Source organism: Heterodontus francisci, unplaced genomic scaffold, assembly GCF_036365525.1.
Source record: "Heterodontus francisci isolate sHetFra1 unplaced genomic scaffold, sHetFra1.hap1 HAP1_SCAFFOLD_1200, whole genome shotgun sequence".
Lineage (NCBI taxonomy): Eukaryota > Metazoa > Chordata > Chondrichthyes > Heterodontiformes > Heterodontidae > Heterodontus > Heterodontus francisci.
The window spans coordinates 1-72,089 of NW_027141487.1; the positions used below are offsets into that span (position 1 = coordinate 1).

Sequence of the window (72,089 nt, forward strand, 5' to 3'; positions counted from 1 at the left end):
TAGCAGTTAATGCGAGATCAATGTTCATGTTAAATCTGACATTGATAGATCTTTGTTAACCAAAGGTATTAATGGAAATGGGACAAAGTCGGGTATATAGAGTTCGATCACAGATCAACCATGATCTCATTTCCTGGTGGAACAGGCTCGAGGGGCTAAATGGCCAACTCCTAGAATCATAGAAATTTACAGCACAGAAGGAGGCCATTCAACCCTTTGTGCATGTGCTGGCCCTTTGAAAGAGCAGTTGTGCTTAGTCCCACACACCCACTTGGTGTTTGTAAGCCTGTCAGTTCCTCATTCTCAAATACCTGTCAACTCCCTTTTAAAATGACTGATAGAATCAGGTTCAACCACCTTTTTCAGGTGGAGTGTTCCAGATCCTGACAAGTCTCTGTTGGTGCAGAAACTGCTGAACTCAATGTTGAGTCCAGAAGGTTGTTAAGTCCTCCAGCTCCCATTGAGCTTCATTGGAACAGGGCAGGAGGCCGAGGACAGAGAGGTCAGAGTGGGAGTGGGACGGAGAATTAAAATGGGAAGTGACTGGAAACTCAGGAACACGCTTGCAGACTGAATGGAGATGTTTCTCAAAGTGATCACCCGATCTGTGTTTGGTCTTCCCAATGTAGAACAGATCTCATTGTGAGCAGTGAATATAATATACAAAATTGCCAAAAGTACAAGTAAATCACTGTTTGGTTTCATCCCACAAAACCCTGGGAATAGCCCAAAGGGAGCTACTTTATTTGAAGAGTAAAAGTTACAAAGTAAAGCAAATCAGTTGCTGGAATATTAAACTCCACCCCAGCTATAAAGAATATTAACACAGCAGATATAAACCCCACTGTCAGAATGAATATGGTTCAGTCCTGGATGTGATTAACAGCAGCAATAATTACAGAATGCAACAGCTACAGTCACTTGTGAACTCACTGGTGTCTCAGCATTTTGGATATCGATTAAATTCCTTCCCACAGATGGAGCAGGTGAACGGTCTCTCGTTATATTATTATAATATAATACTATCTTTAATATCATCTAATAAGATATTCTTTCTTACAGTTCAGTGGGATGTAAACAGTAACCCCAGCACCTTCAGGAGAGATGGTGCGAAAGCCCCTGTGTGCAGAGTGAGCATCAAATCAATGTGTGTAAATCCTCTCCTAATACCCTGTAAAAGGAGGTAATAAAAGTCATCACTGTCAGTACAGGATAGAAATTCAGAACAGACAATTCGAGATCCTATGGAACATTTTATTCCTCTCTTGTTTCCCCAAAGCTGTAAATCGCAGTCCCACACACTCTCCCTCCTCCCTGTGCTGAAATCCAAACCCATGACACCATCTGCACCATTTCTTTCCTCCTCTGCCAGTTTTCTCCCTCCCTCTACTGTGGCTGGGTTCAGTTCTCCAGCCCCTGTGTGCAGAGTGAGAATAAAATTAATGAGTCAATGATTTTCTGTCCTGGTCACTGGGTCTCTGTTGTGGTCCCACAAATTACCAGATTCATTCAGCTCAATTTCACAACTTGTCTTTGTGTTTTTGTAGGTTCTCTCTCACTCCCTTTTTCCTGTTGTAACTTCATGTTACAGGGTATTAGAAAGGGAGGATTTACGGACAGGAAAATCAAACATCACCTCAAGATGTGACAGTCACTCGATTCATCAGGATCTGAATATCATCGGCCTTTGATCATGGAAGCAAAAAGTGTGGAGAAACCGTACACGTGTTCTGTGTGTGGACGGGGCTTCAGCCGATCAGCTGGCCTGTCGGTACACAAGTGTAGTAACACTGGGGAGAAGCTGTGGAAATGTGGGGACCGTGAGAAAGAATTAAATTACACGTCTGAGCTGGAAACTCATCAACACAGTCAAACTGAGGAGAGGCCGTTCATCTGCACTGAGTGTGGGAAGGGATTCACTCAGTCATCCTCCCTACTCGCACACCAACGAGTTCACACTGGGGAGAGGCCATTCACCTGCACTGAGTGTGGGAAGGGATTCACTCAGTTATCAAACCTGCAGACACACCAGCGAATTCACACTGGGGAGAAGCCGTTTACCTGCACTGAGTGTGGGAAGGGATACATTCATTTATGCGCCCTACTGACACACCAACGAGTTCACACTGGGGAGAGGCCATTCACCTGCAATGATTGTGGGAAAGGATTCATTCGTTCATCCGCCCTGCTGAGACACCAGCGAGTTCACACTGGGGAGAGGCCATTCACCTGCTCCGAGTGTGGGAAGAGATTCTCTCTGTCAGGGAACCTGTTGACACACCAACGAATTCACACTGGGGAGAGGCCATTCACCTGCTCTGATTGTGGGAAGGGTTTCACTCATTCATCCACCCTGCTGATACACCAGCGAATTCACACTGGGGAGAGGCCATTCACCTGCTCCGAGTGTGGGAAGGGATTCACTACTTCATCCCAGCTGGTGAAACACACACGAGTTCACACTGGTGAGAGGCCATTCACCTGCTCTGAGTGTGGGAAGGGATTTGCTGATTCAACTGCTCGGCTGACGCACCAGCGAGTTCACACTGGAGAGCGGCCATTCACCTGCTCCGTATGTGGGAAGAGATTTACTCAGTCATCCCACCTGGTGACACACCAGTTCATTCACATTGGGGAGAGGTCATTCATCTGCTCCGTGTGCAGGAAGGGATTCACTCAGCCATCCTATCTACTGAGACACCAGCGAGTTCACAGATAATTACAGGGGTTGGATTCTGCTGTTGCTGCTGTTAATCATATCCAGACTGAACCATGTTTATTCTGACAGTTGGGGTTTATTTCTGATGTCAATTGCTCCTCTTGGACTGAGCGTCTGCCCCACAGCATCTCTCATTCATGTGTGAATAGACCATCGTGTCTTCAAACCTCATTTTCAATTTAAATCCACTCAGTAAATGTACTGAACAAAAGATGAACAATAAACAGATCACAGGCCAATCCTGTAGCTCTATATTGACAGGAGAAAGTCTGTTCTTTAGCTCAAGAATGAGGCTGTTTAAGCTCTGTGTGTTTCTAAGCACTCGTAGACTGGAGCTGTTGGACAGACAGGCTGTTCACAACTGTTAACGTGTCAGATAGTGAAGGAATTGCTCTTCAAGTAAACTCACCAATTTATAAGCTCAGACTCCGGTCCCTGCTGTAATTAATACTCAGCATCCATTAGTGTTGATTTACAGTCAATCACTGAATTGTCTGGTTAATCTTTGTTACTTGTTTTGTGAAATACTCTCCCTATTAGTGCTGAACTGCTGGATAACTCTGATTACATTAAAATGTGTTTATACATGTTTATAAAGTGTCTGTGTGTCCAGATTTAACTAAGTTGTGATTTGTAACCAATAAATGATGTTTCGGTCATGACTTGTCATCTGGTATCTTGGTGATTTGTCAAGAAAGATTTAATTCACTCACTCAGCAGCTCGAGAGGAACCAGACTGAGGTTTAATGAACATAAGAAATAGGAGCTGGAGGAGGCCATTTGGCCCTTTGAACCTGCTCTGCCATTCACCCAGATCATGGCTGATCATCTCAACTCCACCTTCCCGCACTATCCCCATATCCCTTAATTCCGTTAGTACCCAAAAATCTATCGATCTCTGTCTTAAATATACTCAATGACTGAGCATCCACTGCTCCCTGGGGAAGAGAATTCCAAAGATTCACAACCCTTTCAGTGAAGAAATTTCTCCTCATTTCAGTCCTAAATGTCTTATCCCTGATCCTGAGACTGTGACCCGGTGTTCTAGATTGCCCAGACAGGGGAAACATTTTCTCAGCATCGACCCTGCCAAGTCCCTTAAGGATTGATGTTTCAGTCAGATCACATCTTATTCTTCTCAACCCCAGGGAATATAGGTCTAATCTACTCAATCTCTCCTCATAGGAGGAGATGGAGCAGAGTGGGGGTGCTGTACAATAGTGGTTCTGTTACTGAACTAGTAATCCAGAGGCCTGGACTAATGATGCTGAGACAAGAATTCAAATCCCACCACTGCAATTAAAAAGCGAGGATCAATATTGGTGACCATGAAACTACGGATTGTCCTAAAAATCCACCTGGTTCACTAATTTCCTTCAGGGAAGGAAATCTACTGTCCTTTACCCGATCTGGTCTGACTCCAGACCCACAGAAATGTGGTTGACTCTGAACTACACGATGAAATGGCTGAGCTAGTCACTCAGTTATATTCAAGGAAGTAGCTCACCACCACCTTCTCAGGGGCAATTAGGGATAGGCAATAAATGCTGGCCATTTCAGTAACACCCACAGACCATGAATAAATAAAACAATCCAGGAACCAGACTAGTGAACCTTCATTGCATTCCCTCAATGGTGGTATGTCATTCCTTAGCAAGGAGACCAAAATTGCACACACTGCTCCAGGTGGGGCCTCACCAATGTCCTGTATAATTGTCGTAAGACTTCTTTACTCTTCTACCCTAATCCCTTTGTAACAAAAGCTAACATACTATTTGCTATCCTAATTGCTCGCTGTACTTCTATGTTAGCTTCCTGTGATTCATGTACAAGGACACTGTTACATGTGCTTTGCTTTTAACAAAGGAAAAAACTTGGAGTTCTGTGTTTTGCAAGACTGAGAAAATTGAATGCTGAACTGGGTGGGGCACAGTCTCCAAGGCAACCTGTTTCCAAGCAACAACAGCAAGGAAAATGATAGGTCACATTACATTGTTAAGAGTTCAATTTCACTTTGCTTTGTGAAAGATCAGTGCTGGGCAGGCAGGAGGCAGAACAAACTGGCTGGGACTTGTGTTTTTTGGCAGACTCGAAAAAGACCTCTCCCTGAAAAGAAGGCATCTCTTGTGGAACAAAATTCCACATTTGAGTTATGTCTGTGTTCTGCCTGGAGAGGAAAAGACCCAGAGAAAGAGGAGTTGCTACTGTCTGTGGAGAAAGGCTCCTTTGCTGAGAGGAAGCCCTGCATTGTTAAAGGTAGCAAATTCCTATTGCCTCCAGTCTCTGAAAAATCTCTGTCTCAAGAGTGATTCCTGTTACTCATGTGCATTTTGGGAGATCCTGAAATCTCAAGAAAGCTACTATTGCTGGACTGCTACTTTAAAATTTAAGTAGACCTGTTGCTATACCTTTTGCTGAAAGATCTGTGTGATGCCTGCTGTAGACGAATTGCCTTGACCGTCAACTCATCACAGACTGCTCAACAAACTTGCCTGGAGAGACTTTGAGTGGCTTCTGACATTTCAACTCTGGGCCACCTCACCGATTTCAAAATATCCTACCAGACCACCACCGATTTTATTATTCCGAAGAAACAGTTGAACACCAAAAACTCTTTCTCCCCAGTTAACTGGTTTTTGAATATGTATGTGTGCATGAGGCTTGGGAAGAATAAGAAGTTTTTTTTAAGATATATGCATTGATTCATCCCATTATTGTTTAAGATTTAGTTTATTAATAAATAGTTAATTTTGTTGTTGTTTGAAGAAATCTGGTTTTGTGTGCTTTATTCTAGGGGATAAATAAAGTGTTTAATTTGGCTAATTTCTAGTAGGTGGGAAACTTTACTAATACGCTGTGACCTGTGAAGCAGTGGGACTGAATTAACAGTGCATTACTCCCACCTTGGTCTGAATGCAAACATTTCTCAGTTTCTCAACATACATTTTAAAAATTGTTTTTTTTAAATTTTTCTTATCAAAGTGGATAACTTCACCGTATTGTAATCCATCTGCCATGTTCTTACCCACTCACCCACCCAACCTGTCTGTATCCCTCTGAAGCCTCTTTCTGTCTTCCTCATTTCTTGCTTTCCCACCGAACTTTGTATCATCAGCAAACCTGCATACATTGCACTCAATCCCTTCATCTGAGCCATTTCTATCGAGTGTAAATAGCTGAGGCCCAAGCACAGATCCTTACTATACCCTACTAGTTACAGCTTGCCAACTTGAAAATGACCAATTTATTCTTACTGCCTGCTTTCTGTCCATTAACCAATCTCAATCCATGCTAATATATTAACTCAATCCCATGAGTCCCAACTATGCAATAACCTCTGGTGTGGCACCTTATCAAAAGCTTCTTGCTTCTTCAAAATCCAAATAAACTACTGCTTCCACCTTATTCACCTTACTAGTTACATCCTCAAGAAACTACAAGATTTGTTAAACGTGATTTCTCTTTCACAAGTCCATGTTGTCTCTGCTTAATCATATTATGATTTTCTAAGTGTCCTGTTACCATTTCCCCGAATAATACATTCTAACATTTTGCCTACAACTGATGTGAGGCTAATTGGCTGATAGTTCCCCATTTTCTCTCTTTTTGCTTTCTTGAATAGCAAGTTTATGTTTGCTCCCTTTCAATCCTTGGGAACTGCTCTAGAATCTATGGAATTCTGGAAGATCAAAACCAATGCATCCACTATTTCTGCAGCTACCTCTTTTAAAACCTGAGGATGAAGGTTGTCAGGTCCGGGGGATTTGTTGCCACTTAGTCCCTTTAATTTTTCCATTCCTATTTCTTTACTTATACTGATTTCTTTCAGTTCCTCATTCTCGAGACACTTGGTTTCCTATTTCTGGAATGTTTTTGTGTTTTCCACCATGAAGACAGATACAAATCATTTGTTTAATGTCTCTGCCGTTTCCCTATTCCCCATTTTAATTTCAACTGTCTCTCTCTAATGGGCCCTCATTTCCTTTCTCGAATCTCTTCCTATTTCTATAGGTATAGAAACATTTACAATCTGTTTTTATGTCTCTTGTTAATCTGCACTCAGATTTTTTTTCCTTATTAAATTCTTGATCCTCCTTTGCAGAATTCTAAAATCCATCCAATCCTCAGGCATACCACTTTTTGGGGGATCATTATAAGTCTCTTCCTTCAATCTAATACTACCTCCAACTCCTCTTGTTAGCCATGGTTGGACCACTTTTTCTATGGGATTTTTGTGACTTAAAGGAATGTACATTTGTTACAAATTATGGATTAATTCTTAAAATGCAAGCCATTGCTTATCTACCATCATATCTTTTGATGTAGTGTCCCAATCTACTTTAGCCAACTCGCCCCTCATCCTGCGAAGTTTGCTTTGTTTAGACGCAAGACCCCAGTATTGTCCCAAACTAAATTACTTTAAAACTCAATATAAAATTCGACCATATAATGGTTGCACTCCCCTCGAGGCCTCTTTACTACAAGGTTATTAATGAACCCTTTCTCAACTAATTATTTCATGAAAGTGATGTATTTGAGTCTGAATTCAGCCTTATGTCATCTCCCAGTGGACTTATACTGTCCTGTTAGTGCTGGGTCAGGCCTTGTCCAGCTCAAACAGCCCAGATAACAGGAGCCAACGAGCCTTATTTCACTCTTTAGGGTGGTTTGTTTCTTGAGGTTCAGATTATCATTAAAATAACAACACACACTGTGTCTCTCCGCCGCCATCACTCACTCGCTCCAAACACTAGTCCGCAATACGCCTGCGCACCCGGCGCTGAACCTCTGACCTGTGCGCTCACAATGTCCTGTTGATTGACTGCAGCTGCGGGCCAATAGGAAGAGGGGGCGGAACAGGAGGACAGATTCTGCGCAGTTCCTCCCTCATTTGCTTCTCTTTGAAAGCCCGAGGATGAATCCATCAGCATCCGGGACCTGTCAGCCCGCAGCTCCATTAGTTCCTTTTCATAAAACTGTCTCATTCCCTTTGAAATGTTTCAATTAAACCTGCCTCCACCACACTCTCAGACAGTGCATTCCACACATTAACCACTCGCTGGGTGGAAAAGTTTTTCCTCATGTTATTTTTGTTTCTTTTCCCAATTACTTTAAATCTGTTCCCTCTCGTCCTCCATCCTTTCACCAGTGCGAACAATTTCTCTCCATCTACTCTGTTTGACCTGATGCCATGAGACATCATGGGGTCCGGAGCCCATGTTGAGGACGTCTCGGGCAACTCCCTCCTGACTGTGTAACACTGTGCCGTCACCTCTGCTGGGTCTGTCCTGCTGGTGGGACACCTAGGGATGGTGATGGCAGTATCTGGGACATTGTCTCTAAGGTATGATTCTCTGTCCAGACCTCTCGTGATTTTGAATACCTCGATCAAATCACCTCTCAGCCTTCTCTTCAAGGAAAACAGCACACTTTTTCTTTATCATAATCTCTACCTCTTTTATAATCCAGGGAGCTCTGGATTTATTTGCCCTACCTTTCCACTTCGAGGGAACATATGTTGACTGTGCCCGAACTCTCTCTTTTTTGAAGGTTACCCATTGTTCAGCTGTCAGATTTCCTGGCAACTTTTGAATCTCATTTACTCAGCCAGCTCCATTCTTACCCCATTGAAGTTGTCTTTCCCCCAGTTAATTACTCTTACTCTGGATTGTTCTTTATCCTTTTCGATGGTCAGCCTAAATCTTATGATACAATGATCAATCTCCCCTACATGCTCCCCTACTGATAATTGATCGACTTGGCCCACCTCATTCTCAAGAACCAGGTCCAGGAATGCCTCCTTTCTCATTGGACTAGCAACATACTGTTGTAGAAAATTTTCCTGAACAACTCTCAGAACACTTGTCCCTCACTGCCCTTTACACTACTACTATCCCACTATATGTTTGAATAATTAAAGTCCCCCATTATGACGACCCGATAATTTTTGCACCTCTCTGTAATTCCATTGCATTTTTTCTCCTCCACGTTCTTCCCACGAGCTGGTGGCCTGTAGACAACACTGAGCAATGTAAATGCACCTTTTTTGTTCCTTCGTTCCAGCCAAATTGATTCTTTTATTGACACCAATGGGACATCCTTTTTCTCCAACACTGCAATGTTCTCATTTATCAATACTCCACCGCCCCTTTCCCTTTCCTTTCTTTCCTGAACACCTTGTATCCAGGAATATTTAACACCCAGTCCTGCCCTTCTTTGAGCCAGGTCTCTGTTCTAGCCACATCATATTTGCACATGGCAATCTGCACGTGTACCTCACCAATCTTATTAACCACACTCTGTGCATTCACATACATGCACATTAACCCTGATTTAGACTTTATTACTTTATCCCTGACTCTGACCCCACCTTATAACTTGCTATTCCCTACTCCAGTGCTAACTATCTCACCCAGTATTCTGTGCACCTTGGTGTTCCGGTCTGATATTTTTCCCTGGTTCCCATACCCCTGACAAGTTACCAGTTTTGCTTCCCTCCAATCGGAACTCCCTCTCAGGTTTCCATCCCCTTACCAATCTAGTTTAAACCCTCCCCAACAGCACCAGTAATCTCCCTGTGAGGATATTAGTCCCAATGCTGCTTCGATGCAACCCGTCCATCTTGTATGGGTCCCACCTGTCCCAGTGCCTCAGAAATCTGATGCCCTCCCTCCCACACCAGTTCTCCAATCACCTGTTTAATCAGTCAATTCTCCTATTCCGATGCTCACTTGCACATGGGAGTGGGAGTAATCCTGAGATAACTGCTTTTGAGGCCCTGCTTTTTTAATCTCCTTCCTCGTTCCATAAAATTTGTTGTCAGGACCTCATTTACCCTTTCCATCGACGTTAATGGTGCCAACGTGGACCACGACCTCTGGCTGTTCACCTTCCCCCAGATAAATGTCCTGTAGCCGTTCAGTGACATCCTTGATCCTGGCACCAGGGAGGCAACACACCATCCTGGAGTTCGATCTACAGCTGCAGAAAGACTTCTGTGTTCCCCTGACTAATGAATGCCCCATCACGACTGCTCTTCCACTCTTCCTCCACCCCTCCTGTGCAGCTGAGCCACCTGACAAACGTGGCTCTGTCTGCACTCCTCTGAGGAACCATCACCCTCACCAGTATCGAAAATGGAAAGCCGATTAGCAAGTGAGATCATATCAGAGGACTCCTGCACTACCTGCCTGGTTCTCTTAGACTGTCTGTGGGTTACCCATTCCTTATCCTCCTGCATGCTCCTAACCTGTGGTGTGATCACCTCCCTAAACCTGCTATCCATGTAGTTCTCTGCATTGTGGATGCACCACAGTGACTCCAGCCACTGCTCGAGATCCAAACCCTAGAGCTCAAGCTTGTGCAGCCGGTGACACTTCCTGCAGATGTGTTTGTCTAGGACACATGGTGCATCCACGACATCCCACATGTCACAAGCTGTGCTTTGTACTCAGCCAAGCTGCTGTGCCAGACCTTAACTTAACCGACTATTTAGAAGGAGAATATCTGACCAGTTACTCAACCAACCAGCTCCTTCCACTGCACAGAAACAAGAACCAAATACTGGAGGACAGAAAAAGTAGAAAAAAGGAGCACCTCCTCTCCCCTTCACTGAACTCACCACTCAGCAAACACATACCTCCAGACTCTGTTTACAATCTGCACTCCTTATCAATCTTTTAGTCATTCTTTGCTGTTTTTCTACATTCTGTCCAACATTCTGATCTGCCACCCATCTTTGTGCAATTATATGCTTTTCCTTTAATTTTGATATGACCTTTAACATTTCTAGTAAACCATCGATAGTGGGTCCTCCCCACTCCGAATCCTGTTCATACTGAGAATCCCACGGTGGAGAGCTGGAATATCCTGTCTCAAAACACAGTCACATAGACACAGCATCATTTACTGCACAGAACAAGGCCATTTGGCCCATCAATTCCATGTCAGCTCTCCAGGGAGCAATCCACTCAGTCCCACTGCCCCACATCAGCCCATAGCCCTGCAAGTTTATTTCCTTAAAGTGACCATCCAGTTTCCTTTGAAAATCATTGATTATTTCCATTTCCACCACACACATTGGCAGCGAGTTCCAGGTCAGTACCACTTGCTGCAGAAGAGGTTCTTCCTCACATTCCTGCTTCAACTCTTCCTCAAAACCTTCAATCTGTGTTCCCTAGTTCTTGTACCATTAGTTCATGGGAGCAGTTTTTCTTTGTCTAATTTATCAAAGTCTGTCAGAATTTGGTACATTTCGATGAAATTTTCCCTCAATCTCCTTTGCTCCAAGGAGAACAACCCCAACTTCTCCAACCTACCCTTGTGAACTCTCTGCTGTGTCAGCAGGTGGGATAACTGAGTGAATCCCTTCCCACACACACAGCAGGTGAACGGCCTCTCCCCAGTGTGAACTTGCTGGTGTGTCAGCAGGTGGGATAACTGAGTGAATCCCTTCCCACACACTGAGCAGGTGAACGGCCTCTCCCCAGTGTGACTGCGTTAATGAATATCCAGCTTTGATGGAGAACTGAATCCCTTCCCACAGTCCCCACATTTCCATGGTTTCTCCGTGGTGAGGGTGTCCTTGTGTCTCTCCAGGTTGGATGATCAGTTGAAGCCTCGTCCACACACAGAACACGTGATCAGTTTCTCCCCGCTGTGAATGGTGTGATGTTTTCTCAGGCTGTGTAACTGGTTAAAACTCTTTCCACAGTCAGTCACTGGAACACTCTCACTCGGGTGTGTGTGTGTGTCTCGGTGCTTTTCCAGTCACACTGATGTTTGAAATCTTTTCCCACAGGCAGAACAGACAAACATTTCTCCTTCCACATTCTCAGTCCGATGATATTCAGGTCCTGATGAATCGAATGTTTCTATCAGATCTTGATGTGATGTTTGGTTTCAATTTCCCGTCAGTAAATCCTCCCCTTCTAATAACCTGTAAAAAGAGTTTACAAAAGTCAGCACTGTCAGTCCAGGATAGAAATTCAGAACAGACAGTTCTAGTTTCTATGGAACATTCTTTCCTCTCTTGTTTCCCCCAAAAATGTGATCCCTTCAAACTAAAAGAAGCCAAAATAATCAACAAATTGTAACAGAAGCAAAGGGAACCTTCCCAACTAAACCAGAACATTGCTCCCAGTGTCCACGAGACACTCTGTATCCTGAGGTGTCCACCTGTTGCAGAAGGCCACCCCGGCACGGACAGGACCACGGAAGACAGGGCAGCAGCTAAAGTGACACCCCCACTCCGAGCATGGTCCCTGTACATCCTGGACCTGCACATTGTTTCTCAGCCTGAGCGAGAGGGAGAGAGAGATGGATAAGGTGAGAACTGAGTGTTTAAATATACAAGATAGATACAAACCTGGGTGGGTTTGGGGTGGATGAGGTGAGGGAGAGGAGGGCATTGGGGGGACTGGGGGGTTTTGGAAGGGCAGGTCATCGAAAGGGCTGTGGGTGTGGGTGGTGTTTTAACCAGGCCCAAGAGCAGGTCCAGGAAAAGATCCACCAACCTTCCCACCCCACCTCCACACCGAGTGGCCAGAGATTAGGAGAATGGGGTTAAACTGTAACCAAGGCCATTGATAAGGTCCCACAAGGCAGACTGGTCATGAAAATAAAAGCAAAACAGCAAATTAGAGTCAAAATTGACTCAGAGGCAGGAAGCAAAGAGTAATGGTTGATGAGTGTTTGTGTGACTGGAAGGCTGTTTTCAGTGAGGTTCTGCAGGGATCAGTACTGGGTCCTTTGCTTTTTGTTCTATATATCCATGGTTTGTACTTGAATGTAGGGGTTTGATTAAACAGTTTGCAGATGATACAAAAATTGACCATGTGGTTGATAATGAAGAAGAAAGCTGTAAACTGCAGGAAGATATCAATGGACTGGTCAGGTGGGCAGAATAGTGACAAATGGAATTCAATCCGGAGAAGTGTGAGGTAATGCATTTGGAGACAGCTAACAAGGCAAGGGAATACACAATAAATGGTAGGATATTGAGAAGTATAAAGGAACAGAGGGACCTTGGAGTGCACGTTCACAGAACCCTGAATATGGCTGGGCAGGTAGATAAGGCGTAAGGGATACTTGACTTTATTAGCCAAGGCAGAGAATATAAGAGCATGGAGGTTCTGCTGAAAATGTATAAAACACTGGTTAGGACACAGCTGGAGGACTGTGTACAGTTCTGGTCACCGCACTGTAGGAAAGATGTGGTTGTATTAGAGACGGTACAGAGGAGATTTACAAGGATGTTGTCTGGATTGGAGAATTTTAGTTCTGAGGAAATATTGGATAGGTGAGGGTTTTTTTCTTTGGAATAGAGGAGGCTGAAAGGAAACTGAATTGAAGTGCAGAAAATGATGAGGGGTCTAGATAGAGTGGATAGGAAGGACCTATTCCCCTTGGCTGAGGGGTCCATAACCAGGGGCATAGATTTTGGGGAAGAGGTAGGAAATTTAAAAGGGATTTGAGGTTAAATGTTTTCAGCCAGAGGGCGGTGGGGATCTGCAACTCACTGCCTGGGAGGGTGGTAGAGGCAGAAACCTTCAAAACAATTAAAAAGTACTTGGATATTCACGTGAAGTGCCCTAACCTACAAGGGTATTGTTACGACCGACTGCTCAAGTCAAAGCCCCACAATCAAAATATACAGTTTTGATAGTGGTGGGAGAAACACACTGTTGATTCAGTCCCGTCCCTCACAGATCGCCTGACATTTTAAACATTCCAAATTAAAGAAAGATCCAGCCAAATTGTACCATCTATTAACCCCCGAATAAGGCTCACCAAACCAGGTGTCTTTACATCAACAAATTAACTGTTTAATTAGAAAAACTAAATTCTTAAATAATAACATATAAACAGTTAAAACAGAAAAAATAGTGTCTTTGCATATTTATGCTCCTGCTGAAGTGAAACCTTCCTATGTGGAATGTCCAAGGTTGCTTGGAAGTCTTCACAGCCATCTGAACTGGGTGGGGGGGGGGGGGGGGGGGGGGTGAGAAAATAAAAGGTTCTTCAACAGTAGAACAGTCCAGTCTAGTTCAGCAGTTGAATTGATGCTGCTCTTTTCCAGTGATAAATTTCAACAATTTCAGTTGAGTCGTGAAAGGAATTGGTTATTTTCTTTTAAGAAAGTAATCTGGCTTGATATCAGAATTCGGGTTTAAATAAACCAAGAGAGAGCTCTTTTTTCCTTCAGTATATGCTGGATGATCATCTGTGTCGGTCTCTGTTAACGGTGTCTCAAAAGCCAGTTTTTCAACTAGTTTCAAATGTCAATTGGAAACAATGTATCTCTCGATCTTCAGTCTGAGTGGCTGTATCCCGGGGCAACGAGAATACATTCTTCGACTCAGTCTCTGGAGCTTGTTGCCTTAAAGCAGCACTGCTCCTTTTCCAGCCTTAAAGGCACACTGCATTCTTCTTGGAAAAAAAATAGAGGATCATAACACTATGGACCAAGAGCTGGAAAGCGGGATTAGGCTGGATGGCTCCTTGTCAGCCAACGAAGACATGCTGGGCCGAATGGCCTCCTTCCGTACTGTAAATTTTCAGGATTCCAATTTGAGGAGCAGCCCCTTCAGGTAACGATACAGGGGCTGTAACCTCTTACACTGAATATATACATGGCCCATGGACTCTTAAAGGCTGCAAACATCACATGCAGCCTGAGAGTGGGTGAAGCTGCTTAAAACCCTATTGTCCAGGATGCCCCATCTCCTGGGCACTCGGACCCAGTTGGGAAAAGAGTTTGTGAGGTCCTGTTCGCTCACTGTGCCCTCACCAAGATGGCTGTGCTTGCACCCTGACCCCGCCCTGTCCAAGATGGCAGCCAGTGACCCCTCTCCCCCGCACCTGTCACCAGGAGGTAAACACGGGGCCTCTTGGCCTACCCCAGGTGTATATGAAGCCTCCCAGCCCACCCATGGCTCCAATTCCTCCCCTGTACCCACAATCTCCTCTCACCTCCCGATCCACCTGGTCCATCTCAGTCCATCTCCATTACCTATGCTGGACATGCTCAGTGCACAGTTCGATCCCACGCCAATGCACTCAGCCCCTGTGGTCATTGAAAAGGGACTGACCCTTATCACGGGAGTCCTGGGTAATGAATCCTCTACTGAAAGCTCCAAATATTGAATGGATGATTTTGTGTCATCCTATTGAGATCAGGGCCAGAGAGACAATGGAGAAAATTATTAAATAAATTATACAGAAACCCGAGTGCCCGGGACATCAACTATAGTGTGAAGTGCACTGGGAATTCTGTTCTTCACCCACATTTGGACTCAGGAATTAGAGGGATGTTTTCATAACTTGTAGTTGACACCAAACTGGATGATAGAACTAATAATGAGGAGGAGTGCATTGAAATCCAGGAAGACATAAACAGGCTGGCAGAATAGACAGATAAATGGGAAATGAAATTCAACATAGTGAAATGTGAACTGGTTCATTTTGGGAGGAGGTATAAGGAGGCCAGTTATTGGTTCGAATGTAAGAACTTAAATGGAGCAGAGAGATCTGGGAACAGAGTCACATAAATCACTAAAAGGAGCAACACAAGTCGATAAGAGAGCAAAGAAAGAGCTGATGTTCTTTTCTCGAGGAATACAATGTAACAGCAGGGAGGGAATGTTAAATTTATAGAGAACCTCACTTAGAAGGACTGTGAGCAGTTCTGGTCTCCAGATTAAAAAAGGATATTGAAGACTGAAGAAAGTGCAGAATAGATTTACAAAGATGTCACCAGAGAGGATGTTACTATCCAGCAAGATTGAGCAGGCTGGGGATCCTTTCTCTGGAAAAGAGAAGACGAGGAGGAGATCTGATAGAGGTCTTTAAAATTATCAGTCAGTCAGAACAAGGGGGCAGCAATATAATACAGACATTAACAGGTCAAATAGAGAACTTTGGAGGAATTTCTCTACTCAGACAGTGGTGAGAATGTGGAACTCACTGCCACGTGGAGTGGTTGAAGGTGATAACAATGATGTGTTTAAGGGGAGGCTCAATACATTTATGAGGGAGAAGGGAATAGAGGGATATGAGGGCAGGGTGGGACGAAGTAATCAGATTGGGACGAGGCTCATGTGGATTATAAACAGCTGCACAGACTAGAGGGGCTGAACGGCCTGTTTCTGGGCTGTAATTCTGTGTACATTCAGCCTGGGTGGATTAATGCTCAGGTTCACTGGGCCCAGGGGTGGATTAATGAAAGTTATGGCTCTAAGTTTTAGACGATGCTGCCGAGTACTGCAGGTGATGGAGAAGAGTTTCTCTCTATCTACCCTATCAGTTTCAATTAATATCTTGAAAACTTTGATTAAATCACCCCTTAATCTTCTGAATTCCAGGGACTACAACCCTCACAGTGAGGTGATTCATTCTGGCAGAAGGAATAGGGAGAGGCAACATACACTTAATGGTACAGTTCTAAAGAGTTTGCAGGGATAGAGGGACCTGAGGGTTCATGTGCAGAGATCACTGAAAGTGGAAGGATGTATTGAGGGAACAGTTGGCAAAGCAAATGGGATCTTGGGCCTCATAAATAGAGGTATTGAACACAAAAGGAAGGAAGTTATGCTGAACATTTATAAAGCTCTGGTTAGGCAACAACTAGAGTATTGCATCCAGTTCTGGTCACCACACTTTTGGAAGGATGTGAAGGTCCTTCAGAGGGTGCAGAGATTTATCAGAATGGTTCCTGAGATGAGAGAATTTAACTACAAGGTTAGGTTGGAGGAGCTGGTGTTGTTCTCCTTGGAGCAAAGGAGATTGAGGGGAGATCTGATAGAGGTGTTGAAAATGATGACAGGTTTAGATAAGACAGACCAAGAAAAGCTGTTCCCATTAGCTGATGATACAAGGATTAGTGGACACAGATTCAGGTTTTGAGATACAGGAGGGATGTGAGGAAGCAGTTTTTTTACACAGTGAGTGGTAATGACCTGGAACTCACTGCCTACGAGGGTGGTGGAAGTGGAGATGATCAATGATTACAAATGGAAATTGGATGGACACTTGAGGGAAATAAACCTGCAGGACTACGGGGATAGAGTGGGTGAATGGGACTGACTGGATTGTTCGACAGAGAGCTGGGATGGAATCAAAAAGCTCATTGTCCTCCTTCTGTGCTGTAATGACTCTGATTCATTTGTGTAATCTCTCCTTGTAATTTAACCCTTGGAGTCCAGGTATCATTCAGGTAAATCTACCCTGCACTCCCTCCAAGGCCATTATATCCTTCCAAAGGTGTGGGGCCCAGAACTGAACACAATACTCCAGGTGTGGTCTAACCAGGGCTTTGTGTATCTCAGTGCTTTTCCAGTCTCACTGATACCTGAAATCTTTTCCCACAGACAGAACAGACAAACCTTTCTCCTTCCACATTCAAAGGCCGATGATATTCAGGTCCTGATGTATCGAGTGACTCTTTGTCAGATCTTGATGTGATGTTTGGCTCGTGACTCCCCATCTGTATATCCCCTGCTTCTAAGCCCCTGTAAAAGGAGTTTACAAAAACCATCACTGTCAGTCCAGGATAGAAATTCACAACATTCTCTCCTCCTGCTTTCTGGCCCAGGATGACTGTACATGCACCCTGCTGTACATTGTCCTGAGGGAGGCCACACACCAGCCTGGATTCACGTCTGCGACTGCAGAAACGCCTGTGTATTACCCGATCAAATCTCCGATCACTATTGCTCAGTCAGCTTTGTGACCCTCTGTGAAGCTGATCCAACTGTGCTGCCATGGCCTTGACTCTGGCTGCACTCCTTAGATGAACCATCACTTTCATCAGTATTCAGAACTGAATACTGGTTGGAGAGTGAGATGCACTCAGGGTTCTCCTGCATTCCCTGCCTATTTCTTCTTGACTGTCAGTTGGCCACCCATTGCCTCTCTCCCTACATACTCTGAAGCTGCAGGGTGACCATATCTATAAACGTGCTGTCCACAAAGCTCTCACCTCATGGATGCACCGCAGTGACACCAGCTCCAGTTCATGCTCTGAAAACCGGAGCTCGAGCTGCTGCAACTTGTTTTATCTTCATCCATGTGATGTGGGTGTTGCTGGCTCGGCCAGTATTTATTGCCCATCCCAAACTGCCCTTGACAACGGAGAGGCTCGCTCGGGCATTTCAGAGGGCATTTCAGAGTCAGCCACATTGCTGTGGATCTGGAGTCACATGTAGGCCAGACCAGGTAAGGACAGCAGATTTCCCATCTCATGAACCAGATGGCTTTTTAATTGCAGATTTATTAATTGAATTTAAAGTTCACCATCTGCCGTGGTGGGATTCGAACCCATGTTCCAGTGACATTACCCTGATGTCACCACCTCCCCCAATGATACTTCCTGCACAAATCGTTATCTAGAGTTGGCACATTACACAGGATGTGCACTCCAGAGGTCGGAGCAGCCCCATCATTGGCAGGAATTTGGGACTTGTAACTGCAAAGGATTTTGTCATCAAAAAGGACTGTGTAATGTATCAGTGTGGTGTGAGATATTCAAGTGTTGAATAAGTAAAGAAAATATCTTTGTAAATAGCTGACACCACAATTTACAATCAAAGTGCTATTTAGGTAATTGTGGATTTCTTTTAGTTTAGTTATTAGAGCAAAAGACTGAAAATGTGAAATCTAGTGTAATTTATTAGTGTGGTCTGGGGATTCATATCTCATATTTTTCATATTGACAATCTGTGAGGTCGGAACAACTGGAAAGTGGGATGAACAGATACAATGGGCAGAATGGCCTCCTCCTGTGCTGGAAATAGAGTCAGAGAGTTATCCAGCACAGAAACAGGCCCTTCGGCCCATCGTGTCCGTGCCGGTCATCAAGCACCTAACTATTCTAATCCCATTTTCCAGCACTTGGCCCATAGTCTTGTCTGCTATGGTGTTTCAAGTGCTCATCTAAATACTTGTTAAATGTTGTGAGGGTTCCTGCCTCTACCACCTCTTCAGGCAGTGCTTTTCAGATTCCAACCACCCTCTGGGTGAAACTTTTTTTCCACAAATCCCCTCTAAACCTGCTGCCCCTCACCTTAAAATCAATGTCTCCTGGTTATTGACACCTGCAAGAAGGGAAAAAGTTTCTTCCTATCTAACCTATCAATGCCCCTCATAAATTTGAATACCTCAATCATATCCCCCTTCAGCCTTCTCTGCTCTCATGAAAACAACCCCAGCCTTTTCAGTCTCTCTTCACACCTGAAATGCTCCAGCCCAGGCAACATCCTGGTGATACTTCTCTGCACCCTCTCCAGTGCAATCACATCCTTCCTATAGTGTGGTGCCTAGAACTGTACACAGTATCCAGCTGTGGCCTAACTAGCGTTTTATACAGTTCCACCATAACCTCCCTGCTCTTATATTCTATGCCTCAGCTGATAAAGGCAAGTATCCCATATGCCTTCCTAACCACCTGATCTACCTGTGCTGCTGCCTTCAGTGATCTATGGACAAGTACACCAAGGACCCTCTGACCTTCAGTACTTCCTGGGGTCCTACCATCCATTGTATATTCCCTTGCCTTGTTAGTCCTCCCAAAATGCATCACCTCACACTTCTCAGGATTAAATTCCATTTGCCACTGCTCTGCCCATCTATATCGTCCCGTAATCTAAGGCTTTCCTCCTCACTATTTACGACACCACCAATTTTCGTGTCAACTGCGAATTTACTTATCATACCTCCAATATTCACGTCTAAATCATTAATGTACACTACAAACAGCAAGGGTCCGTGTATCGATCCCTGCGGTACACCACTGGTCTCAGGTTTTCACTCGCAAAAACAACCCTCGACCGTCACCCTCTGCCTCCTGCCACTGAGCCAATTTTGGATCCAATTTGCCAAATTGCCCTGGATCCCATGGGCTCTGACCTTCTTAACCACTCTCCCATGTGGGACCTTATCAAAAGCTTACTGAAGTCTATGTAGACTACATCAACTGCTTTCCCCTCATCTACACACCTCGTCACTGCATTGAAAAATTCAATCAAGTTCGTTAGACACGATGTCCCCCTGACAAAGCCATGTTGACTATCCCTGATTAATCCCTGCCTCTCCAAGTGGAGATTAATCCTGTCCCTCAGAATTTTTTCCAATATTTTCCCAACCACTGATGTTAGACTCACTGGCCTGTTAGTACCTGGTTTATCCCTGCTACCCTTCTTGATAATGGCACCACATTCGTAGTCCTCCAGTCCTCTGGTACCTCTCCTGTGACCAGAGAGGATCTGAAAATTTATGTCAGAGCCCTTGCTATCTCCTCCCTTGCCTCACATCACAGCCTGGGATACATTTCATCTGGGACTGGGGATTTATCCACTTTTAAGCCGGCTAAAACAGCTAATACTTCCTCACTTTCAATGCTAATATGTTCAAGTGTATCACAATCCCCCTCCCTGATCTCTACACCTACATCATCCTTCTCCATAGTGAACAGATGCAAAGTAATCATTTAAAACCTCACCTCTGTCCTCCGGCTCCACACACAGATTTGCACTTTGGTCCCTAATGGGCCCCACTCTTTCACTGGTTATCCTCTTGCCCTTAATATACTTAGAAAATGCCTTAGCAGTTTCCTTGATCGTGCCTGCCAGTGTTTTTTCATGCCTCCTCTTTGCTCTCCTTATTCCTTTTTTTTGTACCCCCGCTACACTTTTTATACTCCTCTAGTACCTCTGCTGTTTTCAGCACTTTGAATCTGCCATAAGCCTCCTTTTATTTTCCTGATCCAATCCTCTATATCCCTTGACATCCAGAGTTCCCTGGACTTGTTGGTCCTCCCCTTCACCTTTACGGGTGCATGTTGCCTCTGAACCTTCACTATTTCCTCTCTGAAAGACTCCCACTGGTCTGATGTCGACTTTCCTACAAGTAGCTGCTCCCAGTCCACTTTGGCCAGATCCTGTTTTATCATGTTGAAATCGGCCTTCCCCCAATTCAGTACTTTTATTTCCAGCCCGCCTTTGTCTTTTTCTTACAGAGTTATGATCACTATCCCCGAAATGCACCCCCACTGACACTTCTACCACTTGTCCAGCATCATTCCCCAGGATTAGGTCCAGTACTGCGCCTTTTCCTGTTGGACTTTCAAGGTACTGGCTCAAAAAAGTCTCCTGTATATATTTTAAGAATTCCGCCCCCTTTAAGTCTTTTACACTAAGACCATCCCAGTTGATATCAGGTAAGTTGAAATCCTCTACTATTATTACTCCATTATTTTTACACCTCTCAGAGATTTGCCTACATATCTGCTCCTCTATCTCTCCCTGACTGTTTGGAGGCCTGCAGTACACACCCAGCCAAGTGATTGCCCCCTTTTTGTTTTTAAGTTTGACTCATCTGGCCTCATTTGAAGAACCTTGTCAGACATCTTCCCTCCTTACTGCAGTAATTGACTCCTTGATCAACAGTGCAATGCGACCTCCTCTTTTATCCTTTCTCCTGTCATACCTGAAGATTCCATAGCCTGGAATATTGAGTTGCCAGTCCTGCCCTTCCCTCAACCATGTCTCTGTGATAGCAACAATATCATAATCCCATGTGCTAATCAACGCCCTCAATTCATCTGTCTTGCATTAAAATAAATGCAATCCAGCCTTGCATTTGTCACTTGTGCCTGAACAGGTCTATATTTGCTCTGCCTAACAGACTGACTCAGTTTCTCTTCTATATTTGACTGAGCATCACCCACTCCTATACCTCCACTCTGTATCCCATTCCTCTGCCAAATGTGTTTAAACTGCCCCCAACAGCACTCGTAAACCTCCCAACAAGGATGTTCGTCCAACTTGTACAGGTCCCACCTTTGCCAGAAACAGACCCAATGATCCAGGAAGCTAAAGCCCTCCCTCCTGCACCATCTCTTCAGCCACGCATTCATCTGCTCTATCCTCCTATTCCTATACTCACTAGCATGTGGCACTGGAGTAATCCAGAGATTACAACCTTTGAGGTCCTGCTTTTTAATCTGCTACCGAGCTCCCTAAATTCTTGTTTCAGGTCCTCATCTTCTTTTTACCTCCGTCGTTGGTACCAATGTGTTCCACGACCTCTGACTGTTCACCCCCCCTTCAGAATGTCCTGCAGCCACTCCGTGACTAACTTGACCCTGGCACCGGGGAGGCAACATACCATCCTGAAGTCACGTTTGTCACCACAGAAATGCCTATCTGTATCCCTTACGATAGAATCCATTATCAGTATAGTTCTTCCAGTCCTTTTCCTCCCCTGCTGTGCAGCAGAGCCATGCGTGGTAACACAAACTTGGCTGTTGCTGCTTTCCCCTGGGAGGTCATTCCCCCCAACAGTATCCAAAGTGGTATATCTGTTTGAGAGGGGGATGGCCACAGGGGACTCCTGCACTACCTGTCTGCGCCTAATACTCCATCTGGTGGTCACCCATCTCATTTCTGCCTGTGCAGCCATTACCTGCAGTGTGACCACCTCTCTAAACGTGCTATCCACAACGTCCTCAGCATCGCGGATGCTCCACAGTGAATCCACCCGCAGCTCCAGCTCCGTAATGCGGGTAGTCAGTAGCTGCAGCTGGATCCACTTCCTGCACACATGGTCATCAGGGACACTGGAAGCATCCCTGATTTCCCACATCGCGCAGGAGGAGCATATCACGGGGCTGAGCTCTCCTGCCATGACTTACCTTTAGATTAATTAGTTACTCCCTTTAAAAGATATTAATTACACGAGAGGCTTGTTCTACTCCAAACACTACCCACAACAATCTAAATTACTCGAATTGAAAAAAAACACACTCTTAGTACTCACTTTATCACTCGAGGTCTTTTTTCAAACAAAAAACAACTTTCCCCTTATTTTTTAAAGCTAATTAAATGACCAACAGTTGTTACTTACCCAACCAATCACAAACAAAGAATTGTGATATAGTTCCAAGTCAGGATAGTGAGTGACTTGGAGGGGAACTTGCAGGTGGTGATGTCCCAATGAGTCTGTTGTCTTTGTCCTTCGAAGAGGAACAGGTCACGTGTTTGGAACAAAGCACAAAGAGAACAAAGAACAGTTCAGCACAGGAACAGGCCATTCAGCCCTCCAAGCCTGCGCCGATCTTGATGCCTGCCGAAACTAACATCTTCTGCACTTCCGGGGCCCATATCGCTCTATTCCCTTCCTATTCATATATTTGTCAAGATGTCTTTTAGACATCGCTATCGTATCTGCTTCCACCACCTCCCCTGGCAGCAAGTTCCAGGCACTCACCACCCTCTGTGTAAAAAACTTGCCTCGCACATCCCCCCTAAACTTTGCCCCTTGCACCTTAAACCTATGTCCCCTCGTAACTGACTCTTCCACCCTGAGAAAAAGCTTCTGACTATCCACTCTGTCCATGCCACTCATAACTTTGTAAACCTCGATCATGTCCTCCCTCCACCTCCGTCGTTCCAGTGAAAACAATCCGAGTTTTTCCAACCTCTCCTCATAGCTAATACCCTCCAGACCAGGCAACATCCTGGTGAACCTCCTCTGTACCCTCTCCAAAGCTTCCACGTCCTTCTGGTAGTGTGGTGACCAGAATTGCACGCAATATTCTAAGTGTGGCCTAACTAAGGTTCTGTACAGCTGCAGCATGACTTGCCAATTTTTACACTCTATGCCCCGACCGATGAAGGCAAGCATGCCGAATGCCTTCTTGACTGCCTTATCCACCTGCGTTGCCACTTTCAGTGACCTGTGGACCTGTACGCCCAGATCTCTCTGCCTGTCAATACTCCCAAGGGTTCTGCCATTTATTGTATACTTCCCACCTGTATTAGATCTTCCAAAATGCATTACCTCACATTTGTCCGGATTAAGCACCATCTGCCATTTCTCCGCCCAAGTCTCCAACCGATCTATATCCTGCTGTATCCTCTGACAATCCTCATCATTATCCGCAACTCCACCAACCTTTGTGTCGTCCGCAAACTTACTGATCAGACCAGCTACATTTTCCTCAAAATCATTTATATATACTACAAACAGCAAAGGTCCCAACACTGATCCCTGCGGAACACCACTGGTCACATCCCTCCATTCAGAAAAAGACCCATCCACTGTTACCCTCTGTCTTCGATGACCGAGCCAGTTCTGTATCCATCTTGCCAGCTCACCTCTGATACCGTGTGACTTCATCTTTTGCACCAGTCTTCCATGCGGGACCTTGTCAAAGGCTTTACTAAAGTCCATATAGACAACATCCACCGCCCTTCCTTCATCAATCATCTTCGTCACTTCCTCAAAAAACTCAATCAAATTAGTAAGACACAACCACCCCTTCACAAAACCATGCTGACTCTCGCTAATAAGTGCATTTGTTTCCAAATGGGAGTAAATCCTGTCCCGAAGAATCCTCTCCAATAGCTTCCCTACCACTGACGTAAGGCTCACCGGCCTAAAATTTCCTGGATTATCCTTGCCACCCTTCTTAAACAAAGGAACAACATTGGCTATTCTCCAGTCCTCTGGGACCTCACCTGTAGCCAATGAGGATGCAAAGATTTCTGTCAAGGCCCCAGCAATTTCTTCCCTTGCCTCCCTCAGTATTCGAGGGTAGATCCCATCAGGCCATGGGGACTTATCTACCTTAATGCTTTGCAAGACACCCAACACCTCCTCCTTTTTGATAATGAGATGACTGAGACTATCTGCACTCCCTTCCCGAGGCTCATCATCCACCAAGTCCTTCTCTTTGGTGAATACTGATGCAAAGTACTCATTTAGCACCTCGCCCATTTCCTCTGGCTCCACGCATCGATTCCCATCTCTGTCCTTGAGTGGGCCAACCCTTTCCCTGGTTACCCTCTTGCTCTTTATATATGTATAAAAAGCCTTGGGATTTTCCTTAATCCTGTTTGCCAATGACTTTTCATGTCCCCTTTTAGCCCTCCTAACTCCTTGCTTAAGTTCCTTCCAACTGTCTTTATATTCCTCAAGTGCTTCATCTGTTTCGCGCCTTCCAGCCCTTACAAATGCTTCCTTTTTTTTTTGATTTGGCTCACAATATCCCGTGTTATCCAACCTTCCCGAAACTTGCCAAACTTGTCTTTCTTCCTCACAGGAACATGCTGGTCCTGGATTCTAATCATCTGACGTTTGAAAGACTCCCACATGTCAGATGTTGATTTACCCTCAAACAGCCGTCCCCAATCTCAATTTGTCAGTTCCTGCCTAATATTGTTATAATTAGCCTTCCCCCAATTTAGCACCTTCACCCGAGAACTACTCTTATCCTTATCCACAAGTACCTTAAAACTTATGGAATTATGGTCACTGCTCCCGAAATGCTCCCCCACTGAAACTTCGACCACCTGGCCGGGCTCATTCCCCAATGGCAGGTCCAGAATGGCCCCATCCCTAGTTGGACCATCTACATACTGTTTCAAGAAGTCCTCCTGGATGCTCCTCACAAATTCTGCCCCATCCAAGCCCCTAGCATTAAGTGAGTCCCAGTCAATATTGGGGAAGTTAAAATCACCCACCACTACAACCCTGTTACCTTTACATCTTTCCAAAATCTGTCTACATATCTGCTCCTCTACCTCCCGCTGGCTGTTGGGAGGCCTGTAGTAAACCCCCAACATCATGACTGCTCCCTTCCTATTCCTGAGCTCCACCCATATTGCCTTGCTGCATGACCCCTCTGAGGTGTCCTCCCGCTGTACAGCTGTGATATTCTCCTTAACCAGTAATGCAACTCCCCCACCCCTTTTACATCCCCCTCTATCCCACCTGAAGCTTCTAAAGCCTGGAACATTTAGCTGCCAATCCTGCCCTTCCCTCAACCAAGTCTCTGTAATAGCAACATCATATTTCCAAGGACTAATCTAAGCTCTAAGTTCATCTGCCTTACCTGTTATACTTCTCGCATTGAAACAAATGCACTTCAGACCACCAGTCCCGCTGTGCTCAGCAACATCTCCCTGCCTGCTCTTCCTCCTGGCCTTATTTACTATGTCCTCCTCATTTACTTCACTAGCTGTCCTACTGCTCTGGTTCCCACCTCCCTGCCACACTAGTTCAAACCCTCCCGAATGACACTAACAAACCTTGCAGCCAGGATATTAGTGCCCCTCCAGTTTAGATGCAACCCGTTCCTTCTTGTACAGATCCCATCTGTCCCTGAAGAGAGCCCAATGGCCCAGATATCTGAAACCCTCCCTGCTACACCAGCTGCTCAGCCACATGTTTAGCTGCACTATCTTCCGATTTCTAGCCTCACTGGCACGTGGCACAGGGAGTAATCCAGAGATTACAACCCGAGAGGTCCTGTTTTTTTTAAACTTACTACCGAACTCCCTAAACTCCCCCTGCAGGACCGCATCACTCTTCCTGCCTATGTCATTGGTACCGATGTGTACCACAACCTCTGGCTGTTCACCCTCCCCCTTCAGAATGCCCTCTGTCCATTCAGAGACATCCTTGACCCTGGCACCAGGGAGGCAACATAACATCCTGGAGTCTCTTTCACTTCCACAGAAGCGTCTATCTGTGCCCCTGACTATAGAGTCCCCTATAATTATTGCTCTTCTGCGCTTTGTCCCTCCCTGCTGAACAACAGTGCCAACAGTGGTGCCACTGCTCTGGCTGCTGCTGTTTTCCCCTGATAGGCCATCCCCCCCAACAGTATCCAATACGGTATACTTGTTAGAGAGGGGGATAGCCACAGGGGATTCCTGCACTGACTGCCTCCCCCTTCTAGCAGTGACCCATCTATCTGCCTGCACTTTGGGTGTAACCACTTCTCTAAAACTCCCGTCTATGACCCTTTCCGTCACCTTGAAAATTTCCCGTGATATCACTCAAAGTCCTTTTTCTCCATCTTTCGAGTCTCAGCGCACGCCGAGAGACACAGGGAGCCTGTCGCCGCTCTGGATCAGCTTCCTCACAGGTCCGCCAGTCGTCGCTCCGCTCCCAGGTAAGTAAGGGCCTCGAGCCCCGATCTTTACTTATTAGAACATTACAGCGCAGTACAGGCTCTTCAGCCCTCGATGTTGCGCAGACCTGTGAAACCATCTGACCTACATTATTCCATTTTCATCCATATGTCTATCCAATGACCACTTAAATGCCCTTCAAGTTGGCGAGTCTACTACTGTTGCAGGCAGGGCGTTCCACGCCCCTACTACTCTCTGAGTAAAGAAACTACCTCTGACATCTGTCCTATATCTATCACCCCTCAACTTAAAGCTATGTCCCCTCGTGTTTGCCATCAACATCCGAGGAAAAAGACTCTCACTATCCACCCTATCTCACCCTCTGATTATTTTATATGTCTCTATTAAGTCACCTCTCCTCCTCCTTCTCTCCAACGAAAACAACCTCAAGTCCCTCAGCCTTTCCTCGTAAGACCTTCCCTCCATACCAGGCCACATCCTAGTAAATCTCCTCTGCACCCTTTCCAAAGCTTCCACATCCTTCCTATAATGCGGTGACCAGAACTGCACGCAATACTCCAGGTGCGGTCTCACCAGAGTTTTGTACAGCTGCAGCATGACCTCGTGGCTCCGAAACTCGATCCCCTGACTAATAAAAGCTAACATACCATATGCCTTCTTAACAGTCCTATTAACCTGGGTAGCAACCTTCAGGGATTTATGCACCTGGACACCAAGATCTCTCTGTTCAGCTACACTACCAAGAATCTTCCCATTAGCCCAGTACTCTGCATTCCTGTTACTCCTTCCAAAGTGAATCACCTCGCACCTTTCCGCATTAAACTCCATTTGCCATCTCTCAGCCCAGCTCTGCAGCCTATCTATGTCCCTCTGTACCCTACCACATCCTTCGGCACTATCCACAACTCCACCGACCTTAGTGTCATCTGCAAATTTACTAACACACCCTCCTACACCGTCTTCCAGGTCATTTATAAAAATGACAAACAGCAGTGGCCCCAAAACAGATCCTTGCGGTACACCACTAGTAACTAAACTCCAGAATGAACATTTGCCATCAACCATCACCCTCTGTCTTCTTTCAGCTCGCCAATTTCTGATCCAAAGCTCTAAATCACCTTCAACCCCATACTTCCGTATTTTCTGCAATAGCCTACCATGGGGAACCTTATCAAACGCCTTACTGAAATCCATATACACCACATCCACTGCTTTACCCTCATCCACCTGTTTGGTCACCTTCTCGAAAAACTCAATAAGGTTTGTGAGGCACGACCTACCCTTCACAAAACCGTGCTGACTATCGCTAATGAACTTATTCTTTTCAAGATGATTATAAATCCTGTCTCTTATAACCTTTTCCAACATTTTACCCACAACCGAAGTAAGGCTCACAGGTCTATAATTACCAGGGCTGTCTCTACTCCCCTTCTTGAACAAGGGGACAACATTTGCTATCCTCCAGTCTTCCGGCACTATTCCTGTCGACAATGACGACATCAAGATCAAGGACAAAGGCTCTGCAATCTCCTCCCTAGCTTCCCAGAGAATCCTAGGATAAATCCCATCTGGCCCAGGGGACTTATCTATTTTCACACTTTCCAAAATTGATAACACCTCCTCCTTGTGAACCTCAATCCCATTTAGCCTAGTAGCCTGAACCTCAGTATTCTCCTCGACAACATTTTCTTTCTCTACTGTAAATACTGACGCAAAATATTCATTTAACACTTCCCCTACCTCCTCTGGTTCCACACACAACTTCCCACTACTATCCTTGATTGGCCCTAATCTAACTCTAGTCATTCTTTTATTCCTGATATACCTACAGAAAGCCTTAGGGTTTTCCCTGATCCTATCCGCCAATGACTTCTCGTGTCCTCTCCTTGCTCTTCTTAGCTTTCCCTTTAGATCCTTCCTGGCTAGCTTATCGCCTGCCATGTTTTCTGTTTACTATCGCACAGGATGTGCACTGCAGAGGTTGGAGCAGCCCTGCAATTCCTCTGGCTATTAGATAATAAACTTGCTACTACAAGCGGCGCAGTGGTTAGCACCACAGCCTCACAGCTCCAGTGAGTCTGGGTACTGCCTGTCCGGAGTTTGCAAGTTCTCCCTGTGACCGCGCGGGTTTCTGCTGGGTGCTCCGGTTTCCTCCCACAGCCAAAGATTTGCAGGTTGATAGGTAAATTGGCGATTGTAAATTGCCACTAGTGTTCAGAGATACAGCACTGAAACAGGCCCTTCGGCCCACTGAGTCTGTGCCGACCATCAACCACCCATTTATACTAATCCTACACTGATCCCACATTCCTACCACATCCCCACCTGTCCCTATATTTCCCTACCACCTACCTATACTAGGGGCAATTTATAATGGCCAATTTACCTACCGACCTGCAAGTCTTTTGGCTTGTGGGAGAAAACCGGAGCACCCGGAGAAAACCCACGCAGACACAGGGAGAACTTGCAAACTCCACACAGGCAGTGAACCCGGGTCGCTGGAGCTGTGAGACTGCAGTGCTAACCACTGCGCCACTGTGCCGGTAGGTGGTCGGGGAATTGAGGGGATGTGATAGGAATATGGGATTAATGTAGGATTAATATAAATGGCTGGTCAATGGTCGGCACAGACTCGGTGGGCCGAAGGGCCTGTTTCAGTGCTGTATCTCAAAATAAATAAATAATAAACCTCAATACTTAAAAATAAAAGACGGCTCACCGGCTACTCACTTCCCTTCTATTGGTGTCAGTTACATCTCAGGAAGCTGCCCCTTATTCTGATGAAAACTGGAATGTTTAATTTCCAGCTCCTTGGACAAACTTCCGAACTCTGGAGAAAGGGAAACAAAGTTCCAAAACTTACCAGCCAATCAACTCACAGGCTTCCTGACTCGGAGGAAACGGGAGAAGAAACTGGGAAGTGGCGGCGCTGATAGAGAAGTCGCTGCACCATCACTTTAATGCTGCCCCTCCCTTCCCCCGGGGTTCTCGCCGCACGTTCGCCGAACCCGGCGGCTCTGATTCGGGGCCTGAGAGCCGCTGAAACTCGGTGTGACTGAGGCTGCCCTCAACTTCCGGGAGCCGCACCACGCATGCTCGGCGCAGACAAGCGGACTCCGTGGGGCGGAGCCTTCTGACGCCTGCGTGTTGCGGTTCTTGGGGTGGAGACAGGCCGTATTTCTGCGCGCGGTGCATTCTGGCCAGTATAGGCTGCCATTTACCAGTCGGAGAATGGACGGGAAGTTCATGTTTTATACTCAGAAAAATAAAATGGTATAAAACAGCGAACATATATTAACGACGCGTTTGCTGGCAACGTAACCAAATAGGTGCTGCATCAATGGTACATGCGCAAATGCAGCCTCATCGAGGAGGAAAGATGGCGCTGCTGAATTTGACACAAAACACGAATTAAATCCAAACCGCCTCAATGGTCGCATTCAGGTCCCTGCTCCCTCCCATGATCACCGCTTCAATCACCGCATTCAGTTTCATGCTCAATCACAGCTTATCTTCCCCGCTCCCTCCGATGCCCTTTGACTCGTCATTTTCAATGACTCTCCGCTCTCCCACTCCCTTCCAGCGCTTATCTTGGGAAGTTCAATGGCGGGGCTTCAACCCAACGTTATCGGCGTTAACAAAAAATGTTCACGGTTCACGGCATTGGAGTCCAGGCATGCGCAGTGCCGAACTGCTTTTCGCGGAAGCGCAATGCCAAGCAGTGTGAGTGATGGCGGCGGACAAGGTCCTTGTGAGTTGCATCACACACTACACCCTCTTTTCCTCCGAGGATGTTTCACTGGAGTTGTGTTGCTGAGTGTTTCGAAACTCTGTCTGCTAGAGCTGGAGGAGATTATAGAGATAGTGAGGCGTGAGGGTATGGAGAGATTTGAAAGCAAGGATGAGGATTTTAAAATTGAGGTGCTATTTAACTGGGAGCCTGTGTAGGCCAGTGAGCACAGTTGTGATGGGTGAACAGGACTTGGTTCGAGTAACGACACAGGCAGCAGAGTTTTGGATGATCTAAAGTTTATGGAGGGTAGAATGTGGGATGCTGGCCAGGAATGTGTTAGAATAGTCAATTTGAGAGGTAACAAATACATGGATGTAAGTTTCAGAGGCAGATGAGCTGAGACAGTGGCGAAGTCTGGCAATGTTACTGAGGTGGAACTAGGCAGTCTGAGTGATGGTGCTGATATGCAGTTGGAAGCTCATCTTGGGATCAGATATGATACTAAGGTTATGAATGGTCTGGTTTAGCCTCAGACAGTTGCCAGGGAGAAGGATAAAGTTGGTGCCGAGGGAGTGAAGTTCGTGGCAGGAAGTGAAGACTTCCCAATCTTTAATTCGAGGAAATTTCTGTTCATCCAGTACTGGATGTCAGACAGTCAGGATGGTGTGTGACTTGGAGGGGAACTTTGAGGTGATGGTGTTCACATACACCTGCTACCCTGGTCCTTCTAGATGATGGAAGTTGAGGGTTTGGGAGGTTCTGTTCAAAGTTCTGGTCCAATTGTACAGACAAAAAATCACCCTCCACTCTTTTTTTTCCTCTCCCTCCTTCCTCCTATAGAGGGCAGAGTCTTGTGTAGGTCCAGACTAGTTGGCAGGTTCCCTTCCCTGAAGGACATTATTGAACCAAATGGGGTTGTACATCAATCCAGCAGCTTTCATGGTCACTTTTTCCTATTGCCAATCCCATGAATTACCAGATTCATTCAGCTCCATTTCACAACCTGCCTTTGTGTTTTTGTGGCTTCTCTCACAGACATTTTTTCCATTTTCAAGCAATTTCACAGGGTTTTAGAAGAGGAGGATTTGCAGTTGTGAAATGCAAAGCAAACATTTGATCGGGTTCTGAAGGACTTGCCCAATTTATCGTAAATCAAATATTGAACATGGAAGGAAAAAGCACTGATCACAGTGGGGAGAAACTGTACACGTGTTGTGTGTGTGGAAGAGGTTTCAGCCGATCATTGAGCTTGTCGAAACACAAGTGCAGTCACACTGGGAACAAACCATGTAAATATGGGAACTGTGGAAAGGTTTGAATTATCCATTTGAGCTGGAAACCCATCCATGCAGTCACACTCTGGAGAGGCTGTTCACTTGCTCTGAGTGTGGGAAGGGATTCACTCAGTCATCCTACCTGCTGACACACCAGCGAGTTCATACTGGGGAGAGACCTTTTAAATATCCAGATTGTGGGAATTGCTATAAATGTTCTACTGAACTGATGTCTCATCAACGTGTTCACACTGAGGAGAGACCGTTTAGGTGTTCTTATTGCAGGGCTGGGTTCAAGCAATCATCTGAACTCACTGTACACCAGCGCACTCACACTGCAGAGAGACCGTTCATCTGCTCTGTGTGTGGGAAAGGATTCATTCCTTCATCCCACCTGCTCAGACACCAGCGAGTTCACACTGGGGAGAGGCCGTTCACCTGTTCAGAACACAGTGGGGATTCACTACTTCATTCCATCTTCTGACACACCAACGAGCTCTCACTCGAGAGAGGGCATTCTCCTGCTCTGAGTATGGGAAGGGATTCACTCAGTCATCCAACCGGCTGACACACCAGCGAGTTCACACTGGGGAGAGGCCGTTCACCTGCTCAGAGTGTGAGAAGAGATTCACTACTCCATCCCATCTTGTGACACACCAGCGAGTTCACACTGGGGAGAGGCCATTCACCTGCTCAGAGTGTGAGAAGAGATTCACTATTTCATCCAACCTGCTGACACACCAGCGAGTTCACAAGTCACTCAGGGCGGAGAAATGTCCATGAAACAGAAGATTTCCAACATTGGGATTTTGGAAATCCACCAATAGGTTCTCCCTTTCCGGCCGTGACCGGCTTTGACAAAAATTAAAGCAATCAGTTCTGATGTTCTTTTTTTAAAGTTGACCAAATACAAAACAGCTCGGTGGTCTTTTTACCTGTTTTTAAGTTGTGTTTATTGTTTAGACTCGGTGGAAAGGAACTTGAAGCAGGATAGTCAGTGGGTGGATCTGCATACTCCTCCACAATTTCTGTGTGTTAGTGTTCTGTAAATTTCCAAAAAGAAGGCGTGTTTATACACAGACCAATTCCCAATGTTTGTTTTTGCCTTCATGGGATATCTTAGCAGAGACCACCTGAGACCTGACACAGCTCATTTGACATGGCTTAAAATTAATGGTGCAGGATCAGTAGCTGGCAAGTCGCTGGTCTGCAGCAAAAACATTGGTCTGTCAATAGGAATTTGAAACTTACTTCCATTTACATTTGAATATTTTGAAGACAGAGGTAGATAGATTCTTGATAAGCAAGGAGGTGGAACGTTATCGGGGGCAGTTGGAAATGTGGAGTAATTAGTTCAGACATGAACTTATTGAATGACAGAGCAGGCTTGAAGGGCTGAGTGGCCGACTCCTGCTCCAAATTTGTATGTTTAGACACACACTGCTGTGTACATACAAAGTAATTTCTGAAAACACTGTACAAACTGGTTACTGAATGTGAATATCCTGCAGTGAGCATGAGTTGTATAAACTTCATATGTCCTGTGCATTGCAGCAACTGAAGTGATCTGGAATTTCCACTTATCGGTTTGCTCAGGTGTATGGCTGAATTCCATTCATTGTTCATCTCCACTTTCACTGTCTACTGTCCCAGTCACACTGTCAACCTTGAGTCACTGTGAAGCTGGTTTTTGCACCTTAGTGATGCAAAGCAAGGAGTATAACTCTGGCCATCTTTTTTCAATGTGTGGTTTGACATTGCTTAAGATTATCTGGAAAAGCTGTCGTGCACCTGGTCTTGCTTTCTGCTTCGTTCAGGTGATTAACACAGCACAAAGTAAGAAAAATGACCCCACTTATCGTCAAGTGTCTGGATTGTCAATGTCTGTTAAATGTTTAGTTTTTATTAATTTATATACCTACTGATTTTTGCACGTCACTTACCAAGGTGCCAGAATGTGCAGTCTAGTATGCTTCTAAATGTTGCTTTCCAGTGAAGTTTACACATCTTCACAGAACACCTTTTACATGAAAAATCTATAAATAGGCAGAAGCAGGACATTGAAAACATGAAGCTCTGTAAAACCAATTATCAGCTGTCAGGTAAGTCTCATGAAATTGCATTCTGAGTTGTGTAATTTTATTCATTACATATGCAAAATTGTACACAATTACCATTACACAACTAGTTTGCTTCATTAAAAGTGCTATAATTACATGATTCCTTGTCAGAAAAAAATTCAGACTTTTTGTCTTCAGCCACTAATTTTCAGACTTTTTGATCTTTGGCCACTCACCCTTGCATTTGTTACTTGTTTTTGTGAAATACTCTCTCTATATTCGCTCAACTGCTGGTTAACTCTGATTACATTTATATGTGTTTTTTTCATTCATTCATGGAGTGTGGGCGTCGCTGGCCAGGCCAGCATTTACTGCCCAGCCCTAATTGCCCTTAAGAAGGTGGTGGTGAGCTGCCTTCTTGAACCGCTGCAGTCCATGTGAGGTAGGTACACCCACAGTGCTGTTCGGAAGGAAGTTCCAGGATTTTGACCCAGCGACAGTGAAGGAATGGCGGTATAGTTCCAAGTAAGGATGGTGTGTGACTTGGAGGGGAACTTGCAGGTGGTGGTGTTCCCATGCATTTGCTGCCTTTGTCCTTCTAGTTGGTAGAGGTTGTGGGTTTGGAAGGTACTGTCTAAGGAGCCTTGGTGCGTTGCTGCAGTGTACCTTGTAGATGGTACATTTTATGCATGTCCATAATGTGTCTACTCAGATTTAACTCAAATGTGATTTGTAACCAATAAATGAAGTTTCGGGCATGAATTGTATACTGGTATCTTGGTGATTTGTCAAGAAAGATTTAATTCATTCACTCAGCAGCTTGAGAGGAACCAGACTGAGGTTTAATGAACATAAGAAATAGGAGCTGGAGGAGTCCATTTGGCCCTTCGAGCTGCTGTGCCATTCACCCAGATCAAACACTGGAATAAAAATCCTCCTCCTGGGGCAATTGGATGAGTCCAGGTCTGATAACAGTGTCTGATTCATGGTCTGATGCTACTGTAGGTAATGCACAAGTGGTGAACCTATTAGTTCCTGTTAGTATCATGTTGCATGCCCCTGTCTACCATGTGAGGAACTGGGGTTATATTCTGTGATGGGGTGATTGTATATTTTTGAGACATCAAAATGTTATATGGTATAGTTTCATCTTAAAATACCACAGAAAAAAATTAGAAGAGGGCATGTTCTCTTTGAGAAATTTCTTGAGCAGAGACAGTTTTATCGCCAGGTGCCCTCACACTACACAGTGGTAGATAATTGTGGTCTCCTCTACACTGAGGAGGCTAAATACAGACTGCATGACCGCTTTGTGGAACAACTCCCTTCAGTCTGCAAGCATGGCCCTGCGCTTCCTGTTTCTTCTCATTTTAATTCTCTACCTTGCACTCAGTCTGACCTATGAACACATGATCTAAGAGCTGGAGCAGGCTATTCAGACCCTCGAGCCTGCTGCGCCATTCTACAAGATCATGACTGATCCGTTTGTGGATTCAGCTCCATTTTCCTGCCTGCCCCCGATATCCTTTGACTCCCTTGTTTGTGAAGACTCTGTCTGCGTCTGCCTTAGAAACATTCAATGACCCTACCTCCACTGCTGTCCGGGGAAGAGAGTTCCACAGACTCACGACTCTCTGAGAGAAATAAATTTCACTGTTACTCTGTCTTACATGGGAGAGCCTTTAATTTTAAACTGTTCCCCAGTTTTAGCCTTCCCCAGAAAGGGAAACATCCTTTCAACATCCACCCTGTTAAGTCCCCTCAGGATCTTATATATTTCAATGAGATCAACTCTGATCCTTCTAAACTCCAATGAATACAGACCCAAACTGTTCACCCTTTCCTCAAAAGATAACCCTTTCTCCCAGGAATCAGTCGAATGAACCTTCTCTGAACTGCTTCCAATGCAACTGTATCCTTGAAGTATGGAGACCTAAACTGTACAGAATACTCTAGATTTGGTCTCACCAATGCCCTGTATAACTGCAGCGAAACATTTTTTATATTCCATTCCCCTTGTAATAAATTGCAGCATTGCATAATGCTGGATCTGGGGCAAACAAGATGCACTTTCCTTGGTAACATCTGAGGCTGGCTTGTTCTCCCTCTCTGTCTGGCTGTATCCAACAGCAACCAGAATGCACCTTCTCTAACTCCTGAGGCTTGCTTGTCCTTAAAGCAGTACTGATCATTTGCTGCCTTAAAGACACACTGCACACATAGCACCCCCCCCCCCCCACCCACCTCAAAAAATAAAGTAGGATCATAACATCTCCATCCCTGGCGGAATGAAATACCATTCTGAAAATGCGTTTCATTGCAATGCAAAAAATGAAATTGAAAAAACAAACGATAACACATTTTCGCCCGCATTGACAGATATACACTTTTCAAGAATATTGGGACTACAGCAACAAGTTCCACCAGAACATTTTCAGTTTAAAATTTTTCAAAGATTGTCCCAATTAACGCATTTCAAATTTCCAAGCATAGTCTTCCAGTTGTTTCGTGCTTTCCTTCCAAGTGTCCCTATTGTCCATCACTTCAGCCAGGTGCACTGCAGAGCTCGGAGCACTGACCTCTACTGTGTTCACTATTCTTTGAGAAGTTTCTCGAGTCCCCCTTAACCTATGTGTCATCACGTGACACTGGAAAACCCAGTCCTGGGTAACAGAAGCTGCTCTTGTCTTACCCTGGGGTGTCAAAGGAATTTGACAGTATCCCTCCAACACATCTGTCTCTTTAAGACATATGGTGTTGCCCACTCTGTCCATGCACTACTTTAAATGATAATTTGGGTAGGAGTCTGCCTTCTTTACCACCGTGACCTTTCTTTAGTCTAGGCAAGTTTGTGCGATCCCACCAGGTTTCGGCATCAAGACCACCTGCGAATTCCAGCTGTACTGGACTTCATTGGACTCTGCTTCCACTTGGGCTGGTCTATCTGGACCTAAACGACAGGGATGTTGTTTTAAAGGAATGTTTCCCCCTACCCCCACATCATATGTACATCCTGCCTTATCCCGACAAGCTTTTTGAAACTTTGTTAAAAAAAAAACTGTTCAGTCTTCTCGCCGTTTTTCCTCTTAGTGCAAAAGCATTTTGTCTAACTTTCCTACATATTCTGTATTTCACTAATAGGATAGTTGCTGGTTAAATCTGAGAATTTACGAGGCCTACCTTTGCCTCATCCTCACAATCCGTTTCCTTGTCAACAGTACTGTTTAACTGAAATACCTGTATTGGCTTATCCTCCTCCCTGTAGTAATATAGTTTGAGCATATTAATGTGACACAACCAGTTCTCTCGGTGATCAGGGGTGTCAATAAAGTAATCTACCTTATCCAATCTTTTGATCAATCTATATGGGCCAATGAACCGTGCTTTTAATGGTTGTCCCTGTAATGTAACCACTAAACTGATCAAACAACTTCCCTTCCTGGCCCTCGTGCTAACTGACATTGTAAACAGTTTCCTTTCCTCAGTTACTTCCAGCTCCCTTTTAAAACTGTCATTATCACCCACCTCCTCAAAACTCCCACCCTCAACCTCTCTGTCCTTGTAAACTACCACCTCATCTTCACCCTCTCATTCCTTTCCAAAGTCACTGAATGTCTTTATGCCCCTAATCCGTGTCCACCTTTCCCAGAACTCCATGTTTGAAACTTTCCAATCAGGTTTCCATCACACAGCACTGAAACAGCTCGAATCCATGCCACAAAGGACATTCTCTGTACCTGTGGGGCACTATCCCGCCTCAGACTTCTTCACCTCCCAGTCGACCACACCATCCTCTAACGCCTCTCCTCCACTGTCTAGCTGAGTGGGACTGACTTCCCTTGGCTCCATTCAGATCTATCCAATCATAGCCAAAGAATCTCTAGCAATAGTTTCTCTTCTCACCCCATTACCTTTGGAGTTTCCCAAGGATCTATCGATGGCCACCTCTATCCCCCATCTATCAGCTGCCCCTCAGTGACATCATCCAAAGACATGACATCAGGTTCCACATGTGTGCTGATGCCACTCAACTCTACATCACCACCACCTCTCTTGACCCCTCCAGTGTTTGTGTTGTCAGCCTGCTTGTCTATTCTAATGCTCTTCTGATTGACCCCCACCCCCACCCTGCATAAACTGCAGCTCATTCACATTCTGCTGCTGTTTACTCCAAGCATCACAAATTTCCACTCATCCATCATTACTGAGCTCACTGATCTACAATGGCTCCAGGTCCTCTAATGTCCCCATTTTAAAATTCTCATCTCATGTTCAAATCGCTTCAAGGCCTCACCTCTCCCTATATCTGTAATCTCCTCCAGCCGAACAACCCTCAGAAAACTCTGCATTCCTCCAACTCTGACCTCTTACACATCCCTCACTGTCTTTCTGTCCCATTGCCTGTGCCTTCAGTCACCGGCCCGAAGCTCTGGAATTTCCTCCTTGCACCTTTCTGCCAGTCCACATCTCTCCTCCGTTAAGACCCTACTAAAAACCTATGATTTTGACCAAGCTTTTAGTCAGTCCTTCTATTTACCCTTCTTTGGCTCAGTGTCAATTTTTGTCTGATTTTTCCGTTTATGTTCTGAGATGCACCTTCAGACACTCTCCTACTTTAAAGGTACAGTGTAAATGAAAGGCATTTTTAAATCCCATTGTAACAGACTGGGGAAGCCAGCATTAAAATAATATTTGGGTATAATGAAGTAAAGTCATAGATCGGCCATCTTCTCATTGAATAGCAGAACAGACTCGAGAGGCTAAAAGGCCGATTCCTGTTTCTATGTCCTGAATAGACTTGGACTGAAACACAACTGATAAATGGAAAGTCATGGGAGAACTGGGGAGAAGGCACTGCAACTGGAAACAAGCACGTGAGCAGAGTTAGAGAGTGGGGGAAGTCTGGGGAGAAAGTACACAAAGAACTGGAGCAGGCCATTCAGCCCCTCAAACCCGCAGCACATTTCAGTTAGATCCTGCCTCATCAATTAGTCTCCACTTATCTTGAAGAAATTAATATTTCTTGAAGATATATCCAAATATTAAACTTCAGCCCAGTTACTGGGATAATCAACATCAGCAAAAACAAACCCCAACTATCAGAATGAAAATGGTTCAGTCCTAGATGTGATTAACAGCAGCAAAAACAGCAGAATCCAAACCCTGCAGTCACTTGTGAACTCGCTGCTGTCGCAGCAGGTTGATTGAGTGAATCCCCTCCACCACTCAGAGCAAGTGAACGGCCTCTCCCTCGTGTGAACTCGCTCGGACTCAGCAGATTGATTGACTGAGTGAATCCCCGCCCACTCATAGAGCAGGTGAACGGTCTCTCCCCAGTGTGAACTCGCTGGTGTCTCAGCAGGTTGATTGACTGAGCGAATCCCCTCCCCCATTCAGAGCAGATGAACGGTCTCCCCTCAAAGTGAACTCTCTGGTGTGTCAGCAGGTGATTTTTGTTTTTCAAGCTCTTCTCACAGTCAGAACATTTAAAAGGTCTCTTATCAGTGTGAAGAAGTTGGTGTGAATTGTGGTTGGTTAACAAGTGAATCCCTTCTCACACTCATTGCAGGTGAACTGTCTCTCCCCAGTGTGAAACCGCTGGTGTTCAGTGAGTTTAGATGAGTGAGTGAATCCCTTCCCACACATGGAGCAGGTGAACGGCTTCTCCCCAATGTGAGTGCGTCGATGAGTCTCGAGTTCAGATGGGTAATTGAATCCCTTCCCACAGTCCCACATTCTCACGGTTTCTCCATGGTGCAGATGTCTTTGTGTCTCTCCAAGTTGGATGATCAGTTGAAGCCTCATCTGCACACAGAACACGTGTATGTTTTCTCTCCTCTGTGAATGGTGTAATGTCTTTTCAGCCTGTGTAACTGGTTAAAGCTCAGTCACAGTCAGTGCACTGGAACACTCTCACTCGGGTGTGGGTGCCTTGCAGTTTTTCCAGTCACACTGATGTTTGAAATCTTTTCCCACAGACAGAACAAACATTTCTTGTTCCACATTCAAAGTCCGATGATATTCAGGTGCTGATGAATCGAATGATTCTTTCAGATCTTGACGTGATGCTTGGTTTAAGTTTTCCCGTCTGCTAATCCTTCTCTTCTCATACCCTGTTATAAAGGAGATTATAAAGGTCATCACTCTAAGTATAGGATAGAAATTTCGAGCAGACAATTTTTCCTCTTTAGTTCCCCAAAGCTGTAAATCCCCGTCTCACAGCTCTCCCTTCTCCCTGGGCATCCAAACCCATGGCATCATCTGCACGATTTCTTTCCTCTGCTGACAGTTTTCTCCCTCCCTCTACTCTGGCTCGGTTCACTACTCCAGCCCCTGTTTGCTGAGTGAGAAACAAATAACTGAATCAATGATTTTCCCTCCTGCTCACTGGGACCCTGAAGCCCCGCCCACTCTCAGTGCCGGCAATAAGATGGTAACACATGCGCACTGCTCTCCGCTCAAGATGGCGGCGCCTAAACCCTCCCGGCTTCCTTTCCAGAGGTGGCAGCCGTTAACCTGGGCAACCCAGGGATAACCCCGGAGACGCAAATGATGGAACTGGAGTTTCTTATTTGGGGCTTCAGGCCTACACCAGGTGTTTATGAAGCCGACCCACCCGACCGCCAACTCTGACCCGCTGCAAATGCATCTCCCGGAGAACTCCGACACTGCGCATGCTCGAAATACAAGCCAGTACTGCACCTGCGCGCTGTTCCCCTGTAGAAGGAATAGGGCATATTCAATATCGCTGGAAATGCCGGGTATCTGTCCCGCCATTGGAAGCTCTAATTAATGCTTACAAATTATAATCTGTGGTCGGGTTGCAATTAAATTATTGGACTGACCTTCCAAGATGGCTGTGTCTAAGGGAATTATTGGGTGACTGAGGGAGTATGACCATGACTGAGAATCTTTCCGTGTGTACATGGAGTGGATAGAGATTTTTTCACTGTTAACAATACCCTCGAAGATCCTGATAATGTAGCTGTCAACCAGGCAGTTTGGGAAAAGACAGAGGGATATTTTTGACTGAAGCAGGCCCGGAATGTATGACATACTCAATACTTTTCTCACCCCAGCAAAACCAAAGGACATGCCGCTGAAGGACATTTTGATTAAGCTTGAGCAGCATGACAATCCGAAACCATTGAAGATTGCAGAAATCTATCAGTTTGGAACAAGGAATCAGCTGCCCAATGAGGACATTGGGGAGTTTATTGTGGCCTTCCAAAAGCTGTCACTTCATTGTAAATTTTGGAGAATTTCAAGAGCGTGTGTTGTGTGACAGATTTGGTTGCTGATTAAAGGGTGAGCACATTCACAGTAAGTTGATGACATTGCCAAAGGTGAGTTTTGACATAGCTTTTCAAACAGCACTGTCCATGGACATGGCTGAATTTGACTCGAGAGAAGTGAGAGTTAACAACCGTCAGTCATCTGCTGAAGTAAATAAGCTGCAGATGAGTAAGCAGAAGGTCCCAATGATGGCAACTGGTGATGGTCATGTGGGTGTTGCTCGTAAGAAAACGGGAGGAGGCCATCAGGGTAGTAGCAGTGGTTAAATAAAATCCTGTGACCGGTGCTGAGGCCAACATTGAGCCCAGAATTCTCCCGTTGTGAAGGCAGAGTGCTACAGCTGCAAGAAGAAGTGTTATCTTGCCAAGGCATGTCGCAAGAAGGTCATCGGTGAAAACACAGGCAGGAGGAAACATCATTCACTGCATTCGGTTGTCAAACAGCAGCAGGTTGATGAGGCTTCATTTGAGATCCATGTGATCAGAAGCACAAGGATGTCCAATGAAACTTCACAGAGCATCGTGGTCCAAGTATCGTTGGAAGAAACTCCAGTAAACTGCAGCAACTCACTAAGGCTCCTTCGACAGCACCTTCCAAACCCGCAACCTCTACCACCTAGAAAGACAAGGACAGCAGATGCATGGAGACATCACCGCTTGCAAGTTTCCTTCCAAGCCACACACCACCCTGACTTGGAACTATGTCACCATTGCTTCACTGTCACTGGGTCAAAATCCTGGAACTCCCTTCCAACAACACTGTTGGTGTACCTACATCCCAAGGACTGCAGCAGTTCTAGAAGGAATCTCACCACCACCACCACCTTCTCAAGGGCAATTAGGTATGCACAATGCATTCTGGCTAAATACAACATGGAGGTCAACACAGGTGCATCAGTTAGCATAGTTTCAGTGCCGCTGTATCGTGAAAAGTTGAGTCACCATCCCCTGGAAAAATGATGAGTAGAGTTACACAGTTATGGAGGAGAGAATATTCCCCAAATTGGAAGTGTATTGGTTGGCATCACATACAATGAGCAATGTGCAAAATTGCCCATCATTGTTGTGAAAGGTGAAAAACCAGCCTTGTTTGGAAGAAACTGGTTCGCAGCATTTAAGTGAAATATGAGCGAGCTTTCTCGTATTGAGCTGAAATTCATATCTCAACATGAACTATCCGAAGGTGTTCACTGAAATCTGCAAATCAATTCAAGGGTACAAAGCTAACATACAAGCTCAGGAGAATGCAAGGCCAGTGTATTGTCAGCCGCATCCAGTACCCTATGCTCTGAGAGAGAAGGTGAAGCAAGAACTGAAATGACTTGAGACTGAGAACATTATCTCTAAGGTAGAGCAGAGTAATTGGGCTATTCCCATAGTGGTAATACCAAAGTCAGATGGTAGTGTCAGAGTATGTGCTGAGTATAAGGTAACTGTCAACAGATACTGGAATGTAATCCACCCAATAACATGACAAACATGGAGCATCTGTTCACGACGTTGACAGGAAGCCAGACTTTTTCAAATTTAGATTTGACAAATGCCTATCTGGAGCTTGAGTCAGACGCTGAGTCTGAGTCATTCTTGACTATCATTACACACATGGGTCTATTTCAGTTTCACAGGCTGCCTCTTGGAAAAGCATGGAGTTCGGATGAAGGAACACAAATGTGAAATGTTTCAAAATTCTGCAATGCACTTGGGTCAGAAAGTAGACAAGAACGGGTTAAATGTTACCAAGTGTAAGATTCAAGCAATTAGAAATGCGCCACACCCTCAGAACACATCTAATCTCAGATCTTTTTTGAACCTCATAATTTACTGCAGTAAATTCATACCAGATCTGGCAACATTATTGCATCCATTGAATGAACTCTTGAGGAAGGGGTATCCGTGGAATCGGACAAAGGAGTGTGATAAGGCATTCAAATTGCGTAAACGTCAACTTGCAGAGGGTGTAATGCTTCTGCATTACGATGTGCTCAAAGAGATTAAACTAACATGTGATTCCTCTCCATACAGAGCAGTTTTTTTTAGTCGTTCCTGGGATGTGGGCTTCGGATGAAGACGAGTTTCCAGTAACAGCAGATGACATTGGTCGAACAACTCGTAGGGGCTCCGTATTGGCAAAGGTGTTCAAATATAACACAAATGGGTGGGAAACACAGGTACTGGATTTAGAATTCAGGTCATTTTTTATGCATAAGAATGAGTTGTCGGTTGATCAAATTTATGTCCTGTGGGGAGCTAGAATTGTAATCCCTGGAAAGTACATATTGCAGTTGCTATGTGATGTTCATGATGATCACTTAGGGATATGTTTGACGAAGAGTCTAGTGAGGAGATATCTTTGGTGGTCATAGTTAGAGAAGGACATTGGAAACATAGTGAAATCATCTGGAACATGTCAAGCAGTAGAAAGGAAGCCGCCATCGGTACCTTTTCAGCCATGGAAATGACCAGCTAGAGTGTGGCAGAGGCTGCACATAGATTTTACAGAATTAGAAGGACAACAGATGTTCATTGAGAAAGAGACATTCGAAGTGGGTTGAGGGGTTTCCAATGAATTGAGGAACAACTAGCAAAACTCCAGATATTTTGTGTAGTTTGTTTTCTGCTTATGGGTTCCCAGAGGAAATTGTGTCTGAAAACAGACCTCAGTTTTGTTCAGGAGAGTTTGTACAATTCATGAGAACAAATGGTGTAAAACACACTAGAGTTCCACTGTATCATCCTGCTTCCAAAGGAGCAGCAGAGCGCACAGTGCAGATTGTTAAGCATGCTCTTGTCAAGCAAATGCTGGATATCAATCTGAACAAAAGTCAGTTATCATTGGATCACAGACTGCTGAACTTTCTGTTTATCTATTGTAACACCCCTCACACTGCTACCAGCATAACGCCAGCTGAATTGTTTCTTAGCTGGCAGCCTAGAACGAGGTTTTCATTGCTGAAGCCACATTTAACGCTGTTAGTAGAAGAGAAACAATCAAGACAGAAAGAGAGTCATGAGAGAGCTCGAGTGGGAGAAAGAAGTCAGAAGTTGAACCAGAAGGATAGATTGCAGAATCATCATCACAAGTGGTTGAAGTGGTGACCAGTGATAGTGGTAGAAGATGTGGTCCTCGCACATATTTAGTTAAGATGTTTGGTAGTGGAAAGGTTAGGTTTATAGATATAGATCATATTTTACCTTCAGAGGTTCACAAAAAAGAAGGAAGTTGGAAAGAATCAAATGAGTCGAATGAATCAGATAGTTTGGTTATGAGTTGGGCACCAATAGTTACTCAAACAGAAATCATGCCAGAAACTCGTGTAAGAGAAAATCCGAGGTCAGGTCTAAGGCAGATACAGAGAGACATCTCTGATGATGTGGAAATTTCAATTGTAGCTCAACGTCAAAATCAGCCTCTGTTGAAGAAACCTCTCCTCAGACTCAGTCCAAGATGGGTAACGGACTTTCCACAGGTTCTGGAAATTTGAGTCAGGAAAGAAGGTGCCAGAGAATTGGAGAGTGGAAAATGTGACACCCTTATTGAAGAAATGTGTAAGGAGAGTACTAGCAACCATAGGTCAGTTAGTTTAACATCAGTGGTGGGTAAGATTTTCGAAACAATAGTCAGGGAAAATATCAATTTACACGTCGAGAGGTTCAAGTTAATTAAGGATAGTCAGCATGGATTTGTAAAAGACAGATCATGCATGCCTAATTTAAATGAATGTTTTGATGAAGTAGCAGGGAAGGTTGATGAAGGGAATGTGTTGAATGTTGTTTTACGGATTTTAAGAAAATATTTGACAAGGTACCACATTAAAGGTTTGCTAACAAAATTGTGGCTCATGGAAAAGGGGGTTCTGTGTCCAATTGATAAAATAATGGCTGACGGACTGAAAACAGCCAGTCAAAGGAAATGGTTGTTTTTCAAACTGGAGGATAGGAGACAGAGGTGTTCCCCAAGGGTCAATGCTGGGACCACTGTTTTTGTTTTACTTTATATAAATGACTTGAATCTTGGAATACAAAGTAGAATATCAACATTTGCTGATGACACCAAACCTGGAGCTGCAGCAAACAGTGAGCATGATATGAACAGTCTGCAACAGGACAGAGATAGGCTAGCAGAATGGACAGAAAGGTGGCAGATGGAAGTTTTTACTGACAAGTGTGAGGTGATGCATTTACCAGAAGGGTTCGGGAGAGGCAATTTAGACGTAATGGCATAGTTCTAAAGAGTGTGCAGAAACAGAGGACCTGGGGTTGCAGGGGCAGAGATCCTTGAAGGTGGCAAGACATATTGAGAGAATGGTGAGTGAAGCACATGGAATCTTGGGCTTGAAAGATAGAAGTATTCAGTACAATTATCTTGAACGTCTATAATGCTCTGTTTAGGCCTCAACTGGAGTACTGCGTCTAGTTCTGGTCACAGCATTTCAGGAAGTATGTGATGGTCCTTGAGAGGGTGCAGAGGAGATTTATCCGAATGGTTCCGGGGATGGAGGACTTTAGTTTCTTGGTTAGGTTGGAAGAGCTGGGTTTGTTCTCCTTCGAACAAAGGAGATTGAGGGGTGATTTAATAGAAGTGTACCAGATTATGACAGGCTTAGATACATTAGACAAGGAAAAACTGTTCCCATCAACAAATCCTACCAGAAGTCAGGGAAACAGATTGCAAGTTGGGTGGGGTGGGGGGGGGGGGGGGGTGGGGGGGGGGAGATGCAGGGGAATATGAGGAAGTCTTGTTTTTACATAGCAAGTTGTAATGACATGGAAGTCGCTGCCCACAAAGGTGGTGGAAGCAGAAATGATCAATAACTTCAAGAGGACGACTGAGAAAAAATAGGCTTGCAGGGCTGCGTGTATCGACACCTTGCCTTGAGTTATTTTTTTGCCCCACCTCCGCTTTATTTGCTTAAAAACAGCGACATTTCTAACCGTTGTCAGTTCTGAGGGAAGTTCACAGACTTAAACATTAAAGCTGCTTCTCTCTCTACAGTTGTTGCCAGACCTGTTGGATATTTCCAGCATTTTTTTTCAAATTCCTGTTTTCGAGTCTGATTGCACAACTCCCTGCAGAGCCAGCATGAATCGAAATGTTTCCTTCTGTGCTGCAAATGACTGACTCTGGTCAGTTCAGACTCACTGATCACAGCTCTCTTCACTGCTCAGCTGCTTCACATTGCTCCCTGTCTCTAAAATTTGTGCTCTAGGTAAAGCTCGAACTCACAGTCTTGGCATTGCTCACTAATAGCACTGCTGTATTAGTACCACACGCTAACCAACTGCACCACTGGAGCCCCAGTTTAATATATTTAACATGGTGAACTGCAGGCCAGTTAGCCTAACATCAGTGGTCGGGAAAATGCTCTCATCGATGTTTAAGGAAGTCTGAACAAGAACTTAGAAAATCATAGTCTGATCAAACAAAGTCAACATGGTTTTACGAAATGGTAATCTTGCTTGACAAATGTATTACAGAATTCTGAGGATGTAACTAGAAGGGTCGATAAAGAGGAATCAGGAAATATAGTATCATTGGATTTCCAAAAAGCATTCAGTTAGATACCACAGAAGATTAATACACTAGATAAAGGCTCATGGAATTGGGCTAATATATTAGCATGCATCGAGGACATAGAGCTTAACGGACAGAAAGCAAAGAATAGGGATAAATGGAGCATTTTCAAGTTGGCAGGCTGTTACCAGTGGAGTGCCCCAAGTAACATTGCTGGGGCCTCAGCTATTTCCAATGCTGAGAGTGAAGTGGAAGCATATTCAGTCCTGGGTTGAAGAGAGAATTGGTCCTCACCATCATAGATGCCAGTCTTTAGACAATTCGATTAAATCCACGTGATACCAAGAGATTGGTAAAGGCACTGGATACAGAAAAGTCCATGGGCCCTGAAAAAATCCCAGCTGTCATACTGAAGACCTGTTCTCCAGAACAAGCTGTGTCCTTAGACAAGCTGTTCCAGTACAGTTGTAATATAGACATCTACCCGACAATGTGGAAAATTCCCATTTCTGTCCTGTCCACAAAAATCGGCAGAAATCCAATCTGGCCAATTACTGCCACATCAATCTACTCTCAATCATCAGCAAATTTGTGGAAGGTATCATCGACAGTGTTATCAAACAGCACTTACTCAGTAATAAATCACTGACCGATGCTCAGTTTGGAATCCACCAGGGGCACTCAATTCCAAACCTCATTACAGACTTGGTCCAAACATGGAAAATAAAGCTGAATTCAAGAAGTGATAGTGACTGCCTTTGCCAGCAAGGTAACAGTAGACTTAGTATGGTATCAAGGAGCTCAAGCAAATCTGGAGGCAATGGGAATCAGGGGGGAAATACTCCACGAGATGGAGTCCTATCGAACACAAAGGAACATGGTTGTGGTTCTGGAGGCCAATCATCTCAGCCCCAGTACATTGCTGCAGGAGTTACTTGGGCTGGTGTCCTAGGCCCAACCATCTTCAGATGCTTCATCAATGAATTTCCCTCCATCATAAGGTCAGAAGTGGGGATGTTCACCGATAATTGCATAAAGTTCAGTACTATTCTCGACGCCTCAGATTCTGAAGTAGTCCAGATCCACATGCAGCAACACCTGGACGACATTCAGGCTTGGGCTGAATAGTGGCAGGTAACATCCACACCACCCAAGTGCCAGGCAATTATCATCTCCAATAACAGAGAATCTAAACATCTCCCCCTGACATTCAATGGCATTATCATCGCTGAAACCCCCACCATCAACATCCTGGGGATCAGCCTTGCCCAGAAACCTGGAACAGCGATAAACATACTGTGGCTGCAAGAGTTGGTCAGGGGCTGGAAATTCTGCAACTCATCTACTAACTCCCCAAAACCTGTCCACCATCTAGAAGGCAGGAGTGTGATGGAATATTCTCCACTTGCCTGCATAATTTCAGACACTACAGCACTCCAGAAGTTCAACTCCAACCAAGACAAAGCAACCCGCTTCATCACCACCCTATCCACCATCTTAAATATTCACTTCCTCCAGTACGATGCACAGTGGTCAAAGTGTGTATCATATACAAGATGCAGTGCAGCAATTCACCAATGCTCGTTTCACAACTCCTTGCAAACTCGCAACCAGTATCACCTAGAAAGACGAAAGCAGTAGATGCATGGGAACACTACCACCTGCATGCCTCCCTCCAAGTCACACAACATCCTGACTTGGAACTATATTGCTGAGTCAAAATCCTGGAACTCCCTCCCTAACAGCACTGTGCATGTACCTCACCATATGGACTTCAGCGGTTCAAGAAGGCAGCTCACTACCACCTTCCCAAGTGCAATTAGGGATGGGAAGTACATTCCGGCATTGCCAGGGATCCTCACATCCCAAGAACGAATAAGAAAAAGAATGGATAATTATCTGAGGAAAAAACTGTGCAGAGCTGTATGGAAAAGGCGGGTGTGTTGGACCAGCTGAGTTGCTCTTGCAGAGAGCCTGCATAAATATTCAGGCCAGGAACACCTCCTTCTGTGCTGGAACAATTTTATGATTCAATTCTATTCTGTTATATAAAGGTGACGTTTTTCTCCAACTACACAATATGCTGGTTAGACCACACCTGGAATACTGTGTATAGTTTTGGTCTCAGCCCTTTATAAAGGATACACATTGGCCTTGGAAACATGGCAGTGAAAATTTACCAGAATGGAGCCAAGGCTCTCATGGTTAGATTATGAGGTGCGATTCATTCAAGCAGGCCTGCATTCCTTGGAATATCGGAGGTTAATGAGATGATTTGATTGAGTATTTTAGGATTAGGAAATGAATTAGAACAGAGAACATAGAACATAGAACAGTACAGCACAGTACAGGCCCTTCGGCCCACGATGTTGTGCCGAACTTTAACCTGCACAAGATCTAAGTAAATACCTACCCTTCATTCTACTATCATCCATGTACCTATCCAAGAGTCACTTAAATGCCCCGAATGTATCTGCTTCTACTACCACCGCTGGCAGCGCATTCCACGCACCCACCACTTTCTGTGTAAAGAACCTACCTCTGACATCTCTCCGAAACCTTCCTCCAATCACCCTAAAATTATGCCCCCTGGTGATAGCGCGTTCCACCCTGGGAAAAAGTCTCTGAATATCCACTCTATCTATGCCTCTCATCATCTTGTACCCCTCTATCAAGTCACCTCTCATCCTTCTTCGCTCCAATGAGAAAAGCCCTGGCTCCCTCAATCTTTCTTCAAATTAGTCGGGGAAATAGAGAGAAACTTCTTTTTTCCCTTGTTGCTTTAAATGTGATGCGTTGTGCTCTCATCTTGAATCGTAGAATAACGGAATTATAGAAAGTTTAAGGTACAGAAAGAAGCCACTTGGCCCATTGCGTCTGTGTGGCCAAAAATTGATCCACCGCTTCTAATCCCACCTTCCAGCGTTTGGTTCGTAGCCCTGAAGATTATGACACTTGAGATGCATATCTAGACTCCTCTTAAATGAGTCGAGGGTTTCTGCCTCAACTACCCTTTCAGACAGTGAGTTCCAAACCTCCAACATCCTCTGGATGAAAAGATTGTTCCTCATCTCCCCTCTAATTGTTCTACCAATCATTTTAAATCTATGCCCCGAGTCACTGACCTCTCTGCGAAAATAAATAGGCCATTCACCTCCACTCTACCCCTCAACATTTTGTACATTTCAATCAGATCTCCCCTCAGCAATCTCTGTTCCAAGAACAACCTCAAAATAAATTAACAACTCCATTTCCCAAAGCATTTCTAAAGATTCACAAAGCTGGAGACTAGATTTTATTTTCATTCCTTTCGATTTTTCGCACTCCCAAGTGCAAATACTTTCCAAAACTGCTTCACGGTTCTTCACCTTGCATCATGCCCAGGGCTGAGGAAGTTCAGTGATGTGGAGATTCTGGACACGTGGCGGCCAAATACAAAGCAGCTATAAGCAGGAAGGCCACCAGACAAAGTACTGGAAGGAGAGTAAGTGCTGCAATCTGTGTGATGAGGACACCTGGACAAGACCTACGCACAAACGCAGCCTCAGTTACACACAGGCAGAAATAATCAAGGAGGAACAGGAGGAAGGAACAGCAAACATGTCTGCTGCAAAGTTCCAAAATGTGAACCACATTGACTCAGAAATGACCGGGTTGGATTTGTCCTGCATCTTGTGTGCAGGACATACCTGAGCAATTTCCACATTGCCGTGTAGATGCCAGTATTGTAGCTGTACTGGAAAAGCTTGGCTAGGGGAGCGGCAAGTTCTGAAGCACAGGTCTTCAATTCTATTTTCGGAATGTTTTCAGGGCCTTTGCAGTATCTAATGCCTTCAACTGATTCTTGATATCACGTGGAGTGAATCATATTAGCTGACGATTGGCATCTGTGATGCTGGCGACATCAAGAGGAGGCCAAGATAGAACATCCACTCAGCACTTTCGGCTGAAGATGGATGCAAATGCTTCAGCCTTGTCCTTTGCACTGATGTGCTGGTCTCCCCCATCATTGAGGGTGGGGATATCAGATACAACCTGATCATGCGTTATCCTTTTTAATACATCCTGAGCATTCTCTATCCTATCTGATAGATCCTGACACTTCCTTAAACACTTTGAATCTCCTTTAGCTCATGATCTTCTCTAATATGCTCTGTTATTTCTTTGATATACTCTGAGAATCCCTTACTGTCACTGTACATACTTATAGTCTTTAGATCCTCTGGTTAACATATTAACCCCTTATATTCCCTCTCAGCCTCTATAATCCCCATGTCCTTGTGAATTCACTAAGAAACGCTTCGACTCTCTGAAACTATGAGAAAAGGTTTTTGAAAGCCATGGCACAGATCGATGTGTGTGGAAACGGTTGACTTTACAGCGTATGCAGTAAAATAAAGAGAAAACTTGTGTGTGAGAAGCACACAGATAGGTTGTGCCTGGAGCTGCACACTTACTTATTTAGAGATACAGCCCTGAAGCAGGCCCTTCGGCCCACCGAGTCTGTGCTGACCATCAACCACCCACAATCCTAAACTAATTCCATATTCTTACCACATCTCCACCTGTCCCTATATTTCCCTACCACCTACCTATACTAGGGGCAATTTATGATGGCCAATTTACCTATCAACGTGCATGTGGGAGGAAACCAGTGCACCCAGAGGAAACCCACGCCAACAGAGGGAGAACTTGCAAACTTCACACAGGCAGTATCCAGAATTGAACCTGGGTCGCTGGAGCCGAGAGGGGCTGTGCTGCAAACCACTGCACCACTGTGCCACCCACTTGGGGCAAGTAAACAAAAAAAAAGGAAACCGTTATCGTGAAAGCAGAAAATTAAAAACAGACAATGCTAGAAACATTCAGCAGGTCAGGCAGCATCTGTGGAGAGATATTCCTTTCACCAGGAAACAATGATCCACTTTGATACTTCACATAGCTCCGATCTTATACTCTCCACATCTCCCTGCAGGAAGTGTTTGGGCTGAAATGATGGTTTCGTAGATTTGAGCAAACAGAGTAAGGCAGCAATACATAACTCCCCCACTGCGGCCTGGGGAAGGATGGAACTCAGATTCAGGAATCTTGGATGTGTTGATAAAAGGAATAAAAGAACACATTATTCTTCAACACAATAACCATGAGGATGGAATTCAAAACCATGTGTGCAGGTGTTTTGGATTCATGGGCCATCGACTGAACCTCTCGGCCACATCGTCCCAGGAACACGGCTCAGAAAGTTCTCATATTTCCTTCATTCTCATTACAAAGCCCTGGACTCAGAGAGCGCACAGCAAGAAAACTCACTTTTAATTACCAGTCATCAGTGCCAGAATTTAATCTCTATTCGCGTGGTTATGTGGATTTATGTTCCAGTCTTATGAGCGACGGGGTTTCCAATCCCAATGCTGTCATAATTTGTGTTATATCGTCAGAAAAGCTGCTTAGATGTAAAGTTGAAAATAAAAGCAGAAGATGTTTGAAATATTCAGCAGGTCTGTTCGCTTTCGTGGAAAGATCATCTTCACTAAAAAGATCTTTGTTTAACAATCCATGTTAGACTATCGCAGCTGATTGAGTGGGATTGTGACTGTATAATGGTGAATACTCTGTGTTGTGGTCACAGCAACACCGATCAAGACAGAGCTTGTTTTATGTCTTAAACCAGCTGCTGTACCTGATAATGGAATGCAGCAAATAACCAATCTTTACTCCATGAAAATGTATTTCTTCTTGATGGATGAAAACTATTGTCTCCTTTTACATCATCGCACTTACACATGCCTGTGCTTCAGGCTGCAAAATTCAAACCCACCTCTTCTCTCAGATTATTCCTTCCACTATTAATACTGACTTCCTTCCATTTCATTTTACTGCAGCTTAGCCGACTGTAACATTCACTTTCATGTTTTTTTTTAAAGCCTTTTTTTCTTAAAGCCTTTCTGGGCTACCACCACTAATTCTAGGTTGCACATGCTCCATTCGCACCAATGTTCATTTGGGCCTTGAACTCAGTCCAGACATTTAGGTCTGAGTGACCGCTCAGCAGACACACACTACAAAAGCAGGACTGGCCATTGGAAGGACAGAGTCGGAATGCTGATAATATTTCTTTGGGGAATTTTCTGAGACAAGGGATGTGACTTGAGGAACTGGGTTTTGATTTCGTGGCAGTTGGTGTTTTTCTCATGAAATGTGTTCATTGATGAAGTAACGGAGACATTTGATGAGGGCAGTGGTAATGTGGTTGCTGTTGTGGAGATGGATTTTCAAAAGTCATTTGGTGAAATACCACATAATCAACTTGTTAGAAAAATTAAAGTGATGGAATTAAAGAACCAGTGACAGCCTGGTTGCATAATTATCTGAGGGATATAAAACAGAGAATAGCGAGAAGAAAAGAGGACTGATTTCCAGGGTGATGGGGAAAAGCTGGATTGTGGGATTAAACTGACTGATCTTCCAAAGAGCCGGCACAGGCTCAGCGGGTCGAGAGGCTTCCTTCTGTGCTGTAAAATTCACTGATTCCATCATGTTAATTTTCACATCAAACGGGAGATGTAATTAGAACATTAGAACATTACAGCACAGTACAGGCCCTTCGGCCCTCGATGTTGCGCTGACCTGTGAAACCATCTGACCTACACTATTCCATTTTCATCCATATGTCTATCCAATGACCACTTAAATGCCCTTAAAGTTGATGAGTCTACTACTGTTGCAGGCAGGGCGTTCCATGCCCCTACTACTCTCTGAGTAAAGAAACTACCTCTGACATCTGTCCTATATCTATCGCCCCTCAACTTAAAGCTATGTCCCCTCGTGTTTGCCATCACCATCCGAGGAAAAAGACTCTCACTATCCACCCTATCTAACCCTCTGATTATCTTATATGTCTCTATTAAGTCACCTCTCCTCCTCCTTCTCTCCAACGAAAACAACCTCAAGTAATGTAATGTAATATAATGCAATTCAAGGCTCAAAGACAATTATTCCCAGAATATGTGTCGTCTGAGGCAATTGTATAAAGCATTGTACCGATAATTAAATACAAAGGCGCATTCTTATTGTGCTGTGATGGCCGAGTGGTTAAGGTTTTGGACTTGAAATCCAATGGGGGTTTCCCCGCGCAGGTTCAAACCTTGCTCACAGCGAAGTTGGTGTCATTTTCCTCGAGTTGGCTGCTCTATTTGCTGATTGGAAATGTTCAAATGTGTTAACAAAGAAAATTACAGCACAGAAACAGGCCCTTCGGCCCTCCAAGCCTACGCCGATCCAAATCCTCTATCTAAACCTGTCACCTATTTTCTAAGGGTCTGTATCTCTTTACTTCCTGCCCATTCATGTATCTGTCTCGATACATCTGAAAAGACGCTATCGTGCCCGCGTCTACCACCTCCGCTGGCAATGTGTTCCATGCACCCACCACCCTCTGCGTAAAGAAATTTCCACGCATATGCCCCCTAAACCTTTCCCCTTTCACTTTGAACTCGTGTCCCCTTGTAATTGAATCCCCCACACTGGGAAAAAGCTACTTGCTATCCACTCTGTCTATACCTCTCATGATTTTGTACACTTCAAACAGATATTGTGAAGCTGAACAAAAGGTAAGAAATAAACACAAAAATCAGCCTGTTTTTACAACATTTGCCACTACCAAATGCATCTTCCCCTCCCTTCCCCTGTCAGCATTCCAAAGGGATCATGCCCTCCACGACACCCTGCTCCACTTCTCCATTACCCCTACCACCTGGTCCTCATCCCATGGGACCTTCCCCTGCAATCGCAGGAGGTGTAATACCTGCCCATTTACCTCCTCTCTCCTCACTATCCCAGGCCTGAAACACTCCTTTCAGGTGAAGCAGTGATTTACTTTTACATCTTTCAATGTAGTATACTGTATTCGCTGCTCGCAATGTGGTCTCCTCGACACTGGGGAGACCAAACGCTGACTGGGTGACTGGTTTGCTGAACACCTCCCCTCAGTCCGCAAGCAGGACCCTGAGCTTCCAGTTGCTTACCATTTCAACACACACCCCCTGCTCTCATGCTCACATCTCTGTCCTGGGATTGCTGCAATGTTCCAATGAACATGATCTCATTTACCAGTTAGGCACACCACAGCCTGCCAGACTGAACATTGAGTTCAATCATTTCAGAGCATCCGTGGCCCCCCATTTTACTTTTAGTTTCAGTTCTTTTTTCTTTTTTACAACTTTTTTTCAATGTTTATTTCATTTCATCTTAGTTTGTTCAGTTTGCTTACCCACTGATTTTTTTTTCATGTTTGTACTTGCTGCTGTTCAACCTTCAGTCCGTTAACATCCTATTTGTTCTAATGCTTTGTCTTTCAACACACCATTAACATATTGTTTGCCTTTGCGCCATGATCTTTTGGTCAGCTTTGTGGCCTTGTCCAATCTACACCTTCTCCTTTATTATCTCTTGCCCCATCCCCGCCTCACTTGCTTATAATCTTTGACATTTCTAATATTTGCTAGTTCCGAAGAAGGGTCACTGAGCCGAAATGTTAACTATGCTTCTCTTTCCACTGATGCTGCCAGACCTGCTGAGTGGTTCCAGCATTTCTTGTTTTTATTTCAGATTTCCAGCATCTGCAGTATTTTGCTTTTACAAAAATCAGCCTGCTGGAAGTGAAGCAAAGGGAAAAGCAATTGGCGAGTTTCACTGGTGGTCGAATGGTTGGAGTTCAATGCACTTAATGCAACGACCTGGGTTCGATTCCTGGTCAAGAAATTGTCAGTTCTTGCTGCCCTGACAACTCACAAACATGATTTCCATTTAAATTGTTTTTTAAAAGCATAAATGGTCAGCACCTCTGGCCTTACTTGTGGAGAGAGTGGGAAACACAATTAAAGGTTCAGATCAGTGATTATGCACCAGAACTGAAGAATTCAGAGATGTGACAGGTCGATGACAGAGCTCGGAAAGTTCAAGGGAACATGTGAAGGGCTGTGATAAATTACAACACAGAGTGATGTACTGATGAAAAGGAGGGTGGGGCAAGGAAAATATGGGTGGCAGGCAATGGGGCAGCTTTTTCTGCTTGCTGTTCAAACTGCACAAATATCATTCCTGATCAACCAATCACAACTGCTCTGTCAGAGAATCACACTGGACTGAATGACCTCCTTCTGTGCTGTACCTTTCTGTAATTGTATGTTTACAAACACCACTGCTGCTGCCTTCAAAGTTATTCTACCATCTTACAACACATTGTAGCAAAATACACTTTCCTAATTTGTGTCCGTGACTTTTGACATTATGACACTAAAGAAATTCAATGAGAAGTTTTCTTGTCATTTCTATCACCAGCTTTGGAAGCAGACCTGCTGAATGACATTTTAAATGGTGCCAACCCTTCACTGCAGCTCAGCTCATCAAAACATTCACTGTTATCATCGGCCTGTTAGGCATCTTCCTGAGTTACATCTGCTGAACAACATTAGCTTCTCGCAGCTCCGCCTTATTCACATTGAAAGCCAGTGAGAAATTATGCACAGTTTGAAATCTAAGCAATGGGTAAAAGATTGGAAGGAGAGTGTGACTGGGGATAATTGCTAATGGGAACAACTCTTGCACATTCCAGTATTCAGTATCTGGAAGAAGCAGGAAGATGAGATCACAGTGCGTGTTTATCCTGTTATCTGCAAAATCCATCGCTTCTCAATGTCCTCCATCTTTAATTCCCACTCCCTGCTTTCCAGGTAAAGCTGGGTTTCCTGAATCTGGTATGTTGACATGAAGTAACTAATTCACCTGGGAGCTGGAGGAGCAGAAGGATCAGGAGGAAAAGCAGTGAAAGAGGAAGAAGGAGATCCCACATGAAACTGGCAGAATTTGATGTGTGTCAGTTGTTTCTATTGATGTATGACGGCAGTGTGTTGCTTTGCACATTTCACAGGAGCTGCATTGATTAGGTTGGTGCATCTTGGAAATTGAAACTTGTACATCTTCAGCTTTATGCTCTTGTTAACACATTCTGTGCTGTCATTGCCTGAACAAGTCTTTTGTGTTCTCGCTAAACATTCGATTGTTTTAATGAGAAACCAATCTGTGGTGGAAGTGGGCTGAAGTGAAGAAATAGCAAAAGCAGCGTGGAGCAGCTAGCTTGCAGTGAAGTCTGGCAGATTCCCAGGTGCTCCAGTGATGAGACTTCGGTGCTTTTTCCACTGCAGACCAGATTACATTCCCGGTCAGGTGGGATTCTGACCTCTGAAGGAGCCTACATTGTTGAGTCCCATCTTTTTTTTAGTAGGAGAATATTTGTTCTGAACTCTCTTAGCTTCTCCTTGAATGCCTCCCACTGCTCTGACACTGACTTACCTGCAAATAGCTGTTTCCAGTCCTCTTTTAACAAATCAAATCTCCGATGAGTAAAAGTGACCTTCTCACATTTAAAATTTTAACTCTTGGTCTATCTGTATCCTTTTCTAACTACGCTAAATCCAGCTGAATTATGATCACTGCCACTAAAATGCTCTCCCACTGACACCCCTTCCACCTACACAGGGTTTTCCTTAACACTACGTCCAGAACTGCCCCTTCTCTTGCTGGGTTTGCTCAGCATTGGCTAAAAATTCTCCTGAATGCACTGTAAGAATTTTGCTCCATCTATACTTTATGGACTTCAGAATCTTCAGAATTATACATAAATATTGAATCTTAATTTCCACATTGATAAACATTGGATTGAATTTGATGTAGCTATAAAGCAGTGTCATTGAGCAACACGAAAGGAAATAGGTATTAAATTAAGTTAAAACTACAATTATCTATCACTGTGTAGTGTGAGGGCACTTCATGATGCAATGATCTCTGCTCAAGACAAATTATTAACGAGAACATCCCCTCTTGCATTATTTAACTCTGCTAATATTCCCTGTTGTATTTTCAGATAAAGCTGCACCATGAAACATTTTGATGTCTTGAAAATGTGCAACCTCCCCATATAGCAACTGAACCACTGAACTAATAAGAAAACAAAAACTACAACCCATACTTGTACACTTGTACATTCCATACCGAAGCATCAGGACAAGTATCGGACTGTTACCAGACCTGGGTTCATCCAGCAGCCCCAGAGGAAGGATTTTTATTCCAGACAGTCACTGAGGAGAGAGGAACAAAGAGAGAAAAGGAGAAAGAGAATGACAGAGAGATCAATAGAGTCTGGAGTAGATGCTGAAAGGAACAGATTCACTCCACAATTCCATATTTTACTTCATTGAGGTTGACAGACAGAAAGCAAGAAAAGACACAAAGATGTACATTTAAACAGCGCCTTTCACGTTATCAGGATCTCACAAAGCACTTTACAGTCAATAAAGTACTTTTGAAGTGTGGTTTCTTCTGTAATCTCATGACAGAGAGAGACAGAGAGTTCGACAAAAATACTGATTCAGCAGATGCCAAAATATGATCTTAAGAATTACATCTCAATATGGAAACTTTATTTCCAGGTCTGTAAAAATCTTATTGTTTGTTTGATTCCGGTTCAGTAAATGTAAACCTGAAGCAGAGTGTATAAATTCGCCTCTCATCCCTGATGAAATAGGGACAAAGCTTCCCAAATTCTATCAGGTCACCTTCCAGCCTTCTCTATTCTCGAGGTTTTCCTGTTTGTTTTAACCTCTCCGTTCTGGTAAAAGTTGTGAGTGAATGTTTATTTTCCTGTTCACTGTGAGACCTGGCAGCAGTGGAAACAATTCCAAATCTCCTGTTTGAAATTCATCTTTTTTTGTTTATTAATTCATTATCTCAATGTGTTTATTATCGTAACCACTTGACTATGATTTCTCGTTCTCTATCTGTTTAAATGTTGCTCAGTAAAAATTTCAATCATCCTCTGCTTTGTCACACACGGGCATTGAATTGCTGAAGAGTCTCCGCTCTGGAAAATGCAGAAAGAGACAATCTCGTCTTGTATTATTTTTACCCTGCTATTTTCCTCTGTAACATGTTAAAATAACTCTATACAACTAAAATAAATCAAGATTATGAAGGTAAAAATCCAGTCACCTCCTCGGGGATTTGAACCACATTGACACACATAGAATGAAACACACAAATTTGTGCACCGAGAGTGAGGGAGGCCAAAAGAGAGACAGACAGCTGGAAAGAAAGTGTCTCCAATTTGGCAAATTTTTGTTCCATTTCTAAACGTAAATTTTGAAATGCAAATGAGAAAATCCTGGAGGGATTGAAAGGTGCAGGATTTTATTACCTGTAATTGATGATTGGTTCTGCAGGGACCTCGTTAAACTTTGAAATAATCGGAAAGGTGGACAGCAGGACACGAGCACTCACACAGAATTCACAACAGATTGTTAAGTTTATCATCTCAACCACTCGGCAACAACTGCATGCAATAAAGCATTATGCCTGGTAAATGGAGTTCGGTCAGAAAAGCAACAGCAAAGGTAAAAATAAACTCGCACAACTTGGGTTGAAGTTTAGTAGAAAAGTAACAAGACTGTGGTTGCTGAAAATCTGAAATAAAAGCAGAAAGTGATGGAAATACTCAGCAGGTTCGCCAGCACCTGTGGAGTGAGAAACAGAGTTAATGTTTCAGGTTAGTGATCTTTCAGCAGATCTCGATGTGACCTCTTCTTCTGCCAAAATTTTTCAATCTGTACTCTCTGGATCTTCAATCCTTCAGCCAATAGAAACAGTTCCTCTTTAATTCTTGGATCTAAACCCATCATTTAAGCATTCGATCAATTCTCCTCTCTCCTTCTCTGCTCGAAGATGAACAACCCCAGCTTCTCCAGTCTACCCACATATCTGGAATCTCACATTCCTGAATTATATTTTCCAGAAGATTGAAGCCGTCAAAAGCAAAAACATTTGATGTTTTCAACACGGCTGCTGAAATAGCCAGAATGTCATGAGCTTCGAATCATTTATAGATCATTTAAAGATGACTTCGAAAAAAATCACCTCGTGCTAATTTAAAATAACAGTTTAACATTCTGGTTTTGCTCCCCAGGTTGATTGCAGTGCAATGTTTCCATAAAGTTAGAGTTATCATCATTCTTGTATTTGTGAACAGTCCACAGTTCAAAACCACGTTGAAACCTTATCAAAACGTATTCCATGAAATACCAGGAAACCTTGAGTGATAGACATTCGTCAATTCATGTTATCAAATTGCAATATGTCACAGATTGTTACATTTGCTTTTCCTCTGTACAGTTCTGTACACTCAAGCTGTTCACAGCGTCTTTCACTCAATTTCCTTTCTACCCCTGTCAGTGCAGAAAGTCGCCCTCAACGTTGAACATTACAGCTGATTTCTGTTCAAATTTGTGAGCCATTATTAAATGATCATTCCGTGCTACCTCGGTTAATAACAGCAGGTCAAAGCTTTATGTCGCACATGGAAACAGTTACATCAATTATTCACCCATTCCCAATGCCACAGTCAGTGAGACCGGGACAAGCAGCAATATTCTAAACCCACACTCTCCAATCACCCACTGTCAACAGAAAACAACAAATCAATCAGAGGGTTACTGTACATGTGTGGGACACGGGACACTACAGCCCGGGCCAAACCTCCTCATATTCTGAGCACAATGAATGAGTCACAAGCAATAGTAACAACTTTCAATATCGTTCCCATGTAAAATGTGTTCATGGTATTTAAAAGCTGACTGTTCTGAAAGTGAGCACCATGGGTTTGGTGTTTCTCGTGTTTGTCTGTTCGGTTTGCAATTCAATTTGTGGTGGATATTGAAGAGAATCTCATATCAAAATGAGGACACAGCGTAGGTAAACAATAAATCCCAGAACAATTCCTCAGTAAAATGGATTGCAATCTTTGGAAGGAGGTGCAGCTAAAAAGTGGAAGATGGGAATGATGTTATTGATGATTGAGTGGAATGTATTGCATCCTTGGGCTTTTGTTGATCAATTTCCTTTTACATCTTGGAACACAAAAAAAGCTGAGGCACCTGGAGGAAACCAACAGTTATCTCACTTTCTGAGAGATATGGCAACGCTACCGTTGGTTCCCCAGATACCTCAGTCAATAGAGCATGAGATTCTTAATTTCATGGTCATGGGTTGGAGCTCCATGTTCACTGTGATTGTTTTAAACTTTGTTGCTGCTTTCATGGGCGAATCCCAGCTCTCCATTCCTCCACCACTGGCACCTGCACTCAAACTGTATCTTTCTCCAGCACACTGTTGTGAAATTCACAATTCCTGATTTACAAGTGTCCTCCGAATCACTGGACATGTGAGAGACAAGTTTGTAGATGCAGCCTAATGTACAGTAAATGATAATACTTTGAAAGTGGGAAGTTCCAGTGCAGCTTTTGTACAAAACAAAAAACGTCTCTGTCACAGAATGAGAATGGTCACTTCCTGGGGAACAAATAGCATTGGATCCACGTCGAATAGGATTCCAATGACAATGATCGGATTCATTAGATTCAGGGAGAAAAACTCGGAAACTCATCCTGAACGTCATTTACATGCAGATCAGCTGAGGAATGATTGGATAAGGCTGGGTTTGTATTCCTTGGAACAGAGAAAGTTAAGGGGAGATGTAATGGAGGTGTATAAAATTATGAGGGACCTGTTTCTCATAAGACAGGCCAGAATGAGGTTTTCATTGCTGACGCCACATTTAGCACTGTCAGTAGAAGAAAAACAATCAAGACAGAAAGAGAGCCATGATAGGGGTAGAGTGGGAGAAAGAATTCTGAAGTTGAACCAGAAGGTGAGAGTGAAGATTCATCATCACAAGTGGTTGACGTGGCGACCAGGAAGAGTGGTGGAAGATGTGGTCCTCGTACATATTTAGTCAAGATGTTTTGTAGTGGAAAAGTTAGCTTTGGACATATCGTTCATTTTTTACCTTCAGAGGTTCGCAAAAAAAAGAAGGAAGTTGGAAAGAATCAAATGTGTCTGATAAATCAGATAGTTTTGTTACGAGTTGAGCACCAATAGTTACTCATGCCCGAAACTTGTGCAAGAAAATGTTTGAGTTCAGATCCAAGGCACAGTTAGAGAGACATGTCTGATGAAATGGAAATTTCAAATGTAGCTCGAGGTCAAAATCAGCCTCTGTTGGAGAAACCTCTCCTCAGACTCAGTCCAAGATGGGTCAAGGTCTTTCCACAAGTTCTGGAAATTTGAGTCAGGATAGAAGGTGCCAGAGAAGGTGCCAACAAATGTGTAAGGTCAGTCGTCGCAATTACAGGCCAGTTGGTTTAACATCAGTAGTGGGTCAGATTTTCGTAACAATAGTCAGGGAAAATATCAATTTACAGTCGAGAGGTTCGAGGTAATTAAAATAACCAGCATGGATTTGTAAAAGACAAATCATGCATGACTAATTTAATTGAATTTTTTTATGAAGTAAAGGAGAATTTTGATGAAGGGAGTGTGCTGAATGTTGTTTATATGGATTTTAATAAAATATTTGATAAGGTACCACATTAAAGGCTTGTTAATAAAATTGTGACTCATGGAATAGGACGGTCAGTGTCCGGTTGGATAAAATATTGGCTTAAGGACTGAAAACAACAAGTCAAAGAAAATGGTTGTTTTTCAGACTGCAGGATGTTAGATAGTGATGTTCCCCAAGGGTCAGTGCTGATTTTTGTTTTTCATGTAAATGACGTGAACCCAGGAATAGATAGCACAATTTCAAAATTTGATGATGACACCAAACTTGGAGCTGCAGCAACCAGTGAGCATAATATGAACAGCCTACAACAGGCCATAGATAGGACAGTAGAATGGACAGAATGGTGGCAGATAGAATTTTATCCTCACAAGTGTGAAGTGATGCATTTTGACAGAAGAATTAAGAAGAGGCAATGTAGACGTAATAGCATAGTTCGAAAGAGCGTGCTGGAACAGAGTGACCTGGGAGTGCTGGTGCATAGATCTTTGAAGGTGGCAAGATATACTGAGAGAATAGTTAGTGAAGCATAAGGAATCTTAGGCTTAATAAAAAGAAGTACTCAGTACAATTATGGTGAACCTTTATAAAGCTCTGGTTAGCCACAACTATGTCCCGCTCTTGTCACCACATTTCAGGAACGATATAGGTAGGGGAGGTCCTTAATGAATCCTTTGCTTCAGTATTCACTTGTGAGAGGGACCTTGTCGTTTGTGAGGACAGCGTGGAACAGGCTGATATGCTCGAACAGGTTGATGTTAAGAAGGAGGATATGCTGGAAAGTTTGAAAGACATGATGATAGATAAGTCCCCGGGGCCATAAGGGATATACCCAAGGTTATTACGGGAAGCGAGGGAAGAATTTGCCGTGCCATTGGCGATGATTCAGTTTAGTTCAGAGATACAGCATTGAAACAGGCCCTTCGGCCCATCGAGTCTGTGCCGACCATCAACCACTCATTTATACTAATCCTACACTAATCCCATATTCCTACCACATCCCCACCTGTCCCTATATTTCCCTATCACCTACCTATACTAGGGGCAATTTATAATGGCCAATTAACCGATCAACATGCAAATCTTTGGCATGTGGGAGGAAACCGGAGCACCCGGAGGAAACCCACGCAGACACAGGGAGAACTTTGATGATCTTTGCGTCCTCACTGTCCACTGGAGTGGGACCAGATGATTGGAGGGTGGCAAATGTTATTCCCTTGTTCAAGAAAGGGAATAGGGATAACCCTGGGAATTACAGACCAGTCAGTCTTACCTTGGTGGTGGGCAAATTATTGGAGAGGATTCTGAGAGACAGGATTTATGATTATTTGTAAAAGTATAGTTTGATTAGAGACGGTCAGCATGGCTTTGTGAGGGGCAGGTCATGCCTCCCAAGCCTTATTGAATTCTTTGAGGATGTGACAAAACACATTGATGAAGGAAGAGCAGTGGATGTAGTGTATATGGATTTTAGCATGGCGTTTGATAAGGTTCCCCATGGTAGGCTCATTCAGAAAGTAAGGAGGCATGTGATACAGGGAAATTTGGCTGTCTGGATACAGAATTGGCTGGCCCATAGAAGACAGAGTGTGGTAGTAGGTGGAAAGTATTCAGCCTGGAGCTCGGTGACCAGTGGTGTTCTGCAGGGATCTGTTCTGAGACTTCTGCTCTTTGTGATTTTTATAAATGACTTGGATGAGGAAGTGGAAGGTTGGTTTAGTAATTTTGCCGATGACACAAAGGTTGCTGGAGTTGTGGATAGTGTGGCGGGCTGTTGTCGGTTGCAACGGGACATTGACAGGATGCAGAGCTGGGCTGAGAAGTGGCAGATGGAGTTCAACCAGGAAAAATGTGAAGTGATTCATTTTGGAAGGTCGAATTTGAATGCAGAATGCAGGCTTAAAGACAGGATTCTTGGCAGTGTGGAGGAACAGAGGGATCTTGGGGTCCATGTCCATAGATCCCTCAAAGGTGCCACCCAAGTTGATAGGTTTGTTAAGAAGGCATATGGTGTGTTGGCTTTCGTTAACAGGGGGATTGAGTTTAAGAGCAGCGAGGTTGTGCTGCAACTCTATAAAGCCCTGGTTTGACCACACTTGGAATATTGTGTTCAGTTCTGGTCGCCTCATTATAAGAAGGATGTGGAAGCTTTAGAGAGTTTGCAGAGGAAATTTACCAGGATGCTGCCTGGACTGGAGGGCATGTCTCATGCAGAAAGGTTGAAGGAGCTCGGGCTTTTCTCATTGGAGCGAAGAATGATGAGAGGTGACTTGATAGAGGTGGATAAGATGATGAGAGGCATAGATAGAGTGGATAGCCAGAGACTTTTTCCCAGGGCAGAAAGGGCTATCACCAGGCGGCATAATTTTAAGGTGACAGGAGGAAGATTTAGAGGAGATGTCAGAGGTAGGTTCTTGACACGGAGAGTGGTGGGTGCGTGGAATGCACTGCCAACGGTGGTAGTAGAAGCAGATACATTAGGGACATTTAAGGAACTCTTGGATAGGTACATGGATGATAGTAGAATGAAGGGTATGTCGGTAGTTTGATCTTAGAGTAGGTAAAAGTGTCGGCACAACATCGTGGGCCGAAGGGCCTGTACTGAGCTGTACTGTTCTATGTACTATGTTCTATGATATGAGGGTCCTTGAGCGGGTTTAGAGGAGATTTAGGAGAAGGGTTCCAGGGATGGAGCATTTTAGTTTCAATGTTAGGTTCGCATCCACAGTATTTTGCTTTTATTTTAGGTTGGCAGAGCTGGGGTTGTTCTCCTTAGAACAAAAGAGATTGAGGGGAGATTTTAATAGAAGTGTACCAGATTATGACAGGCTTGGATAAGTTAGACAAGGAAAAATTGTTCCCATTAACAGACTGCACAAGGAGTAGCGACCACAAATTGCCAGTTCTGTGGAAAAAAAGGATGTTGGGGAGTATGAGGAAGCACTGTTTTTATATTTCAAGTGATAATGACCTGGAACTCGCTGCCCACAAGAGTGGTAGAAGCAAAAATGATCAATGCCTTCAGGAGGAATTCTGAGAAAAGCAGACTTGCAGGGCTACGGGCATCGAGCCTGACTGCGTTGCTCTGTGCAGAAATGGCATGGACCGAGTTGTCTGCTTCTCTGCTGGAAATAACCATGAAGTTTTGCAGTGCTCTCACTGCACGTGGCTCCTGTTCCTTTGATGTCACCTCACAGTTGTATTGTTCCCCTTCTTCTGGCCAGTTCAGACTGACGAATGACTGCTCTCTGCACTGTGCAGCTGTTTCTCATTGCTCCCCGTGTCTAAAATTCTGTGCTCCAGGTGAGGCTCGAACTCACAACCTCGGCATAGCTCATTAATTGCACTGCTGTATAAATACCACGCGCTAACCGATTGCGCCACAGGAGCCACACTATTTTGCACGTAGTATGGGGAATTACAGGCAAGTTAGCCGAACATCAGTCGTCTGGAATATGTCCGAATCTATCATAAAGGAAGTATTAACAAGCACTGGGAAAATCATTCTCTGATCAAACGAAGTCAACATGTTTTTACCGAATGGAAATCTTGATTGACAGATTTATTCCAGAATTCTGAGGATGAAACTGAAAGGGCAGGAATGTAGTATAATTGGATTTCCAAAAGGCATTCGGTAAGATGCCATCGAAGATTAATACACGAGATAAAGGCTCATGGAATTGAAGTAATATGTGAACATGCAAGGAGGATTTAGAGGTTAACAGACAGAAAGCAACAAGTAGGGATAAATGGAGCATTTTCAAGATATCAGACTGCAACTCGTGGAGTGCCTCAAGGATCAGTGCTGGGGCCAAAGCTTTGTCCAATACCGAGTATGTGGTGGAAGTGGATTCGGTCCTGGGTTGAAGAGAAGATTGGTCCTTATCATCATTGATGCCAGCCTCGAGAGAATTCCATTAAATCCACGTGCTATCAAGAGACGGGTGAAAGCACTGAATATAGAAAACACGATGGGCCCTGACACAATTCCAACTGTCATACTGAAGACCTGTGCTCTCGAACCAGCTGTGGCCTGAGAGAAACTGTTGAAGTACAATTGCAAAAAGCACATCTTCCTGACAATGCGCAATTTGCCCAGCTATGTCCTGTCTACAAAAACCGGGAAAAGTCTATTCCGCCCATTAGCTACCCCATCATTCTACTCTCAATCATCAGCAAAGTTGTGGAAGGTATCGTTGACAGTGCTATCAATAAACATTTACTCAGTAACACATCGCTGACCGATGCTCAGTTTAGGTTCCACCAGGGGCACTCAATTCCAGACTTCATTGCAAACTTGACCAAACATGGAAAATAGAGCTGTTTTCAAGAGGTGACAGTGACTGAAATTGACATAAAAATAACATTAGACCTAGTATGGGATCAAGGAGCCCGAGCTAAACTGGAGGCAATGGGAAAGAGTGGGAAAATACTCGACGAGATGACGTCTTACCTAACACAAAGGTATGTCCCAGGGGGAGTGTTTGCTCGAGTGGTTGGGGGGGGGATTGAACTAAAATGGCAGGAGGATTGGAAACTTTGCAAGGAGTCAGAGGAAGGGGGATCAAGGACAAGAACAAAAGACATTAAGGGGAATAAGAAAAGTGATAGGCAGAGAAATCAAGGGCGTGAATCAAACAGGGCCACAGTGAAAAATAGTGGGAAGGAGACAAGCAACGTAAAAAAGATAAGCCTTAAGGCTTTGTGACTTAACGTGTGGAGTATTAACAATCTTCTTCTTTGGCCTCCTTGTCTTGGGAGACAATGGGGAAGCGCCTGGAGGTGGTCAGTGGTTTGTGGAACAGCGCCTGGAGTGGTGAAAAATGTCAATTCGAGAGTGACAGACTCTTCCACAGGTACTGCAGATAAAATTGGTTGTCGGGGCTGTTACGTAGTTGGCTCTCCCCTTGCACTTCTGACTTTTTTCCTGCCAACTGCTAAGTCTCTTTGACTCACCACACGTTAGCCCCGCCTTTATGGCTGCCCACCAGCTCTGGAGATCACTGACAACTGACTCGCACGACTTGTGATCCATGTCACAGGACTTCATGTCGCGTTTGCAGACGTGTTTAAAGCGGAGACATGGACGGTTGGTGGGTCTGATACCAGTGACGAGCTCACTGTACAATGTGTCCTTGTGGATCCTGCCATCTTCCATGCAGCTCACATGGCCAAGCCATCTCAAGTGCCACTGGCTGAGTAGGGTGTATAAGTTGGGGATGTTGGCCGCATCGAGGACTTCTGTGTTCGAGATACGATCCAGCCACTTGATGCCACGGATTCTCCGGAGGCAGCGATGATGGAATGAATTGAAACTTCGCTCTTGGCTGACATATGTTGTCCAGGCCTCGATGCTGCAGAGCAAGGTACTGAGGATACAGGCTTGATACACTTGGAACTTTGTGTTCCGTGTCAGTGTGCCATTTTCCCACACTCTCTTGGCCTGTCTGGACATAGCAGTGGAAGCCTTTCCCATGCGCTTGTTGATTCGTGCATCGAGAGACAGGTTACTGGTAATTGTTGAGCCGAGGCAGCTGAACTCTTGAACCACTTCCAGAGCGTGGTCGCCAATATTGATGGATGGAGCATTTCTGACGTCCTGTCCCAAGATGCTCGTTTTCTTGAGGCTGATGCTTAGGCCAAATTCGTTGCAAGCAGCCGAAAACCTGTCGATGATACTCTGCAGACACTCTCCAGTGTGAGATGTTAATGCATCATCGTCAGCAAAGAGGAGTTCCCTGATGAGTACTTTCCGTACTTTGGTCTTCGCTCTTAGACGGGAAAGGTTGAACAACCTGCCCCCTGATCTTGTGTGGAGGAAAATTCCTTCTTCTGAAGACTTGAACGCATGTGAGAGCAGCAGGGAGAAGAAGGTCCCAAACAGTGTGGGTGCGAGAACACAGTCCTGTTTCACGCCACTCAGGATAGGAAAGGGGTCTGATGAGGCACTGCTATGCTGAATTGTGCCTTTCATATTGTCATGGAATGAGGTGATGATACTTAGTAGCTTTGGTGGACATCCGATCTTTTCTCGTAGTCTGAAGAGACCACGTCTGCTGACGAGGTCAAAGGCTTTGGTGAGATCAATGAAAGCAACGTAGAGGGGCATCTGTTCACAGCCTTTCTCCTGCAGCTGACGACGTGAGAACAGCATATCAATGGTCAATCACTCTGCTCGAAAGCCACACTGTGCCTCAGGGTAGACACGCTCGGCCAGCTTCTGGAGCCTGTTTGAAGGGACTCGAGTGAAGACTTTTCCCACTATGCTGAGCAGGGATATTCAATGGTAGTTGTTGCAGTCACTGCATTCACCTTTGTTCTTATAGAGGGTGATGATTTTGGCATCGCGCATGTCCTGTGTGACTGCTCCCTCGTCCCAGCACAGGCAAAGCATTTCGTAGAGTGCTGAGAGTATAGCAGGCTTAGCACTCTTGATTATTTCAGGGGCAATGCCATCCTTCCCAGGGGCTTTTCCACTGGCTAGAGAATCAATGGCATCAGTTCCGATTTTGTTGGATGTACGTCCAGCTCATCCATGATTGGCAGAGACTGGGCTGCATTCAGGGCGGTCTGAGTGACAACATTTTCCCTGGATTGTAGTTCTAGGTAGCGCTCCACCCAGAGGTCCATTTGCTTGCGTTGGTCAGTGATTGTGTCCCGATTTAGATTTGAGGGGGCGATCTTCTTGATGGTTGGCCCAGAAGCTCTCTTAATGCCATCATACATATCTCTGATGTTTCCGGTGTCGGAGGCAAGCTGAATATGGCTGCATAGGTGTTGCCAGTAGTCATTTGCTCAGCGCCTGGCTGTTCTTTGTGCAGCGTTTCTGGCTGCATTAAGTGCTGCGGATGTCAGCTCGATGGGGGCTGTGGATAAGAAATTCTGCTCGTGTTGATGTGCGAGTAGCTCTTCTGCTTGGAGTGATGCAGCTTCTTTGGTTTGAGTCTAACCTTGATGCACACCAGGGAATGGTCGGTATTAGCAATAAAGTGGATGAATTAATTGCACAAATGGATGTAAACGGGTATGATATAGTTGGGATTACAGAGACATCGCTGCAGGCTGACCAGAGATGGGAAACGAGCATCCAGGGTTATTTGAAATAAAAACAAAAAGTGCTGGAAATATTCAGCAGGTCTGGCAGCATCTGTGGAGAGAGAAGCAGAGTTAACTTTTCAGGTCAGTGACCCTTCTTCAGAACTGGCAAATATTAGAAATGTAAAAGGTAATAAGCAAGTAAAGTGTGGGTGGGGCAAGAGATAACAAGGAGAAGGTGTAGATCGGACAAGGCCACAGAATAGCTGACCAGAAGGTCATGGAGCAAAGATATGTTAATGGTGTGTTGAAAGACAAAGCATTCGGACAGAAAGGGTGTTAATGGACTGAAAATTAAACAGCCGCAATTGCCAACATGAAAAAAATAGTGGGTAAGCAAACTGAACAAACTAATGTATGGCAGATGAAGTATAATGTGAATAAATGTGAGGTTATCCACTTTGGTGGCAAAAGCAGGAAGGCAGGTTATTATCTGAATGCCTATAAACTGAGAGAGGAGAATATCCAATGAGACCTGGGTGTTCTCATACACCAGTCACTAAACGTAAGCATGCAGGTGCGACAGGTGTTCAAATAAATGCAAATGTTATGTTGGCCTTCGTTGCGATAGGATTCGAGTACAGGAGCATGAATGTCTTGCTGCAATTATACAGGGCCTTGGTGAGGCCACACCTGGAATACTGTGTAGTTTTGGTCTCCTTATCTGAGGTAGGATGTTCTTGCTGTCGAGGGAGCGCAACAAGCCAAAAGACTTGCAGGTTGGTAGGTAAATTGGCCATTATAAATTGTCACTAGTAAGGGTAGGTGGTAGGGAAATATAGGGACAGATGGGGGTGTTTGGTAGGAATATGGGATTAGTGTAGGATTAGTATAAATGGGTGGTTGATGGTCGGCACAGACTCGGTGGGCTGAAGGGCCTGTTTCAGTGCTGTATCTCTAATCTAAACCACATTCCAAAGTGGCAATCTGTGTGTGGAGCCAGAGGTTATAGGTGAGGTTTTAAAAGATTACTTTTCACCTGTGTTCACTATGGAGAAGGATGATGTGGGTGTAGAGATCAAGGAGGGAGATTGTGATATACTTGAACATATTAACATTGAAAGGGAGGAATCATTAGCTGTTTTAGCGGGCTTAAAATTTGATAAATCCCCAGGCCAAGATGAGATGTATCCCAGGCTATGATGTGAGGCAAGGGAGGTGATAGCAGGGGCTCTGACACAAATTTCCAGATCCTCTCTGGCCACAGGAGACATACCAGAGGATTGGAGGACAGCGAATGTGGTACCTTTATTCAAGAAGGGTCCCAGGGATAAACCAGGTAATGACAGACTGGTGAGTCTAACATCAGTGGTTGGGCAACTATTGGAAGAAATTCTGAGGGACAGGATTAATCTCCACTTGGAGAGGCAGGGATTAACCAGAGATAGTCAACATGTCTTTGTAAGGGCGAGGGGTTGGGGGGTGGGGGGTGGGGGGGGGGGGGATCGTGTCTAACTAACCTGATTGAATTCTTTGAGGTGGTGACTAGATGTGTAGATGTGGGTAAACCAGTTGATGTAGTCAAATGGACTTTAGTAAGTCTTTTGATAAGGTCCCGCATGGGAGATTGGTTAAGAAGGTAAAGGCCCATGGGATGCAGGGAAATTTGGCAAAGTGGATCCACAATTGGCTTAGTGGCAGGAGGCAGAGGGTGGTCGTCGTGGGTTGTTTTTGTGAGTGGAAGCCTGTGACCAGTGGTGTAGCGCAGGGATCAGTGCTGGGACCCTTGCTGTTTGCAGTGTACATTAATGATTTAGACATGAACACAGGAGGTGTGATCACTAAGTTCGCAGAAGACACGAAAATTGGTGGCGTCATAAATAGTGAGGAGGAATGCCTTAGATTACAGGACTATATAGAGGGGCTGGTCAGATTGGCAGAGCAGTGGCAAATGGAATTTGATCCTGATAAGTGTGAGGTGATGCATTTTTGGAGGACTAACAAGGCAAGGGAATATACAATGGATGGTAGGACCCCAGGAAATACAGACGGTCAGAGGGACCTTGGTGTACTTGTCTATAGATCACTGAAAGCAGCAGCACAGGTAGATGAGGTGGTTCGGCAGGCATATGGGATAATTGCCTTTATCAGCCGAGGCATAGAATATAAGAGCAGGGAGGTTATGATGGAGCTGTATCAAACGCTAGTTAGGCCACAGCTGGAGTACTGTGCACAGTACTCTGGGCAGCACACTATAGAAAGGATGTGATTGCCCTGGAGAGGGTGCAGAGGAGATTCACGACGATGTTGCCTGACCTGGAGCATTTCCGCTATGAAGAGAGACTGAAATGGCTCTGGTTATTTTCCTTAGAGCAGAGAAGACTGAAGGGGGACATGATTGAGGTATACAAAAGTATGAGGGGCATTGATAGGTTAGATAGGAAGAAACTTTTACCTTAGCGGAGGAGTCAATAACCAGGGGGCATAGATTGAAGGTAGGGGGCAGGAGGTTCAGAGTGGATTTGAGGGAAAAAGTTCACTCAGAGGGCGGTTGGAATTTGGACAACACTGCCTGAAGGATTGGAAGAGGCAGGAACCCTCACAACATTTACCAAGTACTTCGATGAGCACTTGAAATGGCAGAGAATACAAGGCTACGGACCAAGTGCTGAAAAATGGGATTAGAATAATTAGGTGCTTCATTCCCAGCACAGACACAATTGGCCAAAGGGCGTGTTTTTCTGCTGTATAAATCTATGACCGGCAGAGTTGCGGACCATTTGCTGTTTCTTTTAATGCCAGTCACGTTTGTGAGAGTTGTCATAGCAGTAACAGAACTGATTACTTTCTGACCAGGAATCAAACCCAGAACGCGAGAGTGAATGCATTGAGCCCACGCCACTCGAACACCAGTGAAGCTCGCCCACGCCTTTTAATATTAGCTGCTTTTCCCATTTCTTCCCCTTCAACAGGCTGATTTGTTTGTTTATTTCTCACCCATTTTTTGCCTTTTGTTCAGTTCACGACAAATCCTCGATCTCTGATTGATACTGAGACATTTGAACATTTCCAACGAG

General features: G+C 44.5%; 1 long non-coding RNA gene, 2 other non-coding genes and 1 pseudogene across 3 annotated transcripts; 2 read left to right on the forward strand and 2 right to left on the reverse strand.

Moving 5' to 3' along the window:
- The first annotated feature begins 1,030 nt into the window (after positions 1-1,030).
- Positions 1,031-32,448, forward strand: LOC137363876 (zinc finger protein 665-like; annotated as a pseudogene).
- On the reverse strand, positions 8,140-29,730 carry LOC137363877 (uncharacterized). Its single transcript, XR_010972827.1, has 4 exons — positions 29,522-29,730; positions 22,622-22,730; positions 17,104-17,229; positions 8,140-11,657 (listed from the first exon to the last, which is right to left on the reverse strand). It is a non-coding gene; the product is annotated as an uncharacterized lncRNA (long non-coding RNA).
- A 21,158-nt stretch (positions 32,449-53,606) lies between the features above and the next one.
- On the forward strand, positions 53,607-53,689 carry trnas-uga (transfer RNA serine (anticodon UGA)). Its single transcript has one exon. It is a non-coding gene; the product is annotated as a tRNA-Ser (tRNA).
- Positions 53,690-65,272: 11,583 nt separating this feature from the next.
- trnai-uau (transfer RNA isoleucine (anticodon UAU)) lies at positions 65,273-65,367 on the reverse strand. Its single transcript has 2 exons — positions 65,330-65,367; positions 65,273-65,308 (listed from the first exon to the last, which is right to left on the reverse strand). It is a non-coding gene; the product is annotated as a tRNA-Ile (tRNA).
- Between the last annotated feature and the right edge of the window lie 6,722 nt (positions 65,368-72,089).